The sequence below is a fragment of the Genypterus blacodes genome, unplaced genomic scaffold (assembly GCF_046128005.1).
Source record: "Genypterus blacodes isolate CSIRO-AG114 ecotype Tasmania unplaced genomic scaffold, CSIRO-AGI_Gbla_v1 ptg000038l_1, whole genome shotgun sequence".
Lineage (NCBI taxonomy): Eukaryota > Metazoa > Chordata > Actinopteri > Ophidiiformes > Ophidiidae > Genypterus > Genypterus blacodes.
In genome coordinates, this window is record NW_027466851.1 from 628996 (window position 1) to 697698 (window position 68703).

The window sequence follows — 68703 nt, forward strand, 5'->3', positions numbered from 1 at the left end:
GTGTGTGTGTGTGTGTTCTCAGGCTGTCAGCTTGTATGATCACACAGGAAGGCTGTGCTTCTTTGGCCTCAGCTCTGAGCTCCAACCCCTCCCATCTGAGAGAGCTGGACCTGAGCTACAACCATCCAGGAGACACAGGAGAGAAGCTGCTGTCTGCTGGACTGGAGAATCCACACTGGAGACTGGAGACTTTAAGGTAAGGAGACAACTAACAGACTGGACACTCTCAGGTAGTAAAACTGCTTTTCCTAATCATTAATCAATAATGTGCTGCTGTGTTTCTGTGTCTTCCTGTAGGATGGATCATGGTGGACAGCAGATGATCAAAGCTGGTCTGAAGAAATGTAAGTTTGATTTGACTTTGATTCATCAGACAAACAAACTGTGTTACTGCATCCACACACACACAATTCAAACAGGAAATTATTCATATTTTACGGAAGAAACGATCTGATCTGTCAGCTTTAAAGCTCGTAATGGATTTGTCACAGGAACTGGTATCAAGAGTGAGGACTAAAATGCAGGCAGCACCAGATATCAGAATAAACGGCAATCTTTATCCTAAACTATGGCTCAAAATCTTTAAGTGTAGACAATGAGGGAATAAGGGAGAAGCTTACTAACAAAACAGCTCATGAAGCCAAAAATCAAAACAAAGGCAGGACAGAATATTCCAATGGTCAACTCAAGGTCAACATTAACATTTTAAAGAATAAGGTCTCCAGGAATCCAACATGAAACATACAACAGTAAAGAAAAATGAAAAGAGATTCAATAAAGATTCAACACAGAAGTTTGAATTGTTTCAAACACAAAGACACGCCCCGTTTCCATACGCAGTTCTGACAACTGTTTCTAAACTTCTGTGTGTGGAGAATCATGCAAATGTCACGCGACAGCTTGAATATGGCGAGAGGTTGCAGGTTGCAGAGAGAAGTCAGAAGAGTCCAATGACTAAATGTACATATGTAAAGCTGTGTAACAATGAAGCACATGAATATACACAATACATTCTCATTAAATTCAGGGAAATGTTATCTTGTGAAGTGGTTTATACAAATGACGCTAAATTAAAATCCACACCTCATTACACTGACAGTTTCCAATCAGGCCCTGTGCCTCATCCTGACCTCAGCAGTATAGTGAACATGAGTCAGCATGATATGTTTCCATGTTGTTCGGGTGTTATTTTTGTTTGATCAAAAATAACACCCCAACAGGGTGATGTTACTTAAGAGGTCAGGTCACCTTTCAGCCCTGCAGCTCTCATGTGTCTGGAGCAGATCAGACCACATCATTCTATCATCACAATATCAAAAACAAACATCTGTGGCGTTCATTCATTATTCCATGATGTTATCATGTCACTTAGAGAAACTGACAAAGTGCAGTAGTGAATAAATGAGTGAATAATAAATGCAGCAGCTGTGTTAAATGATGAACTGCTGCTGTTTGTGTCTTTTTCTGTCCATCAGATGTTTGTGAACTGAAACTGAACCCAAAGACAGTGAACAGAGCTCTCAAATTGTCTGACAACAACAGGAAGGTGACATATGTGACAGAGCTGCAGCCATATCCTGATCATGACAAGAGGTTTGATTTCTGGGCTCAGCTGCTGTGTAGAAATGGTCTGAAGGGTCGCTGTTACTGGGAGGTGGAGTGGGAAAGAGACGTTCATATATCAGTGAGTTACAGAGGAATCGGAAGGAAAGGAGTCAGAGATGACTGCAGGTTTGGAGGAAATAATCAGTCCTGGAGTCTGAGATGCTCTGATCGTCATGGTTACACTGTGCGTCACAATAACAGAGACAAGGCCCTCCCTGTGTCCCCCTCTGTCCCTCACAGAGTAGGAGTGTATGTAGACTGTCCTACTGGCACTCTGTCCTTCTACAGCGTCTCTGACAAACTGACCCACCTCCACACCTTCACCACCACATTCACTCACACTCTGTATGCTGGGTTTGGGCTCTGGAAGATAGATGGTTCCTCAGTGACTCTGTGTGATCTGTAGGACACACACACCCTCCAAACACACCCTACTCACTTCTTCTCATTGTTTTAGTTAAAGCGTTCCTCCAGTAAAAATGCTTGCTTCTTCTCTGGGAACTTTGATGTATGTATGCTGCTCTATGTGAAAAGTGCCTTCAGATCACTTTTGTTGTGATTTGGTGCTTAAGAAATAAAGTTGAATTTTATTGTTTTCTGTCTTCTTCCTTAAATTCTTGCATTCAGGATTACAACAAACATCAGTCAAACATCATATGAGCAAATTCAGCATGGTAATTTACTGGATCTCTCTGAGGGCATTGGTGTGATTTTAAACAGTTTTTATCAAGTTTTCAGTTTTTACTGGTAGCAAAAATGACTTAACACGATTTTCCACCAGTTTTAAGCATGTTTTTACTTTGAATGGTCAGCTGTCCAAACAGGAAATTGTTTCGTCTGTAAAAGCCACAGAAAGTGGATATTAAAGTTTAAACCTGTTCAGATAAAAACAATTCTATTACATAACCGTCATGGTCACATGTCCACCAGCAGCCAGGATGGGATTGACCGTAGAGTCACTGAACTACACGACACCCTGACAAAGGCTTACAAGACAAAAGGCGCCTGTGTACGTTTATATGGCAGTCAATGATTAAATAAAGGCCTTTAATCTTTTAAATCCTACTTCAGGCCCTTGAACGCTGGAATGCCTTGGGTGAAGACTTCAAACCACATCTAAGACAGCTTAGTGTCAGGGTTCTGGTTCAGTGCTATGCAACCTTAATTTACAACTATACCACCATATTCATACTAAGATTTACGACGTGTTGGTTTCACATGATAGCTAGCATTAAGTTAAACATTGTTAGCTAACTGTAGCTGAAGGATAACGTTCCTTAACTTCTTTATTGAACACACAGTTCAGATTCACAGCAACTACACAGCTGGTGAGTGCTGTCAAAGTAAAACAAGCTCTGTAGTCTTTCCCAATGACCAGGGTTGGATGAGGGAGCTTTGGTGTCAGATGTGTCAGGCGCACATCTGGGAGTCTAACAAAGTGCCACAGCTGCACTGGAAAGAGGGTTGCTCCATATGAAGTGTGCCAGCTTGGTCTGAACCACAGACCTGCTGCATGGAATACACGCTGACACACTGTGGAGACATTTGACTGAGACTATTGTGATCTGTGAGAGTGTTACATCAGAAACGTCACCTTTTATGGCTCAAGATGCAAAAGGACACAATTCTTGCAATGTCCCTCAACTTATTTAATTAGAAAAAACAGCAGCACCTTCAGTAAAGCTTGTAATGTAAATGTTTGTTCGCGCTGAAGCTTTATTATCTCGCTTCTGTCGTTTATTTGCTTTGAAGTGGAACCAAGCAGTCGGCGCTTGTTGTTTCTATCCGGCTCTCAATGACGACTGGACGGTCAATGATAGCATGTTAGCGTAGTCCTGTTTGTCACCGTTGATATCAGTAGGTTTGTTTTTCCATTATCTTTATCTGAACTCTGTTTTACTGTGAGACAATGTGTGTGTCGTACACACTGTTTTATCGTACGTTAATATGTAGATGTCAATATGTTTTCACCTGTCTTCAACAACGTTCACAATCGTCAGCTTCGAGCCGGCTAACTGTACCTCGTCAAGAAATGCTAACGATCGCATTTAAAGGGTTATTGACAGGTGGAAGAGGAATCATTTATTAATTATGTATATTGTTTATTGTGTATTATTATAATAAGCTTATTATATAAGCTTCATTTATTTTAGCGCAAGACAGTGCGGAGTGTTTTTAATAAAGGCTGTAAACATGGGGCACATCATTCAAAGTGTTATTGATCCAAACATCGTCTAATCACGAATGAATCAGCATAATTTCATAAGTTGTTGCTGGAAATCGCTGTCTATTAATAAATGAGTGCAAATTTCTGGATCTGCTATTTATTGTGGCTGTGATTATCATGACCTAGCAACGAGAAATGTGTTGCCTGAAGAAAATTGTAGCAATTGCCAGAAATTGTTGCCGAATGCTGACAAAATGCCTGAAAGAATGAAGCCTGGAGGCCTGAAAAGTGTTTACATTTTTTCTGTACCTGATAGATGAAGAACTAAGAAGGGTGTGAGTAAGGCCTCTGACCAGGCCTGAAGGACATTTGAATGAATTTGAATAGGGAACGACTGAACTCTTTAGATGGGAAGCGTTTTAAACTGTGAGATTTCTGAAAATGCTCGAAAAACCCTGACAGAATGAAGCCTGTAGGCCTGAAAAAGAAAGTTGGAAACAGTTTGAGTGACAGCTAAAGCTCACATCCTTTGAAGCTGTCAATTGTTTATAAACAGCAGGTGCGGCCAATTAAGCAGAGACCAAGCTGAGTCAGAGGCCTGAAAACCACACTTGGAACAACTGGCTCTCACACCAGAACTGTACCTGCTATCTGAAAACGGGTTGAACGATGAGAACCAGGAGAACTGCAGCCTCTGCAGGGGAAACCAGGCTATGACACACAACCAATAAGTGAGGTTTGGTTTGGATCTGGATCAGGGGTTTAAGATAGGAGCTATATTTATCCAGGCATAGCCGAATGCCTAGCAGGGCAACAAATGTGTAACCACCACCATCGTCTAGCTGAGACAGTCTTCAATTACCTTCCATAGGCCACATAAGTAAAACACTGAGGGTGTAGGATATTTATGGCAGAGGTCTAGCTCTACATCTTCCAAATTCCAGGCCTTTGTATGGATGGTCTTCTCCAAATGTGACACAGAAACAGAGGGTGTTTGGGTGTCTTAGTGGAGGTTTGCGCGCTCTCAGTTCCTTCTTCTTGTCCTTTTTTCTGTATCAGCCTGTGGAGTGATCGTGGCCGGCAGTCATGCTGCTGAAAGACATTCCCAGAGAGGCCCTGATGCGGCCGCTGTCCAGGAACGAGGTGGTGGGAATGCTGCTGAGGTTGACCATCTTCGGCGCGGCCACTTACTACAGCATCAAGTGGGTGATAGACGCCATGGACCCCACCTCCAAGCAGAAGAACCAAGCCAAGAAGAAGGTGATCACAAGCCCTGCTTACACTTCTCACTCTCACACTGAGATTGTTTTACATTGTTAATGAAAGAAAGAAACACACTTTTATTGTTAGATTGATTACATTTTTTTTATCATAATTATGTTAAAGATTGACCCTTGTTTTTTAAGTCCAAGTGTCAACAATCATGCTTATAAACTGTGTGTGTGTGTGTGTGTGTGTGTGTGTGTGTGTGTGTGTGTGTGTGTGTGTGTGTGTGTGTGTGTGTGTTGTCAGGCAGAGCAGCTGATGAAGAGGATTGGCGTGGAGGGAGTCAAACTTACCGAATATGAAATGAACATCGCAGCTCTGCTCGTTGACCCTCAAACTATGAAGGTAAAAATTATACATCTGTCCTCGTCACACAGTGATTAACGCTTGCTCTTCGTCTAGAATAGCTGTCACTTTTTCTCATTACATTTCTTTCACTCCTTCAGATTGCTCAAACATAAACCCCACTGCCAACTACAACACTCACAGCTTTGCAGACAGCGTCGGCAGCTTTTTCATTTCGCTGTATTTGAGTTGCCGACAAACTAAATATTTGCTTCTTGCCTTTAGATTTCCTGGAGAGACATCGCTGGTCTGGATGAGGTCATCAATGAGCTGCAGGACACCGTCATCCTTCCCTTTCAGAAAAGACATCTCCTGACTGGATCCAAACTCTTTCAGCCTCCTAAAGGTAACGCAGCCTTTATTCCATTATAATTACATTACATCACAACCATGGATACATGATTTTGAAAACGCTGCGTTTTGACCTCACAGGCGTTTTATTGTTCGGCCCCCCGGGTTGTGGGAAGACTCTCATCGCCAAGGCCACCGCCAAGGCCTCAGGCTGCCAGTTCATCAACCTCCAGGCGTCCACGCTGACCGACAAGTGGTACGGCGAGTCACAGAAACTGACGGCTGCCGTCTTCTCCTTGGCCGTCAAAATCCAGCCCTGCATCGTCTTCATCGATGAGATAGGTGAGCGAGTTAACCCCACGTTGACTGGATCACTTCAAGGATAAGTTGGTTGTGAATCTTGCATGAATATTATATTAATATCCTGGTGTTGTCACAGATTCATTTCTGAGGAACCGTTCCAGTCTGGACCACGAGGCCACGGCCATGATGAAGGCCCAGTTCATGAGCCTGTGGGACGGCCTGGACACGTCCTCCACCAGCCAGGTAACACCAGCAGAACTCTGATATGCAGGTGGTCAGGCACAGTGTTGTGTGGTGTTTGTGATGAGTCTCTCTGGTTGAAGGTGATGGTGATGGGGGCTACAAACCGGCCGCAGGATGTGGATCCGGCCATCCTACGCAGGATGCCCACCACCTTTCATGTCGGCCTGCCGGTAAGACGCACACACAGACACAACGCCAACAGACGCGGCTTAGAAAAATCAACATGTCAGGATTGAGACATCTGAAAGTTTAGATCCTACACATGGACTGACCCAAGCAGAGAGGGAACACGAACTCTGACACCAGACTAGAGACCTGAGACCTGAACCAGTCCTGTTATGACCGCACTCCCAGGCTCAGGGTCCTGGATCAGGTCTCGTTCTCCATCTTGTCTTAGCTTTGTTTTCTCTTTTGTCCAGAACAACAGGCAAAGACAGGAAATCCTGCGGCTGATCTTAGCGGGAGAAAACGTAAGTTCATTGCTGTCTTGTTGTAGCAACCTGCTAATAAATATACAGTATGTATAAAACTTCAGATCAATGAATCAATTCAGATGATCCATAACTGAGTGATGCTGTCGTGTTCAGCTGAGCAACGCCATCAATCTGAAGGAGATAGCAGAGAGGACGGACGGTTACTCTGGCAGTGACCTCCGGGAGCTCTGCCGCGATGCAGCCATGTATCGAGTTCGGGATTACGTTCGCAAGGAGCAGATGAGGCAGATCGCCCAGCAGATGCAGGACAGTGAGGAGGAGGAGGAGGAAAGGTAATGAAACACAAGATGGAGATCCTGGAAGAGTCTTCCTGAGTGTAGATCTGTAGGTCTTTGAATGAAAAGCTACGAGTTCAGTTAGATACTAATATTTTGAACTCTGACCTTTGACCCTGAACACTGTGCATGTTTTCATGGATCTCTATCCTGTAGTAACTATGACCCTTGACCCTGACTATGACCCCCTGACCTTTGACCTCCTGTGTTCTGGCTGCAGACCCGTGGATGAGGATCGTTTGCGTCCGGTCACCCAGCTTGATCTGCTCTTCAGCCTGGATAAGATGAGGGAATCTAAGCAGGCCACCGTTGTCGCTCTGCCCACCACCCCTGAGGTCCCTCTGGACTAAACGCCTGCCGGACGCTCTGGCTCGCTCTCCTGTCAGGGTGCGAAGCTGAGGCTCTGCCAGACAGACGTTTGTTACTTTTTATTTACCGGGCAGGGAGTTTTTCTACACCCGATCGTTCTCAACATGCAGACGTCTGAGCGTCCTGCTGGTTTACTTTACCTGGATCCTTTGGAGAAACTTCACCCAGGGTTGATGTTCACCTCCTGCTCCCAGACGACCTCCTCCTCCAGAGGTCGTGCTTCCTGTTGACCTGGTGAACCGAGTCAGCCGGGGTGCAGAAGGAAGCTACAGGAAATAACCTCCACATTAAACCTAAAGGGGAACTGTTCCGTATCTTAAACAGTCTGAGCCGAAGGAGGCGAGACGCTGTGCTGAATGAGGATCCTTGGTCATTCTGTTGACGTACAGTACAAAGGGTAAAATCGCCCTGATGTTCTACGTTTTTGCTCCTAAAAGGTCAAAGTTGTCCCCGTGTCACAAACTGAACTGTTGTGTATGAACTCATGGTTTTAATCTGGTATCCATGTGTATCAAACACATTGATGCTTGCTCGCTTCAGCTCTGTGTGAGACATGAAGGAGAGTGGAACCATACGGCCAAAGACCTGCAGCAGCTTCTCCTCTGCTGTGTGTGTGTGTGTGTGTGTGTGTGTGTGTGTGTGTGTGTGTGTGTGTGTGTGTGTGTGTGTGTGTGTGTGTGTGTGTGTGTGTGTGTGTGTGTGTGTGTGTGTGTGTGTGTGTGTGTGTGTGTGTGTGTGTGTGTGTGTGTGTGTGTGTGTGTCTCAAAGTGTTTAGGGCTGCATTCAGACCTGCTCGCTTGGAGATCTCGTTCCAAACACTGGAGCCTTTCACCCCCAGATCGGTTTGTGTGCAACAAGAATGCAACCGACTGAAATAACAACTCACTCACTGTGCTGTATAAAGACTGAGAAACAGTCTGTAAGGCTAAAGGGTTAACTTCCTGCACAGTTCTGACCAATCACATCAAAAGTTTGTATGCAAGTGATGTTTTTGTTTTTGTTCTTGAACCTCTGGTCTGCTGTTAAGTGTTACCGTGGGAACACAAATCCAACCAAGGGCCAAGTCAAACATTATTGTCTGAAACGGTAAAAAACAAATGCCCCCAGCACACACACACACACACACACACACACTCACACACAGGGGCCCGTTGCTGTGATGTCATGTTGTGTTTAGAGACGTCAGAGGCTGCTGGCTGCCTCGTTTTGCATGTACAGGTTTGACCAGCGAGCATGTTAGCTGAAGATTATCGTGTTTATACGTTGGAATTCTGCGCTGAAGCTTCTGTTTTTAGATCTGTGGCTACTTGGTGTTCATGAAACAGACGGTCAACGAACACTTCACCGTTCCTTAAGTCTTTTAAAGTTGGGTTCACTAAAATCCCATAGAGAGCTGGCAGCATTCACTAGGGATCGTCTGCAAACCTCCAGGACGATCCCTTAATGTGCTGAGGCACCTGGGAAGACCTGGAGAGTTCATCTGTGTCTCTCTCTGCTCTCGCGTCATGTAAACTCTGCTTTGCTCTCTTCTTCTGTCAACGAAACCTCGTCAGGTTCATCCAGTTTCAACCAACCCAGACGCCGACGCCGCCGAGCACGACCACACGGTGGCGCTGCAACTTCACCGAGAGGCAGAGTGATGATTCCCTCTGTGGTGGCTGATGTGTTTATTGGTTTGCACGTTGCTTCGTCTGTTTGCAGCCTTGCAGAGTTCTTTACAGCCTTTTCTGTACATTTTCTGCATTTATCCAAGGTCTGAGCCGCTCTGAGACTTAAAGACGACGCCTGCTGCATCTTCAAACACAGACAGAACCAAACTGCCTTTCTCTTTATTTTGTTGATGAAACCAATCAGAATTTATGGATCACATTGTAAACATTTGTCAAATTGAGTATAGCCCAACCATATGTTAGATTGTTGTATGTGTAAGTGTGTAAACGTGTAAACATTGAACCTGCACTGCATCACCACAGCAAATAACTGAGCTGTGACCTTTAACCTATAGGATAAACCTCACACCAGCGCCTGTGTGTGCACTGAATGCTACACCTAGAATTATTTAATTTAGTATTTCCCCTGGAATGAGACGTTTAGATCCACATTCATTCATTCATCCTTCATCCAAATAAGAATAAAGCCTTTGTTAGTTGAGGCACTGCTGCTTTACACTCAGGCTCAATAAAGATCGTCTGTCCTTCAAAAGCCCGACTCATTGATCACTTATTCACTGGGATATTGATTGATTGATTGATTATTCATTTGGAGTGAAGACAACTGAATGGCTTCTCCCTCATGGGGCGCTGCAGATGTCAGAGACCCCCCACAGGGAGCTGAGCCTGACCCTCCTGGGCCTCGCCTCCCCGTCACACTGGCTGTGAGGTCGTCTGTCCGCTCTGACCTGCAGCACCATGTGAGGCTCATCTGTGGATTCTGCTGATTTCACCACGTACAGGTTGAACCTGGTGATATCTGCAAATGTAAGTTATTTCCAAACATCCCCACACACACAGAGCAGATGGACCTGTCTTTATGTCAGGATGTCTAGTTAACATAACACCTGTGCCATAATCAATCAATTTATGATTCAAATGTGGAACTTGTGGCACAAATCATTCAATCAATTCAAACAGCAAAGGTATGATTTGTATTTCTGCACACACACACACACTCACATTACATTACATTACGATCATTTGGCAGACGCTTTTATCCAAAGCCACTTACATTACAGTACCACCCTTCGCAGAGAGGGGAGCAATTGAGGGATCGGTGCCTTGCTCAGGGGCACCTCAGCAGGGGCTCGAATCGACAACCCTCCGGTTCCCAAGCGGAAGCACTACCCACTGAGCCACTGCCTCCCCACTCACAACATTCAAATGTCTGATTTAGTGTTTTCATTGATGGCTTTAATGATAGAAAACACAAACTCTCCTGAATCTAAAGATCTAACCTATCCTCCAGATCCTCCACATGCACCCACATCCAGGAGGAAGGGATGCTGTCTTCCAGAAGATAACAGAACAGTCAACTTTATTATCTGATAGAAATAAAGTAAGAGCAGCAGCAACATCCTCCCACTCAACTATTTATTTTTTATTTGTTAAAGCTGCTGCTACGGCCGACAAAATCAAAACATTAGTTCTCGTCTCCACCTCATTTGCATGGTCCATTCATATCTAGTAGTGGAAGTGTAGAAACTGTTTTGATTCATAAAGGAGATTTGTGTTCAATTTAGTTTTTTGACATTTCTGTTTCCAGTGTACGCAGTTTTATAAATGAGAGAGATGATGGTTGGCATGGAGAGGAGGGAATGATGAGCGTGACAGCAGATCGGGAGGTGTGAAGAGGAGGTCAGACTCCAAAACACACCGAAGAACACTCCTCAGCCTGAGAGCTCTCAGAAATCACAACCATGGCTCTGATTTGATGGAGGTGTGTGTGTGTGTGTGTGTGTGTGTGTGTGTGTGTGTGTGTGTGTGTGAGAGAGAGAGAGAGAGCAGTGACCAGGATGCACTCTGCAGTAATTACATACTCCGTAGATGAATATATCTTTTATTCTCACATTATTCTCACATTTTAGGATTATTATTTTGAGTTTTGTTGAGTGAATTCAGTTCTTCTCTGTTCTCTTAACCTCTTCTCCTCTTCTTTCTCTCTTATTAGAAGCTGCAGGTGTGCTGGGAAACTGTGGAGACATCTTAGGTTCCAAATGTAAAGTGGAGCAAAGGGAGCTGAGGAGCAGCGCCGCTGGTGAAGAACAGAAGAGGAAACGTAGAGGACATATTGGGCTGACGGCCTGTGCTTCCTTCACTCAGCTCAACAGCTGAGCTCAGGTCAGTGCCAGAGTGGCTAATCGGGAGGCGCGAGGAATCCCAGTGGGCTGCTGGTTTTTGCGATATGAAATCACTATGAATAATTCATTTTCCAGCAATGGACCACATGACTTCTCACTGGCCCTGTCGCTCCCTCTGCACCACACACACACACACACACAGACCCCAGAATGCAGCTGCAGCCCAAACCAAAACATCTACAGTAAAGGAATAAGAGCCCCTTCCCTCCCAAATCCCCAAATTGGTTGAGCACAGGATTGCTTTTGAATCCATTGATTATGTGCCTTCTCTGACACATTCTTAGCCTGATGTCACAAGACTACACAAACTGCAAAAAACGTGATGTTCGATGGGAAAAAGAAAAAAAGGGGGCGTGGAGAAGGTGAGGATAAAAAATGAAAGGTGCTGGAGGAGGTGCAGGGAAATGTGCGCTGAGATGTACAGTACAACCTAAAGAGCCGTGTTGGTCCCATCGACGAGAATGTACCGAACTAACACTTTGTATTGTGGGAGAGGAGGACCCAGAAGAAACCCATCTTATGGTAACACAGGTTTATTGTGAGAGAAGCCAGGGCACAGGTAGGCACTCATTTAAGTTTACGGCGAAAGTGCTGGCACGGCTTCACAGCTAAGATCTTTTTGCCAAACCTCTTCAGTTCCTTGATGGTCAATTCATCAGCTGTATGTTTGGCTGGTGGATATTTTACCAGCAGAGGATCACGTACAGGTTCACTCACTTTGCTTTGCTCTTTCCTCCAACATTCAACCGTTGCTTTGGCTTTTGTCATGTCAGGCTCTGCCAGTAATGCTCTCTTCTCCCTTAACTGAATCTCCAGAGAGCTTAAGTGGAGCCTCTGTTGCCTCATAGTATTATCAAGCATCAACATGTTTTTCCAGGCTTTTATCTCTGCCATGTCTAACCTTTGCTGTAACCTTTTATACCGCCTATCCTTTGCTTTACTAATACCAACCAGGCCCTGTTTCTTGTGATCACCGTCCTGCTTAGAGAGATTGTTAGGCGCCTCCGTGTCGTTACCGTCCTCTCTGTTAAGGTAGTCATCCAGAGCGGACAGTTTGGCCTTCATTGACCGTAAATCCATGATAGACAAACAGGCTTTAATGATCGCCTTGAATTTGGCGACCTTCTTTAACAAGGACTTGTCCACCCTTTTCACTCGCGCCTCATCCTTTTCATGGCTTCGGAGACATTTCTCCAACTTACTGAGTTGATCTCTCAATTCATCTGTAGTTACTTCAAGAGCTTTGGCCTCTACTTTCTGATCAATGATCTCAGCGGTCAGCTGCCTGATGTTAGATAGTTGGTCCTGATCTTTCTCATGCATTGCCTTAAGATCACTTTCCATTTGCAATTTTACAGCCTTTAAATACTCGATCTCATCTCGTTGTGAAGTGTTAGCTCGCATCATTCTGGCTATTTGCTTTTGGTCCGCAACATTTAAGGTGTTTAAACTTGTATTCTCACGCTGCAGTATGTCAGCCATGTGTGACTTCTCCTTCAGTCCAGTATCTTTGATATTAATGTATTCCTTCAGTACATGTTCGTTTATTCTGTGCCCTTCATTCGTCACCTCTAACTTTTCCTTTTGCTGTAGTAACATATTCAATTCCTGTTGGTTGTTATGCAGGATGTTTTTTAAATTCTCTAATTCTGTAGTTAGCTTTTGCTGGACTTTTGATGCTGTTTCTTCCATGTCGGTGATTTTTGACTGACATTCTTTCTTGAGGTTGGCCATTTTTGTGTTCATAGCAGTTTGGAATTCCTTTTTTTCTTTATCTAATGTTTCCATCTGTGTTTGCACTTTTTTCTTCTTGTTCCTCTCATTGAGGAGTTCCTCTGTTGCATACTTCAATCTGGCTTCTGCACCCTGAAGCTTCTTCTTCACCTGCGAAAGCTCTTTCCTCAAATCTGCCATGTCTGTGTCTGTATGCGACTGCACCAGATGGCGAGTGACATTCAGAAACCCGTTGAATAAAAAGACTAGTTGTGTTCATGACATCGTTTTCATTGACATCATCATTCCCTCAACAACATTGAGCAATGATGTCGACTTAGATCGGCACATGAAATGTTTGATTAAAGGTTTTTTTAAAGATTGTTAAAGATTGTTTTTCTTTTCTCAATTTCTGAGCAAGATGCAAACATTTAATAATATTAAATAGCACTACTTTAATAGAATCACAAAGCAAAATATCGTTGTAAATTTGTATTTGGAGGCATCTCCTAACTAAGTGTGTTTGATGCAGTACGACTTCTATACTGATTTCAGTACAACCAAATCACAGTCCTGGTCCAAGCACCAGGGACCACAGTGGAGCTCAGCTCACTCCAGATCTCCAAAGCAAAGAACGTGAATGGATAGACTCTACCATGCTCAAAACTATTCAAAGCCTCACTGGTGCCCCCCATCCTACTGCTGTCAAGTCCCCTGGTTGCATCCCACACATAGCCGTTCTTGGCACGTGAGAACAATCCTTATTACGGCTGAAGTATCCAAAGGCTAGAGTGACCAAAGGAAAAAGGGCTCAATACCACAACTCAAGAGACAGGAACTGTAAAAGAGTGTTTACTTGCTAGAGGGTTACTCAATTAGAGATCTGAAAAACAGAATCTGACAAAAGCCAAAAGGAACGTCCACGTACAAAGCAAAGACCAAAAAACCAGGAACACTGAACACCAGGAAAATCCCTGGAACCTTTGACATAGAGTACAAAAACAAACTGGCCCAGAGAGAAAGAACACGCAGACTCGCTACACAAGGAAGGATGAGGGAGAGATGAGACTAATGGGGTGAAGCTGGTACCGGTATGTCAAACCCCTTGCTGTGACATCATCACTTTCTGTGCTGTGTCATGTGACAACACTGTGACCTCATCACTTACAGCCTCTACTTGTCCGTCAACCCCAATTGATGAGAAACATAATATAATCATAAAATTCCAATTTGCAGTACATCTTCTGGAGATCATGACTCTTTGTCTAACTTTGTCAGAGCATCTCCGTCTGTCTCTCTATCACCTGGGTTTGTTTCTGGAGATCTGATTGGATTGGGACAGTGATGTATCTCTCTGTGTCCTCTGGGTCTGTCCTGTGGTCTCCAGATCAGACCTGAACTGTACTGTCCCCTTCTGTCTGTGACTAGACAAAAATGTCCACATTTATACCTCTGTGGGTTAAACAGAGAATAATTGAACACATATAAGTTTGGTTCTGCTCAGTGGCTGGTGCGTTGGCATCATTAATAACAGGCTTCAAGCTGAGAGCCGCCTGTGGCTTCACTCAGCTGCCTCCTGTGTGGAGCCTTCAGCAAGAAGTGAGTCATGAGCTGAGCCTCGTGACCCCAGAGCCTGATTCATTAGTGATCATTATCCAGCGCCACCCCGCTCACTGACTGCTGCGCTTTTGTCCTCCCTTTATTAGCATAGCTAGCAGAGCTATCCGCCCTTTTTACATGACGGGAACACGGGAATGTGTGTGATTTACCGAAAAGTTCCGTGCCAAGGCTGTCAGAGATTGTGATGAAGGGGATGGAGGCCATAAGGAAGGAAGGAAACGTTGACAAAGACAGAGAAAGTTTGTCATCAGGCCTCATTGTACCATGAATATGTTGTTACGCCCAAGTGACAAAGTCGTCTGATGGTGGAAGGCTCCAGTTTGTGTGTGTGTGTTGGGTGTGTTTCATGTTGGTGTTTGTGTCCATGTGACCTTTGACCTGTACTGGAGAGGTTCTGCTGGTCTCTAGCAGCCTGGTCCAGAGAAGAGCAGACCTGCAGCTCTGTTAACCGCTATGCCTCTCTGTCTAGCTCTTTCTGTCTGAAGGCTCTACAGAGTCTCCTAATGGCCTGAATCAGCTGCTATTGAGGTTAGCATAGTGGTTAGCTAACAGGAAAACACATCTCATACAAGGAAGAGCAGAACAGGGATGTGTGACAAGAAAGTGGAAGGTGCTGGTTTCCATGGTAGCTGTCTTTAATTCCTCCCACATAGACATCAAGTGAATCCAGAGCAGTGATTTCTATCAAATATGTATTATGCACAAGTCAGCTGACCCCTTTTTAACACAGGCCGAGCTGGCAGCAGACGGGTCGCAAACACACACCACTCCAATCTAAACTAACCAAGTCCGTTGCTCGGCTCAGCTCGTCTCTATGGCCAGATGCCACCAAACGCTTGGTCGCTGCAGGCTGAGCCGGGTGGCCCTCGTTCCCCACGCTACAACAGAGGGGTTACTTCACTCTGTGCGTCTGAAGTAATGGAATCCAATACTTAAGATAAGTCAGGACTAATATGGGATATTTGTTTACAAACTCTACAACTGCGACTCCACTGCACTTCATATCCATCAGCCTGTTAGCGTCGCTGAGCTTCCACCCTCATCCGACAGGAAACTACAGGAACGTTTGCACAGCTGAGGAGAGAAATGACATGAAATGAAATGAAAGTGTTCCGCAGGAGGAATGACTGACAGCAGCAGAGGCTCTCCAGAACTATCCACACACAGAGGAAGAGCAGGAGGCGAGCAAAACAACCCAGCAGATTACACAGAGGGTGACCTGCTCTGCTTAGTGTGTGTAAGTGGGGTACACACAGGGTTTAAACCAGTCTGACCACAACAAACACAGAGTTTACTCCATTACAGAGGACAGAGGAAGAGAAGTAAAATGAAACGATGAATGAGAGAAGTATTTCATTTTTCACAACAGACGTATTGGATGATCACTCAACAGGATATTGACATATTTGTTTCACATTTTGTGGAAAGGTTGGCTGTGGGCCAACAAACAGTCTGGCTGATTTTGAGGTGAATATGACTCATAGGCTTAAATTATTATTATTATTATCTTTTTAAACGTTATTTTTTGTACAACCATTCAGACTGCTTGTCCTGAATTAAGACCAGGTTACCACTGTATGGTGGCAGAGACTGAGGTCGGTATAGCAGCCTTCAGACCAAAACACTCACTGGAGACTGATCTGGATCTCTTGGATCTGGCCTTGGTGGACATGATGTCATTTTCAAGTCAAGTCATCCAGGCACATCGTCGCCCAGTGGCAGCATTCTACTACAGTTTGAATAATAGCAGCTGAACTTGAAGTGAGCAGTCCAGGTCATCCATAGGATTCTATCTTTCTATCTCAGCTGGGGCCTCACAGTCTGCAGCTGAAGAACATGGACCTCCATCCCAGACTTGACAATGCTCACATTTGGCACATTGGTAGGGATAAACTTGTGAAACCTGAACGTACAGATATACTGCCACATTTGTACAAACACGGAGAAAGTGCAACGTTTCTGTGTAAGCTGATGCTTATCGACCGCTCACATCCTTATTGTCAGAACAATACCATGCAGTGCTCCCACACACACACACACACACACACACACATACACACATAGATAGCCGTCTATTTGTGTCCATGTTTTTGCCTCATGTGGTTATAGTGCACCCACGTCTGTTTGTAGTTACTTTGACTCACGAGTTATCAGTCGACCATCAAACCTGAGCGGCTCATTTAAATGATAGTATGATTGAATAAGTGCAACTGCCTTGATAAACAAAACATAAGGGAATATGGAGGCTGCTGCAGCAGAACATATGGGCGTCTCAGACCGCACAGATGGATCCTGATGGTGTGTGTAGGTGTGTGTAGGTGATTCCTGCCAGTCAACATTGTTATAGTGTATAAAAATACATAATAATGAGTCTAAACGCCACTGTTAGAGAGTAAAACACAACGTAGACGACAGTGAAATCAACAAAACACAAGCAGGGAGATGAAGACTTGCTGGGTGTTGCTTTGATGCCAGCAACCTTAAATGGTAATGTTATTGTTCTACATTGTGTTGAAGAATGGCTGATGCAGATTTGTTCACGTTTTATATCTGAATGTCGTGCACCTACAAACATTTTCCATTCTGCACATTTTTGATGAATCCCACAATGTGAATTTGTTTTTTGCCTGAGGTAAAGATCAAACTGGTCTGCATGCAGGATGGATCAGTGAGTCCCCGTGTCAGTGACCCAGTTCAGATGGAAATTTTCCCAAAAGATCATAAAATGTTCTCTTTTTTTAAAGAGCAAATGAACAAATAGACATCTGGTCATCAGAGGAGCAGATGAGACTGGAACACACATGCTGCCTAAAGGCTGCAGCTGGAACAGACTGAGAGCCCAAGGACAAGCACACACACACACACATACATACACTTGCACACACCCGCACACACACACACACTTGCGCACACACACACACACACACACACACACACACACACACACACACACACACACACACACATACACTTGCACACACTTGCACGCACACACACACACACACACACACACACACACAGGTTAACCCAGAGTGTACAGACATCAGGAGTCCAAATCCTGTCAGTGTTCACTAAGTTAAGTAAAAAAGTAAGTTTACTGATGGAAACAGTTTGCTCTCCAAAACCAGAATTTTTGCAGTTAATTTAATAATAAATGATTCAAATGTAAATTATGTTTTTAAGTTGTTCATTTAAATGTAGTAGTTTGTCTCAGAGGTTTCTTACACACACAGTATTTATGTGCTAAATGCTGTGACTCCTCTGAGTCCCTGCAGGAGTCAGAGACGTGATCATCATCTGAATGAGTCCAGACTGGCTCAGTGTGAAAGGCTTCATATACATACACACATATACAGTAAACACATACACCAGGCCTCTTATTACACAGCTACTTCACAGAGAACACAGTATATTCACATCATATGAACTTATTACTATCAACACACTTCTGCCCAGAAACAGTCCTCACACTTTGTCAACCACGTGACTTGGAACTTGAGCTGAGACTTGACTGTGTGAACATGGGACTTGGCAGGGATCCGTGCCTCTTGTGCAGTAAAATGACAAATGTGTGATCTTGATGCAGGGAGGCATAGTGACATGTCACCTGGGATCCATGGAGTCACATGAGAGTCACGCGTGTCGTTACGCCGTCATGTCGCGCTGCACGCTGGTCTGGATGTATAATTGAAGGTGCAGCAGATTAAACGTTGGTGTCACAGTGTTCTCCATGCAGGGACAGTGGTGCTGCACTGGGGGGGGGGGCTGATGCACAGTGACTTCCTGTGTGTCCTCCTCTCCGCCACGATGATGCTCGCTCCCTGAGAGTTACTCCTGTTGACGTGGCTGCAGGCAGTCTGGACGTCTGAGTGGAGAAATTTCACTAGAGCTGCTCACATTTTCATGTACTGAACTGAAATGTCCCCGTGCAGGCTGAGGCCGCCGTGCTGCTCTTTACTGCAGTGGCGTGCCAGCATTTTCCTGTTTCCAGGCCCCAAATAGACACATTAGCCCACAGAGGTCCATGTGAACACATTATGTCCCTGTGACCCTCGTACAGGTTTTTGTTGAAGCTGAATTAGTCGTGAATGATGTGACAGGATGTGGAGAGATACTCATGAGGCAAATGGAGAAGTGCCATTACAGAGAAGTCCTCGTGCCGGAGCTGAATCATGCACCAGATAATGACAGGCAGGTGCAAACATGGCTGAGCTTTCTGCTTTAGCTGCAGAACAACGTGCAGCTTTGTAGTTTGAGTGTGAAGTTCTTTAGGCTCACATTAGTTTGCTAAAGAAAGATGGACCGAACCATCTTCACCGTGCTTTAGATTTATTACTGCAACAACAACAGAGGCACAACATATTATCTGAGATGCTGACTGCTCGAATGAGCTCTATGAAACAAGAAAGATGTGTTCAGCGATTGTTTGTCCCTCCAGTTGTTAAATGAGGAATTGTGTACATACAAATACACACAAGCAGTCGTTCTTTTTGAATGAGGTTAAACATAAAAGCTTCCCCAAAGTTTCTCCCCCTCATCCTCCCGCCTGCAAAGGAAGCTTTCAGTCAGCAAAGCGAGCAGACAGCTGTCACCTCAGATCCTCGCCTCACTCCTTGCAGTTGTATGACGCTGTGATGTGTTTGGCCTGATTATTCCAGTTGGAAACACCATGAATGTTTGAGGAGCGTTCAAGGCGTCTCGTCTAGATTCTTCATGACGGAGGGAAAGACCAAAACAAAGCAGTAAGGTGGATTTCTGTCAGTGTGAAAACAGAAACGTCCGAGTCGTTCTCAAGCGGTGACTCGCGTGTGTGGAGTCACCGCGGAATGATTGAACTTAACTTTGATCAACTCACAACAAAAGTCAATTCTAACGAAGCTTTCTACCCTGGGAGTGAAGCTTTTATATCTTTCTTCAATAGAAAGATAAGATATTAAAGATATTTAAGTATTTAATGCACCTCAGGTTTTGGTGGTTGTGAAGACGCAGAGTGACACAGCTACAATTTAACCATGAGTGTCTTTATTGACAAAGTGATGCTTTGCTGCTCCCCAGGTTCTTACTCACAGAACGACTCGTCACAATAAATACAAAGTAATGCAAGACACCAATACGTGTAAGGAGAGAGAGTACAGAGTTCTGGAGAATCGAGGTAGAGAAAGCTGCTCAGGAGTCGCATCTGACCCAAGGTCACCAGTGGGGGCCAAGGGCACCAGTGGGGGCGTGGCCATGAGAGGTCATTGATCAGAATGTATCACAGGCAGCGTGATGTTTCTCTCTGTTCTTTTTCATTTTATTAGAAATATCCAAATGTGAATTCAATGATTCATTTAAAGAGAGTGTTGAATGGGCGTGGCTGTAACGGTGTGACATCACCACTGATGCAAAAAAATTGAACCTCAATCAACCTGATGGTGGCGCTATAGCAACAGGAACCTGACATGGTCCAATCAAAAGACTGTTGGTCAATACTCGGTTCAATGTTCATTTCAATCATGATTGGAGGACAACTCGGCCTTGGTGGAGGTATGAACTGGATGACTGGATAGCCTTCTTTGGTCCAGCTTGTACTCAGAGCTGGACACCGGGTCTTGCCTCATGTCTTGCCTCGCCCGCTGACACCTGCGCCTTCGCCTCATAGACACGCGTGTGCATGTAAACGTGCTGACAGAGTGAAACACCTCAGATGAGACGCATACAAACTGACCTCTGGTTTTTGATTCAGGCCGTAAATAAATCCCTGTGTATTTATATGAACAATGATACACCTCAAAGTCTTCAGGTACGTCTCAGTGTTGTGTTGTGATGATAGTGCTTCTTGTTTATTCATCAGTGTCATTCATGTACAAAAATCAATGACTTCCTGCCCGTGAACGATGAATTGTGTTTATTTGTTGTCCGTATAAATCCGGAACCAGGATGGAATTGTTGCACGTGCGCGGCGTTGGTGTCTGCTTGAACAGCTGATCAGCGTCGCTCCTTTATTTACCTCCCAAAATAGACGGACTGAGTCATATGGACATGAGGGCGCTGCAGTGACTCCCATTCTGTCACTTCCTGTCTCGTCTGCAGGCCCAGTGTGTGCAGGTCCTCTGAAAGGAGCTAATCACCCACATCTACATGCATGTTTTCTTTTCACTCTATATTTAGAAAGATATGTGACATTTAAAGTGATTTGTTGGCAGAGTTGGTACAAAACGTCTATAAACGGTATGATTTATTTGGCTAAGTTGTAGCATTGTGGAGATATTTGGCTTTAACTTACCAGGTTCATGTTGGAATTAATCCAGAATGACGCCTTGTCACATCTACTGTATGTTCTTCTTCTACTATTTGTCCTCACGCCGCCCTGAGTGTATATCTGCACAACAGGGCTCAGGGTCAAAGGTCAGAGGTCAACATGTTAGTATGTGAGTAAACCTCTAGCTTCATGTAGAGGAGCTTTAGAGGCTCTAACACGTGTTCATGGATCCATAAGGGTCCATTAGAGACCTACAGACCTGAAGAGAAGCACAAACATCTACACAATGACACAACTTATCTGAAATCACCTGTGTAGGACTTTAATGTGCGAAAAAACACACTGACCAACTCCTACTCTCCCTTGCTGCATTACGGCTGTGCACATTAAGTGTAAACAACATGTAGGATATTGTTTCTCTCAGTCCCCCCCTCCCTAAAGCCCACACTCTGCTCTGATTGGTCAGCAGAGTTCAGTTCATTTGGATGCATTTCTACAGACGCCAATCTCAACTTTGACTATAAATGTACTTTATCTTACTAAGAAAATGTTTTGGGGGGAAATACTAATCCTAAATTCTTTACACCGTTTAAACTGATCATGACTGAAAACATATTTTGCAACAACACAGCTGTGAATAAACTTAGATCATCATCTGAAAACATTAACAGGAACTTGGGTTAAGCGTTCTCCTCTGCAGTGAACCATGGGTGCGTCACTTTAACAGTGTTCATAGTTTACATGTTTGTTTACATGTGGATCACATTTCGACCATTAAGCACCAAGTGTACAAACCACGTATTCCACTTTTTGTCAGTCTGGAGGAACATCTCCTGCTCTAGCTACCACAGTTTACGCCTTCAGAGCTTCGTGCACGCCTACAGCGGACAGCCGGCGGTTGATGTTGCGATAGCGACATCGCAGAAGGTCGCGATAGGTGGAGCGCAGGTCTCGGTTGAAGAAGGCGTAGATGAAAGGGTTCATGAGGGAGTTGGCGTAGCCTAACCAGAGCAGCGTGCGCTCCAGCCAGATGGGCACGCAGCTACACTCCACACCGCAGATGAAGGGCCTCGCCGTGGTCAGGATGAAGAATGGCAGCCAGCACACGCCGAACACCCCCACGATCACCCCCAGAGTCGTCGCCGCCTTCTGCTCCCGCTTGAAGATGGAGATGTTTTTGCGTTCGCGGTTGAGCAGGCGCGAAAAGGCGGCACATTCCCCCGCCACGCCGGGCGGCTTCAGGCCCCGCATCCGCAGCGCGTCATTGGCCACTGTCTCAAGGCGCTCGCGGCGCGCCAGGTCGGTGAAGCGGTGCTTGGCGCCGCTCTTACGGGCGGCCTTGAAGATCTTGTAGTACATGACCAGCATGACCAGCATGGGGATGTAGAAAGCTACAGCTGTGGAGTAGATGGTGTAACCAAAGTCCTGGCTAATGAGGCAAACACCGCCCGTGTGGACGTTCTTGGCCCACCCGCAGAAAGGTGGCAGTGTGATTGATGCCGCCACCAGCCACACTCCCAGGATCATCTTAGCCATGAGCTGACCGTTCTGCCTGGCTGGGTAGGTGAGGGGTCGGGTGATCCCCAGATACCTGCGAAGAGAAAGACCAATTACAGATGGCACAGGCCCCATTGACCTCCAGCTTAACCCTTTCATGGTCTCCATCACATTTTCACCCTGAGTAACTTGTTGATGAAGTCATGCGAGCTGACTGAACCTTTCTGAGTCCTCGGAACCATTTTGAAGTAAGAAGTAACCCCTAATAAATCCAAGCGAGAACGCTGACTGGACAAACCACTTCCTGTTGGTAAATCTACTAATCCTACTATGGTGAAGGCTGAGCTCATGTTACTGACCCTCACTGACATAACTGCCTTTAACTGTCTAGCCTAGAGATCTATTAATCTAGTCTTTCCATATGTGTGTTAACTCGTTTGTCCAGTCTTGACTAGATGTACATTTCTATCAAATGTGGGTCTAGCAGCTCCTCTGTCCCCTTACACACAGACATCATTCTGATGTCTCCGAAGTTGAAATTGTCCTGATGAAATCTCGTCCCTGATGGAAGTTCAGAGCAGCGTCATCAAATTCATATCCATCTATTTCAAAGATAGACGAGAGGTCATCCGCTCTGTTGTCGCCCGGAGGCCCATTAGCTGCTCTTCTGTAGGTCTGGCAGCTCTGCGGGTGGACAGGGAGCCATCAGTCAGACTGGCAGCTCTGTGGTTACAAACAACAGCTGGAGGTGTTAAAGCAATAAGGATGAAGTGAAGCGTGAAGTGCAGGACCTGGATCATGTTAAAGGTACAGATCTGCAGCCACCATCAGCATGAAGCTTGTGTTCTGTGTCAATTGTGTTGATAATGACTAAATTAAATGATTGGTGTCGCCACGGCAATAAAGAAATCAAAGGTTTGACTTTATCAGTGTTAAAAGAGTCTGCCGTGATTTCGTCTTTTGTTCTCCGGCTTGTCTGGACCAAGAGGAGCTAAAGTTTCATCTTTGTTTTTTGTTGTTCCTTAACGTCTTGATCTGATTGGCTGCCAAAGTTGAGGGGGTGTGTCTCATCTCATGAACGTATCAGGCTGCAGTAACCAAACCAAACACTCTTTTCCTTAAACACAAACTCACCTGACTCACATGGCTTCTCTTACATTCCTATGCTGACGATACACAACTCTGCTTGTACTTAACACCAGAAGGCTGTACAGTCTGCACAGCTATCACAACACAAGATCCACACCTTCAGCTCTACCTATCACCGCCTGAGCTCCTTGTCTCACAGCCAATTCTTGATAAAAGCTTCTGTTAATGTAAATGTAAATGTAAATGTTGGATGAGGCTGAACACACATGTCACCACCACATGTCACACTGACAGTGACATGTGCTGTGTGTTAGTGTGTGTGTGTGTGTGTGTGTGTGTGTGTGTGTGTGTGTGTGTGTGTAGGGGGCTGAAGGGGTGATGATCCTCTTGTAGTGTCAGAGAGGAAACACTTCATTACTCTGCTTCCTGCGTTTGTTGTAACAGGGCGGGCTGATGCAAACATCTGCACACACACACACACACACACACACACACACACACACACACACACACACACAGGGGAGATGAGCAGTGAAACGCCTGCGGTCACATAACTACTCAGTCATTTGTTTCCATGGAGACGTTTTGATTCACGAATATATATGAGAGAAGTTTGATTGAGGAGTTTGTTTCCCTGCAGCTCGTACAGAACCCCGTCAGCTGTGCCGAGCTGCCGGCTGAGTGCTGTGAGGTCGTCCTGGTGCTGAAAGGCCGCCGTCAAACATCTTCAGATTGAAATATTTACTAAACCCACAGCTAAATTTACAACAGGACCTCTTTTTCCCAGAGGCTGGAGAATCCTCCTCATTCCCATGTTGCTTTATCGCTCAAATCTGTTTATACTATCAGAGTCTGTGCACTTGAAGGGAATCGAAGATGAGCCTGTAAAATAGTGAAGCCTTCTCCATTTTAGGGAGAAAGTGTTCAGTGTTGCAGCGAGGGGGGGGGGGGTATAGTGTGTGTGTGACGTGGGGGTCACAGGTCGTCTGTATTCGCTTCAATGCTCAGTTTGTGCAGATTGAAGCTTGTGTTGAAACAACGCTGATGGTGTTCACGTTACAGGAGGTTGGTTTCTCTCGTGTTCATCACGTTGTTATGGAAACTGAACTTAACGTTGTGTTTTTATCATCGTGATTACAAGATTTTATGGCAATGTTTTGTGTATAAAGGGATCAGCTCAGTCTCTCCATGCTCTCACTTCAGTGTGTAACTCAGGCATTCAAACACAGATGCTACCGTTCCCTTCGAACTCTAAAGCTGTAAAGTTGTGCGTCCTCCTTAGCATGGTGCCTTTATTTTGACCCAAAACTTGTTGGTAATTGTTGTTTACGACCTGCTGCTTTGTTCTTACAGAGCTTTCACGTTTGCTGCTGTCTTTGTTTGGATCAAAACGTTTTTAAAGTGGACAGATTTGCCTCCGTTGGAGTTTCTAAATCTCTGCTAAATGACTTTGAAAAGGACACTTTATGCTGCTTCTGTTTTAGTTTGGTGCTGCCTGTGTTTGCACTGTTCCTGCCTGAGTTGATTGTATTTTTATTATCTGTGAAAGTCGTTCTGCAGCTCATCTGGGCCACGACTCGCTTCGTTCATCTCAATGGGACTTTCCCATAAATTGAAGGTTAATCATTTGTGACTTAGTTAAGTGTTTGCTCTGTTTTACAGCTGAGGTGTGTCTGTTTGAAGGACAGCTGTTATGATCCTGTGTGTGTGTGTTTATGTTCCCTCACTTCCTCCTAATTGGTGTAAAGCTTTAGCGTCACCTGACCGGCTCTCATGTCAACAGAGATGATGGGAAGTCTTCAGAGCTCTGTGTGATAAATGGATACACCAGAAGAATACACACTGATTCTCCAGAATTATGTGTGACCTTGACCGAGTGTCACTCAAGGGTGTAGTTGGTGTCTTGGTTCGGCCCTTTGTTGAATGTTGGTGAATATGTTGTGAATGACTGAATGAGTAAATACATCTAAATATAACGTATTTATAGTCGGTTGCCGTTGCCTTAAGGTTGATACAACAAAACAACATGTGTACTTCCTGTTACCATGGAGGAGGACACTGTAACTTCACTAACAGTCTGTCAGGCTCAGAACTTATCAATCAAACCACAACCTGTCCCAATATTCTGTGTGTGTGTGTGTTTGTGTGTGTGTGTGTGTGCGTGTGTGTGTGTGTGTGTGTGTGCGTGTGTGTGTGTGTATTTGTGTGTGTGTGTGTCAAGCCTCTCGCCCTCAGCCTGTTCTTCCTGACCTCTACTTGTCTCCTCTTCCCTCCATGAGGCCTCTGAGCTCTACACACTCTTCACATATATCATAAAGCTTTACATTATTGAACAGTGTTCTCTGCTTTTCTCAGCTCACTCCTCAGACTCGCCGTCCCTGAGGACTAAGAGCATCTCCCCCCCCCTGATCCTTCCTGTTAGCGTCATGATGAGTGTTCTGGGTAAACGTAGAGTGAACTTACAGCTGTACAGTGACACTCACACAAAACCAAGAAACCCTTCCTGGTCTCCTGAGATCACGATCAACCAATCACACCCACGATGTCAGAACACCAGCATGGAAAAATACAGGAAAATAACTTCACAAGCGCGTCGAAATTGAAGCTTTAGCTCGTATGATTGTACGAGGAGAAGTGGCTTTATAAAGACATTCCAGTTCTATCAGTTAAACTCATTGTACAGCTGAACCCTGCTGTGATGATTCTGTGGATCTACGTCACGTTTCCATCCACGCCTGTGAGCAGCTCCCCACCGCAAGATCCACAAACCAAGAGCTCAAACATTCTGGAGCGCGTCGGCTCGGCTGCACATCACTACAGAGTGACTGCAGTCTGCTGGTGGAGGGTGAAGACGTTCACGCCACTCTGTCCACTTCCTGTCACCATGATGTGACAGAATAAGTGTGAAGAGCCCCTTCATCTTCATCTTCACCTTCATCACCTTCCCTTTGGCTTTCACATTGCTCTCTCTCTCCCCCTCTCTCTCTCTCTCCCTTTCTCTCACTCACTCCCTTTCTCTCACTCTCTCTCTCTCTCCCCCCCTCTCTCTCTCTCTCTCTCCTTCTCTCTCTCCCTCTCCCTCCCTCTCACTCTCTCTCTCCTTCTCTCTCCCTCTCACTCACACTCGCTCTCCTTCTCTCTCTCTCACTCTTTCTCTCTCTCTCTCTCACTCTCAGATGTGGGGGAGGAATGTAATTCTCTTACTCAGGTTTTACTTCTGACCTTTCAGGAAAAAAGCTGAAAAACTGTGGTAACCATGGAAACCACAGGCAGCCCCTCTTTTGATCCGACTGACTTTATTTCAGTCTGGCACTGCGCTGGCTGGAGCAGCTGTGCGGCTCGTTGCGTGTCATCATTTTGCGACTCCACTGGCAGAACAGGACGCCGGAGTGCCGGCGCTGTCTGTGCTCTTTCACCTCGCCTGATGTCTCAATATGGGGTTTTTCCTATTCTTTTACTCTTTAAATGAGAGGCATCGCTGTTATTTATGTACTTCCCAACATCGTCCTAATCTTAATTCAACACACCTCTGCCAATGAGGCCAAAAATCATCCACATCAGATACGACATCATCATCTGAGGTCAAAATGAGCCCATGTCAGTCAACATTTCAGGTAATACGTGCTGTCATCTTGTTTTAGAAGCAAAAACCAGGAACAAAGCTGAAGCAAAGAAAACAACTATTAACATCCTAACATCACCTCAGACATGTCAGCACAGTTTCCTTCAGGTGTTTTGTGCTTTCGTGTCATATGACATTTGGTCATATTACAGCCAGAAGGAACATGAGAATACAAAGGACAAGACCCTGAACCCTCTGTACGTTGTCATGGATCTCTATCCTATAGAAACTCTGACCTTTGACCCTGAACCCTCTGTACGTTGTCATGGATCTCTATCCTATAGTAACTCTGACCTTTGACCCTGAACCCTCTGTATGTTGTCATTGATCTCTATACTATAGTAACTCTGACCTTTGACCCTGAACCCTCTGTATGTTGTCATGGATCTCTATTCTATAGTAACTCTGACCTTTGACCCTGAACCCTCTGTATGTTGTCATGGATCTCTATCCTATAGAAACTCTGACCTTTAACCCTGAACCCTCTGTATGTTGTCGTGGATCTCTATCCTATAGTAACTCTGACCTTTGACCCTGAACCCTCTGTATGTTGTCATTGATCTCTATACTATAGTAACTCTGACCTTTGACCCTGAACCCTCTGTATGTTGTCATGGATCTCTATTCTATAGTAACTCTGACCTTTGACCCTGAACCCTCTGTATGTTGTCGTGGATCTCTATCCCATAGTAACTCTGACCTTTCACCCTGAACCCTCTGTATGTTGTCATGGATAAGATGAAATTTATTACCCCGAGGGAAATTACCGCAAATTACTGTGCGGATCTCTATCCTATCCTAACTCTGACCTTTGACCCTGAACCCTCTGTGTGCTGTCATGGATCTCTATCCTATAGAATCTCTGACCTTTGACCCTGAACCCTCTGTATGTTGTCATGGATCTCTATCTTATAGCAACTATGACCTTTGACCCTGAACCCTCTGTATGTTGTCATGGATCTCTATCTTATAGCAACTATGACCTTTGACCCTGAACCCTCTGTATGCTGTCATGGATCTCTATCATATTGTAACTTCCAGGTGTCTTCTCTTACCAGTCTGCAGCTTGTGTTATCCTGTGTGTGTTTACGATGTGTTCAAGCGCCTGATATTCTGTGTTAAAGTAAAACAGTGTGTGCGCGCTCCTTTCAGCCTAAACAGAATCCAATCAGGTAACGTACTGACATCGTGTCAAATGACAGAGACACGGGTGAAGCCGAGAGGACGGAGGTGTGCGAGCAAAGACGGAGCGACAGCCAGCTCGCTTTCTCCTCACGTCAGCAGAGCTTCTCTAGCCGAGGAAATGCAAGTGGATGTAATTTAATTTAGAGGCAGATGACATAAATCAGAGCATCAGATATGGAGGTGGAATATCTGTTCCTGTCTGAGAGTGAGCAGACAAACTGTGACGGATAGCAGGATTATTCACTACAGGAGACACTCTGCTGCCGTTTGTCTCCAATATGAGCTGAGATGCAGCGCAGCAGCTGGGACGCGTCTTTGTAGAATCTGCCAGCGTGTGAAACGTAATAAAGCGTAGAGATCACACACAGAAAAGCAGAAGGTCTGTCATCAGAGTCTGTCATGTGATCCGCATCTGGGTCCAGTAACCAGACAGAACTTCTGTTAAGGCTGATGAGTTGATAAGTTCTGAGCCTGGAAGTTCAGCAAGGATGACAGTTTGTGAAGTTAAGTCAAGAGTTATTAACCTTCAGTTAATACATTCACATGAGCTCAAGTGTGAGTTTACCTCAATTGCAAGGATTCATTGATAAGATCTGAGCTTGACTTGTAAGTGAGTAAGAGCTGTGATATGGATATGTGGATTTGGTTCCAGAGCTCACAGCTGTGGGAGTTGGACAAGATGGACAAACTGGGACATTGTGCAGAGGTTCTGGATCGACTGGTTGCTATCCATGATTGTGGCTTTGAACTAGTTTCACCTGATTTGGCCCCTCAGACTTTCAGTTCTCCCCAAACAGGAAAAAGCCTTAGATGGAAGCCATTTGCTCTGAGATGATGATGTCATCCATAATATATACACACCCAGAAATGTGATGTCAGGGTCTTTTAAACCTGCAAGTCACCAGCCAGAAAAGATGCTGAGGACTGTTTCAAGGTTTAAATTCAGGTGGTTTACGTAAAGTAAGCTAAAATAATAGTGAATATTGGACAAATCACATTAAGACATCTGAAAATGTAAACCTCCTCTTGTCTCAGCGGGCAGCTGGTTCATGTCCACTTGTTCGTCTGTCAGCATTGTAACAAGCTGGACGGCTGGTGAGGACGTAAATGAAAGCTGAGGGAGCAAAGCTGAGGCTTCACATCACATTAACCGAGCGGACATCAGCCACGTTGAGTCATCTGTGCTGATGCTCACAGCTGCAGCAAGCAAACGCTCGCAACCTAAACACGGTCAGATGTGGAGGACAGGTTGATGCTGGGGGTGTGTGACGCTCAGATCATCAGTGACACATCGGCAGGCAACGAGGGAGAGACAGCGGGCGTCTCATGAATACAGCAGAGACGTGATGACACACAAAGAGCTCAAATTTCATCCAGAATACAGCAGCAATTTAAGGCTTTCATTATTTTAGCTGTGAGAAGTCCTGATGAGACTAATTACATCTCAAAAATAGAGACTGAAGGTGTCATTAAATAAATAAAGTACAAATGAAGATGTGGTGCAGATCTTGAGCATTTCTGCTGCTGATTGACGGCACAAACAGGACAGAATCAGAGAGCGGACATTGAAATGTCACACATTAGTCCGCCAGAGTGATCGCCGTCTTTCTGCGACACTGATAGGGACGGAAATAACTCAGGAGGGAGGGGGGCTCCATATTGTCCATATTAGCGTCTCCGTCCTCTGTAAACCTCCAGGCGCAGGGACGATCGATACACTGCTGAGGACGGAGAGCACCAGGACCACACAGCAAAGCCACTCACACACACACACACACACACACACACACACACACACTTGGCTGGTGGACATTTTCCTGAGTCAACTGCAGGCCAGGAAGATGACTTCAGAATGTGTTTCACCATAGCAACTGTCAACAGATCTTAATTCCCAGACATTATCAACCTGTAAACACACTGATTTACACTCAGGTCTCAGTCCGCCATCAGGAGCAGCTTGGACGCTCAGCGTGGATCTGAGAAGTAGAAACCCTGAGAGCTGTGGCGAGACTTCACTCCTAATTTCATTGCCAGTTTTGTGCAAAACCCGTACAGAATGTACACAGAGTTTGGTCTCCAATAGAGGTTTCTGATGACATCATGTTCTACTAAGAGCATTCAGACAAACTCAGCGTGAGCTCAGCTGTTGATCACAGAGCTGAGTGAAGGAACTAGAGTTACCATTGTAACTATAGGCCGTGAGCCCAATATGACCTCTACATTTCCTCTTCTGTTCTCCACCAGCTCCTCTGCTGCACAGCTCCCTTTGCTCCACTTCGTGTCTCTCTGTCTGGTCTGTAATTTATGGTAGAAGCTGTTTACAAAAAGTGATTGACTGTGGCAGGAGCTGCTTTACTCTCTCATTCTAACGCCTGTCTAGATCCATGTAAGGCCATGGACCCTGGGAGCAGCATGGAGGTCACAGATAAACGCTGGCTGATTATGTTGGGTGACATGTCTTCTACCTGTTTGAACATCTCGGTGCTGTAGGTTTAGAATTGCTGTAACTGTATCTATCTATCTCTGAAACATTATTGCTCTTTTTATGAGTACAAACCGTAAACGGAGCCATAACTTGCCAGTACACTTCCTGGTTGATGTCATCCTTTCTCCACAGAGAAACCGAATGGAGAGTTACTTACTGGTGACTGTTTGGGTACTGGGAGTCTTTTGTACTTGGACTGCTTATTCTCTTGTTGGTTCATTCTGTGGGAGGAGCTACATCCCCACATAAGGGAGCTGTTTGTGTGACTCCTGGTAAAGCTGTGGGCAGAATAAAGCTAATAATACACAGATATCCTCTGGGACTTTAAATTTCAATTCAAACATTGGTATTTCTTCATTTCCCACAACACGTGAACGCAGCGGCTCAGAACTTATCTATCAACACCTGAGTTTACTAGATGCATGGATGCATCCTGATGCGATGCGCTGATTTTTAAGGTGTAAAAAAGTTAAAATTCTCCATCGATTATTTGGGGGGGAAATATCCCCTTTAAATCATAAAGTGTCTAAAGTTTCACTGTCCTGTTTGGAAACTCGGTGAAGCTTTGATAAATGGGGTTGAATTTAATGAAATACTCGATTAAAATCGAATTATGGTCGGAATGAAGGAACTCTGACTCACCTACGCCTCGTGTTCAAAGATTTACACCTTTAATCAAACGTTTGTATTCCGCTCAGGACGCGGGACATCGTGACTCCAGAACACTGAACTCCACACTCACCTGTCCACGCTGATCACGCACAGAGTCATGATGGACGCGGTGCAGCACATCACATCCATGCCGATGAAGATGTTACAGAACACTTCCCCAAAGAGCCACTTCCCCCCGGTCAGGTCCGTCACGATCACAAACGGCATCACCACCACGGCCACGGACAGATCGGCCACAGCCAAGGACACCAGCAGGTAGTTGGACGGCTGCCGCAGCTTCTTCACCACGCTGACGGCGATCACCACCAGCGTGTTCCCCATCACGGTCACCGCCGTGATCATCGCCAGCAACACACCGATGACGATCTTCTCCGGCCGCTCGAAATCCAGCAGCTGCTCCCCGCAGGACTCGTTCCGCGCCGCCGTGGGCGCGCCGGTGAGCAGCTGCAGGGTTCCATTGACAACTTCTGAAACATCCTCCTTCTGTGTCACACTGAGCTCGAAGCCCGAAGTGTTGAACATCACGGCTGCGTTGTCCCGGTGGAGAAGCAGGGGTCGCCGCGCCTGTGTGCTCCTGTTACGCGCATATTTGGACATCAGCAGCGGGTCCGGGCGCTCCGTCGCTCCGAGGGGCTCCAGGCTCCTTCAGCGGGAACTCAATCCATGCGGTCCAGGCGCTCAGAGCGGAGGCGAGTCATGCGTAAAAGTCCCTAATCCCACCAGGATGGATCCTGCGTCCTCCGTCCCCTTCCGCGGCGGCTGTGGGGAGTCCGGGGAGCTGCGCAGCGTAAAGCCGCGCCTCTCCGTGTGACGCAACGTGGAGAATCCGAGAAAAGCCGTGATGTCACTGGGGAGCGCATGGACAGCATGTCGGCGTAAAGACGCAGCAGGGGAAAGGAAGACAGACAGACAGACAGACAGACAGACACACAGACACACAGACAGACACACAGACACACAGAAAGAGTGGCAAAGGGAGTATTGTTGTTGAACTTTATATATAGACCCTGAGGTAGAGTACAAGTAGACTGGAGTTAATATTTTTGGAATTTGCTGCAGGCAAAGTGTCTGATTTGGAAGTACTTAAATAATTGGTTAGCAGGTAGTCTGAGTTGAGTTGACAGCTTGGAGAAGCTGGTGAAACGGCCATCAGAGTACAAGTCAAGGAAACATTGTATGCCTTGGTGGTGCCATGCTGAGAAGGTCTGTAGGTCTTTGAATGAACCCTGGATCCAGTTTGGATAGAATGTTCTCTGAAATCTTTTCGTTTTGTAAAACCGCCAGTGTATCACTTTAATATAGAGTATAAGTTTCCACCTGTAAAGGACCAATCAGAGTAAAGCTGTCAGGGCCGTTCAGGACAGTCGTGTTTGTCTGATGCATTTCCACAGACGACGACTTAAGACTGAGTCTTTCTGAGCACACAGTAATCTACACACTAGTTAATTGTTCATTCTCCAAAGTTTACATCAGCGCTGTATAATTACAAACATTTAGTAAAGACAGAGAAAAACATATTTGAGCGTCGGCGTCATGAACAACTGGAGCAGCAATCACAGCTCCTTTCAAGTGCCACAATGAATATTCATGATTGAAGCGATCCATGTGAAGTTGTTCTAGAAACCTCATTCCGCTCATCTGATTGAGTCAGAGCATGGAAGTGTGATCGCTGGATCCTTTAATATTTGATGCAACATGGTGACAGCTCATATTCATGTGTGTTAGTGTGCTGCTGTGAAGTCTGAGCGTTCTCCATCCATCCAGCTGTCGTCTGCTTCATTCCTGCTCCTTATTTAGTTTAAGCCACGGACCAGTCAGCCAATCAGAGGGTCCGCAAGGTGAAGGAGCTTCACTGAGCCAACAGGCAGAGCAAAGCAGCGCCGAGCAAAGAGCTTCCTGTCTGTGCCCACGTTCCTCCAATCCCTTTACATTCACAGGAATGATAAGATATCTGCTCCATTCCAAGGATTCATTATCCTTGAGTGAGTATCGGGTCTTAGTAATGTTTTCTATGGTTAACTTGATTATTTTTGCTGGATCTCATGAAAATGTTTCCCCACCAGATGTGCAGATGTTGCAAAAACAAAGTGCCTTCATCTGCCTGATATCTATGACTGTGTGAACCCCGAGCAGCGAGGCGGGCCACACTCTCCCAGGGGGGCCACACTGACCTCGGGGTCATCATCTCCTCCTCATGCAGACCCCCGCTGCTGCCCAGTGCCCATGGGTGCTGCTGCCAGGGGAGCCAGTCCGGGTCCCTGTGGTGGGAGGCGAGTGTCGTATCCATGCAGCTCTCCTTTATGTTTCATAACGCACACTTTGATCGCGGCCACACTCGGGCCGTATCTGAAGTGTTTGATATAAATACAGAATGCACATACGGCATTTAATTTCAGGATTAACAAAGGCAGGGGGATCACAAAAGCAGCTTCAGAGCTCCGCACAGGGAGAGAGGATGCGTAGGCGTAACTCAGACGGCGAGTCATTTGCATTTTGAGTTTTCTTTTTGGAGAATGTAATTGTGTGTTCACCTGGACTCCTCGCAGGGAAATGGCTTTTGTTCAAAAGGTCGTCTCTGCGGTAGCGGGAACCCACACCCACAGCTCTCTGAGGGGCCTCGCCGTGGGCTCTATCTGGGCTGCAGCTCCACTCTACACACACACACACACACACACACACACAAGCAATAGAGCGTACACATACTCTCTCACACACACACACACTCGGAGCTGTAATTACTGTCAGAGCAGGCTGAGCAGAGAAAGGAGCTGCAGCCAAGTTGCTCTAAAGTCCTTTTCCAGTTGGCTCACACATCCACTTTAGTCTCACTCTTTAGAGACCCACAGGGGTCCGGCTGCTCTGAGTCCAGGGGATGGGAGGCTAAATGCAGGACCACCTGTTTATCCTCACCATGTTTATTCTGTTAGGTGATGACGGCTCTACCCTCTGCACTGAGCCGCTATCCGTTCTTGACCGGTGAAGATACTTTCTTTCCTGAAGATTGAAAGTGTTGAGTTCTGCCTTGGCAGAGGTATGATCTCGTTGGTGTTTGGTACCAGAGCTGCAAGTCGCTGGGCCTTAACCAGTCAGGACGCCACAGACGGGGGGTGTAGCATGGTAGCATGTTAGGCGTTAGTTAGCCGCACTTACTCAGCGTTTTGGAAGAAGAAGAGGGAGGCATCGGCACGCCAATCAAACGCTCGTACGCTTCAGAGACATTTGTTCGTGCGAGGTCTCTGGGGACAGGAAACGTCTTCAAGCGTGATTTTTAATCTGTTTTCAGCATCCTGCCTGCTGCACCTTACAGCTGCATGCGGAGGATTCTCCAGATTGGTGTTTACTCGTGTGTGTTTAATGAATGTGTGTGTTTAAGCTCCGCCTTTTGGGAATGAGCGTACTGTATGTTAATGACCTAAATGTCCCCTATGGACGAGCAGACGCAGTTTTGTGTGCAGCGTTCAGTTCAGTGCAGCATGAAGGAAGGAAGATCTCCTGTGTGGATGCTAGAGCAGACGTGCTGTCATGTCTGCTGCTCTGGCATCAGATCACATGGACGGAGTTGTATCGTCCCTGCACTCTGGCGTCTCTGTCCTTACTCCACTGGGGAATATATTTTTCCATTTTATTGCTACAAAATGCCCAAAAGCCCCAAACACTTGTCACTCATGGTGATGAGCTAACTACCTCCTCAGCATGGAGCCCTAGGCTGAGGTTACCACCATCTGCAGGAGTGAGACAGAGAGGGAGAGAGAGTGAAGGCTGCAGCAGAGCTCAAACCTTCGCCAAAGCAAAAACACTTCTCTCTAAGTCGCCATAACAACTAGTTAATCTGACCTCCTGACCATGAAAAGCTGCTCTGCTCTGGCTGGAGCTCTGGAGCTGTTGAAGATCCATTCAACCTGTCTGTCCTTTACTGAATCAGCTCAATCTCAGCCCTGCTAGGCACTTCTCTTTGCCTGGAGACATAGAGCTCCTATCTGAAGATGACTTTATGACCACCAGATCCAGATCCTACTGACCCAGATCCTACTGATCCTGATCCTGCTGACCCAGATCCTACTGATCCAGATCCGGTGGCGGGTGAGGGTTTTGGGTTGATGGCTGCTGTCCCGTCCTCAATCTCTGCTCCCAGCTGGTGTTGTGAGCCGGGATGGACCATCCAGACCCCCCGTGACAAACTCCATCCGATTAAGAAGAAATCTGGCCTTTGAGCAAATCAGGTTCAATTTGGGGTTAAACCCAGAGCGCTTTAGATCCATATGAGATACTTGTAGACAGATGAACACACAGAGAGACACAGATGTAATGATGTAATTAATAACAACAAAACCGACTGAATGACGTCCAAATCGATTGTTGCTGCAGAAATCCCAGCTGCTGTCAGAGCTTCAGTGTGTATCTATAACACACGCTACACAAATGAAAAACCCACATTAATGCCATGTAAACGCTCACAGAACACTATGTGATCAGATCACTTTCAAAACAAGATTAAAGCTGATTTTCCTCTCCTCCCAGCTCTGCTCACTCTAGTTTATTAAGTTATATTGGATTAGAAGCCGAAACTTGTGCGTCCTTGCATCTGGGACCTGAGAAATTCTGCTTACTACTACAGCTGGCTTTATAAATGAGAACTGTCTATGGAGCAAAGAGGGAGGATGGACATAAATAACCTGCTGAGATGAGATAGCACGCAGGCAGCATCCACATAATGAGATTAGGTGTCGACGCACAGCGTTAATATTTCCTCTAAACGCACAAAGCAACCACAGTATATTTGTAAGATGAGACCCTTTGACCTTCTCCACGTTCAGCGATCCAACCTGATACCCGACACACTGACATGCAGATCCAGCTGTGATGAGAGGAGGAAGAGTCACACATCATCATCATCATCTTCATCACTTTGCTTCTGCACCTCAGTCGTGATTTGTCATTTGGCTTTAAGACTCCAGTGGAATATTCATGTGTGAGTTGTGACTCTAATCCTGCTGGTGAAACATTTGGGAAGGAGGATTTGCATGTTTGGCTGCTCAGCTGTTCCAGAGTGGAACTTTCATCAATTATTTCAACAAAGACACATGGAATCAAAGACGTGCTCCAGCAGCGATGTGAGGGTCAAAACCTTTAACCTGGCTGCACCTGTAGCTCTGTTTAAGCCTTTTATGGTTCAATAGTTTTACCCTTTAAACTGATGCTGCTGTGATGTTTCTCCGTTAGGGAAATGATGTCTGAACTCTATTTGTTCCTCTGTAAGTTTTGTCATTGTGTAGATGTTTGTGCTTCTCTTCAGGTCTGTAGGTCTTTGAATGGACCCTTATGGACCCATGCACGTGTTAAAGCCTCTAAAAGCTCCTCTTCATCAACTAACACTACTTCCTCTCTGGATGAGGCTGCTTGTCGACTATAACTTCACCAATAACGGTTGAATTTCCTCAAAAACTGACATAAAAACACAAAACAGTTCTGTTTCTTCTGCTAAATCCATCACATTAAACAATCTTCCCTGTGAACATTTCAGATTTATTACTGCAGCTCTCCTGAAATAAAGGATGTATTATATGCAATGCTGACTGTCAGAATGATCTCAGCAGGGCAAGAAATATACGGACATTAAAAAGGAAGTATAATAGGCTTGAGTGGTGAGATGTGACATGCTGTGTGTGTAATAGGCTCACTGCAGGACCTTTGAGGAACATGTTCACCCTCATCACCATGTACCAGAATCACCACGTGAAGTTGGTGACTTCATGGCATTTCCTCTCACGCCACCATCAGGAACACACAGTGGTAACCTGAGAATGGAGCCACTTTGTTGGCTCAGTTTGTGTAATGAGCATCACAGCCTCGGGGAATTCAAGTTTGGAGTATTTTTACTGCCAACCTGGCTTCCTTTCCACCATCACTTTCTCTTTTCATTGTTCTATTCCTGACCTTCACTGTCTTCATCTCTTCGTGTCTATTTTCACCAGAGTTGGTTCAGAATTCTGGCAACATTTTCATGCACAAATCAGATATCTAACATGAGGGTTTCATGGCGTTTTCAAACATGCAACAGCAGAGTGTGAAGAGTGAGGGCGTCAAACGGAGAGGTGTGATGTTTCTCTTGCAGTTGTGTGACTCATCTCAGCACTCGGGTCCATATAGCAGCTTCATTTAATATAATAATCTGTGAGTTTGACTGATTAAAGATCAGTTGTTAATGATATTGGATGATATTAAACAAACAAGAACACAGGGATGAACCTATTTTATTTAATATTTTTAATCATGCGTTATATCATCCATTTAATGAGTACTTATAATAATTAATACTAATAATTCCCACCCCATTTATCTTATTTTATTTATTTTAATTGAAAATGATTCATTTTGCTCCTGACTCAATATATCTAATTTTAACGGAAGGTTATTATTATTATTTAAAATCTTATGAAATGATGGGATCCAGGCGCAGGCGGAGGAAAGTGGGATTAATTTAAAGCTTTCCTGCAGAGAGAAACGATGAGCACAAACACTTCTGGAGTTTTCTCTGATTGCTTTTAAAGAGTGGAAGGCTGTAATTGCCAGTGTGCCTGAGCAGTGATGTGAGAAGCAGCAGCGCAGCATCGGCACTCTTACAGTAAGAGGAAAAGCTCTCTGCACACTTTCAGACTCACTCATCCGTGTACATCAGACTGACTGTGTGTATGTCATAATGGCTGTAACCATGGCAGTGTTCTCTGAGCACATGAGAACATCTCCTGTTTTTGTGAATTTGTTATCGCTCAGAGGAGAAAACTGAACAAACATTGCATCATCATCATCAGAGATCAGCACGTTGATGAAACATTACACACTAATTTAAATGAATATTCTGTTGTTTTCACCAAATTATGTTGTAAATGAGGAAATATTACAAAACAATTAGCACAATATACACAATTTCTGTAAATCATCGCCAGGCATCTTGACTTATTCTCTCTTAGGCCTGTGTTGGTTTGGATTTGACAAAGTGTTGGACGTGAGACTTTCTTGTGACTTGCACCACAATAACTTGGTTCCACCTCTGCAGATATGACCTTTCCATCAGCTCACCCGCTGGAAACTATTACCACTGTCATTTGGGTGAAGACCATGTTTGACTTTAAGATGCAGATGTTTAGTACAGTATGTATGGCAACCGAAATCAATAGTCAATCACGATGACCGTTTGATTGTTTCCCTAAGATGACCTTGATTGAAATGTAGATGCTCAGATCAATATCAATATCAATATCAATAGCAATAGCAATAGCAATCAACATATACCTAAATCCGCAGTTGTGGACATTTTTTTTACATTTTGTTTTCTCAAGATCATGTCATTATCTCAGGAAAACGGTGTAGAGAAACTCTAGACCTGCTTGATGTGATTGTAAACTGAACAGGTGCAGCAGGCCTGTCTGCAATGCTGCACACAAACACACATAATAAAACTAAACTATGGAGAACTTTGTGGCAAACAGATGCCAACTCAATTGCAAAGCAAATATGTGAAAATAGCCAGAGGGTTTCATCTGGTTTTGCATATTAGTTCAGTTTAATTACGTTACAAAAACAACATTAAGAGTTAATTAATTCAAGTATGGCCTCCTAAAATGAAAATAGATTTTAGTTAACAGTAAAAGCGTCTGAATTGGAGGAGTTCTGTTCAGTTTGGACTGAATTTAAACTTCGCGGGTATCTTGCAGTACCGTGAACCACCACATGGCCGGGAGAAGACTTACTTTACTTTACCCAACATGAAAGTTTCGTAAATTAACGAGCCAATGGGCTGGCGAGGAGTGTTTGATTGACCAATAGGAATGTTGGTGGGCGGGGCCAGCTTGTCACCTCCGGTCACTCTGATGAAGTTCAGCATTAATGAGACCACGTGGTGAGACGGAAGGTTCCCGAAGCATCACAGGTGGGTGCAAGAAATAAGCGGTAATGGTTGACAAACTGTTCAAACATAACAATATGAGTCAGTAACAATGGCGCATGCGCTGTGTCGTTGTGTAATTAGCCCGAGAAGGCAAAAACGTGTGATGGTTTAATTAGCAAACTGCTGCTAACTTGAGCTAAACAGGGCAAAGCTGCTAATGAAGCCGAGAAGCTGCTCGGTTTTTGGGGTAAATCCCGCTGTCGCCCCGGTTCAAATGACGGTGTGCAACCTGCCGCTTTTCCGGCGGGCAACCCGGGCAGAAGCGCGGGCCGCCGGGGAGAACGCCCAAGTCTCGGTCCGGGTCTCCCGCTCGAGTCTCCGGGTCCGTGTTGGCGGTTTCGGTGGTCGCAGTGTTTCAGGGTCTTTTGACTCAAGGGAGGAAACACTGACTCGTCTGTGTTCAGCACATGTGGAACCACAATGAATTAAAAGAGGGAAACTAATGTTCTCCTCTTTTCTTCTGTTTGTGCTGAAAGTAAATCTTTTTATAGCTGTGATGAAGTCTGAGTCATACTTAAATCCTGCAGAGTGTCACAGGATGAGAAATAAAGGAAGAGAATATAAGAAAAGAATGAAGTCATAAGGTGTGGGGGGGTATTATTATTATTATTTAATTACTATGAGAATAAAGATGTAATAGTAGGAATGAATCAGAGTAAAATGAGAAGAGAGAGAGTCTGTGTCAGAATGATATTAAATATTTTTACTTCACTCTTGATCATTTTTCAATTGATGCAATTAATAGAAAAGATTCATTCATAATTGATTGATCACCAACATCCCAAGACCTGACTGACCTGAAGTGACTCGTAGCTGCAGGAGACCTGTGACCTCCTTCACTTTCTCTCCTCTGCAGTGAAGGTTTGGACTTGTTGAAGTGTGGATGGAGCCAGAGGAGCCTGCAGCTGCGCCCGGCGTGCAGCAGGGCGGCGGCAGAGCGCTGCGACCCCGAGAGCCGCCTGTGGGATGCGGCCCAGGGCTGCGGGGAGCAGCAGGAGGGCCCGGTCTTGGGCGAGCTAGAGGTTTTCTTGCCCCTGGTGATTCCCCGCTCCTGGGGCAAGGAGGCGTGGCCGAGCCTTTGTCGGCACAGGTGAGACGACTCCTCGGGCCCGCTGCGATGGGGGGGCACGGCCGAGCCAGAGGGCTGCTGCTCTCTGCAGTCCAGCCGCAGGTTGGCGTGGCCAGGGGGGGCGTCCTGCCTTACGTGGAGCCACAGGTGGGCGTGGCCAGGGGGGCCGTCCTGCTGCGCGGGGCCGTGGCGCCACAGGTAACTGAAGAGACCCCGACCGCCAAGACTGAACAGGTACGTTCGATACGATTCAGCATGTGTGAGATGTTTGACAGCAGATTGAGTGAAATTGTATACAGAGGCTGCTCACTGCTTCTATACAACAATATACTGTGTGTGTGTGTGTGTGTGTGTGTGTGTGTGTGTGTGTGTGTGTGCTCACAGGTCCATAAGACTTTACTCCAGGAGTCGCCGCTGATCTCAATGTTTAGAGGACTTGGCGTCGGACCCCCAGTGTTGTCATGGGGACGAGGAGCAGCGCCCCATGCAGGTCTGTGTCTGTGGGACTGATTTGTTTTGCTCATGAACACAAACTCGAAACCTTCACTCCAGACTTTTCCACCCGAAGTATCAATAGTTCAGTCAAGGTTTGTTGCAGGACGAGGAGTGGCGGGAGTGTGTGGAGAGGCGAAGGAGCCCGTCGCCCGGACAGGAGGAGGCCCGGGCCGCGAGGAGATGATGGGCCGAGGCAGCAGGCAAGGAGGCGCTGACACACACACACACACACACACACACACACACACACACACACACACACACACCTCTGCTCTCTGCACTGGATGCATAACTGATGATTGTGTAAAAAAACAACTGCGTCCGATTTGCCTCAGCTTCCTGGGCCGAGGTTTACCTGCTCAGACGCCGGTGGGGGTTGGGAGAGCGGTGATACCTCAGGGAGGAGGAGGAGGAGGAAGAGGACTCCCAACCTCTGGAGCTACAGCGCTGCTACACCACCAGAGCTCCTCCCCAGGTATGAATGTTGGTAGTCAGGGCAGCCAGATGGAGTGGTTATGATCTGCTCCATGTGTGTGTGTGTGTGTGTGTGTTCCCTCATAAAGACGCCCTGCAGCTTCCTGGTCCAGCTCTGGTGATGGCGGAGCTGAAGATGGAGGCGGCTCAGTGAGTATTTCTGCCTCGTCGCTGCTCAAGCTGCTGTCCTGCTTCATGGACGTCACATGTCTGTGTTGTGTTGTGGTCAGTGAGCCGCTGCTGAAGGCCGGAACTAAAGGCGTCGCCATGGAGATCGGCTCCAACCACATCCCCATCCGCTGCAGGAACCAGGCGGTGTACCAGTACCACGTCACCTACACGTGAGCAAGACCTCGCTTCTTTTCCTCCCTCAGCGCTCCTCAAGCTTCGCCGCCACAGGAGTGTTACCAGGCCGACGGCTGTGAATTACATTGGATGTTTGGGTTTGTCAGGGTTCACACACTACCAGAAAAGGCAGCATCAGGCCTGGAATTGTTGCAGAATAACAAATAAAATTCCCACTGATAGTTTAGAAAGTGTAGCAAGAATGTTTTCCAATCCAAATCATGTAAAGCTGAAGTGAGAACACGTCATGTCTGATGTCCTACAGGCCAAACATGGAAGCCATGGCCATGCGTTTCGGCATGATGAAGGAACATCGCTCTGACATCGGGGACGTGATGGCGTTCGACGGCTCCATACTTTACCTGCCCATTGACCTGAGAGAGGCAAGTGTCTTCATCATCGCGATGAAGATGAGACGGCACTCAGTGACTGTGTGTTTGTGTGTGTGTGTGTGTGTGTTTTTCAGGCAGTCACCTTGAAGAGTTTGAGGAAGACGGACGATCAGGAAGTGCAAATCAAAATCCAGATGACGAAGATCTTGCCGCCCAGCTCTAACCTGTGCATCCCGTTCTACAACACGGTGCTCAGAAGGTGTGTGACACGTTCAGGTCGCCTGGTGAACACGTGTAGAGACGACGTGTGAGCGCGGTGTTGGTGTGTGAAGCTAAAGTGACGTCATGACGCTGATCCCGGTTCACAGGGTCATGAAGATCATCGGGCTGAAGCAGGTCGGGCGAAACCATTACGACCCTCAGAGGGCGTTGATTGTGGGGAAACATCGGTGAGCACCGCTGTACGTTCTCTCCTCGTCCGCGTGACGGCGACCGGGTTCCCTCGGTGACGCTGACTCTCTTCTCTCAGGATGCAGACGTGGCCCGGATACGACGCCACCATCAAGCGCACGGACGGAGGCCTGTACCTGTGTGTGGACCTGACCCACAAAGTCCTGCACAACAACTCTGTGCTGGACCTCATGTGAGTTCCCCCCTCCGTTTGGTTGTTTTGTCTTTTCAGGACATTTGTTGGATTCATGTCATCCACAACAAGGAAGTAGATGTTTGGGAAATTCCCCTGAACCCTCTGCATGTTGTCATGGATCTCTATCCTATAGTAACTTCCGGGTCCTTCTCTCATCAGTCTGCAGCTCGTGTGATGTCGTGCCTTAATGTGAAGTAGCTAAGAGAATGTAGTCCAGATAAACATGCAGGGCGTCGTGAGGACAGATAGTAGAAGAAGAATATAGATTTTGTTCTTACCGTGGTTGATGTAGTTCAGATGTGAATTCCCCCCCTACTTCCCTGTAATCTGGTGGACTTGTCGGGGTGTTTGCTGTCTCGTCTTCCACAGGAAGGAGATGTACCGGCACAGCAGGGAGCGGATGCAGGAGGAGTGTACCAAGGAGCTGATCGGCAGCATCGTCATCACACGCTACAACAACCTCACCTACCGAGTCGACGACATCGAGTGGAACAAGTCGCCCAAAGACACCTTCACTCTGACGGACGGCACGACTACGTCCTTTGTGGAATACTACAAGTAAGATGGAGTGAAAATGATCTTTGTTAAGAGCCGGATGGAAACTGGGAATGCTGGGAAATCTGTGTGAGGATCACGTTGGTGAGTTAGAACGTACAGAACTTCAAAGGCTTCATTATTCATTTAAGTCAGAAGCTCTAGATGGAGGTGATGGAGCCTCTGAGGTCAGAAGGTGAAGCTGTGGTTATGTTATGTTGTCGGTCGCTGCTCGTCCTCTCTTACGTCCTCGCAGGAAGAACTACGGGATCGAGCTGAAGGAGATGGACCAGCCGATGCTCGTCCATCGCCCGAAGGAGAAGCCCAGACTGGGGAGGAAGGTGAGACGCCGACACACACAAACACACGGCAGCAGAGTGGATCGGTGTTCAGGACTCGCTGGTCTGTGGAAACAAACTCCTCCTGTTGTTTTCACATCTGGTGGACGCTGAAACGTGACATCACACTGCCCCCCTGTGGCTGCAGTGAGAAATGTCTCACACACACACACACTCACACACTCACACTTACTTCTAGCTTATTGCTGCTTAAATGGAATCAGATGAGTTTCATGTTGAGATGTTCAGCAGCTGGACTCCCCTCACAATGATGCGTTGCAGGAGGTGAAAGTGGGGACGCTCCTCCTGGTGCCAGAGCTCTCCTTCATAACGGGCATCCCTGATAGGCTGAGGAAGGACCCCCGGGCCATGAAGGTAATCAGGTTTGCCACTGTTGTGTCCTCAAGGTAGAAGCTGTGTGTGTGTGTGTGTGTGTGTGTGTGTGTGTGTGTGTGTGTGTGTGTGTGTGTGTGTGTGTGTGTGTGTGTGTGTGTGTGTGTGTGTGTGTGTGTGTGTGTGTGTGTGTGTGTGTGTGTGTGTGTGTGTGTGTGTGTGTGTGTGTGTGTGTGTGTGTGTGTGTGTTGGTGCTGCTTGTGCTGCTTGTCAATCCAGACCGACCCCGGCTTCCCCTTGTTATTTAGAGGACAGACGTTCTGTCCTGTGGCCGTGTAGGAACTGACGTCACACATGAGGGTGGGCAGCGACAAGCACGCCGACAGCATCAGGCAGCTGCTGAAGAAGATCAGCTCCAACCCGGAGGCTGCCAAGGAGCTGGACCGGTGGGGTCTGCACATCGACGGGGACATCCTGGTGGTGAGGAGACGATGCTGTGACGCCGTCTTCAAGTGTTGATGTGTAAATGTCCCAACCTGTTTCCTGTCTGTGTTGTTGCAGACCAAATGTCGAGCTCTGCCGCATGAGACGATCTACATGCAGACCGCCTCCTTCAGCACGGGCGCCGACGTGTCCTGGTCCAGAGAGGTCATCAGGGACGCGTCCATCTGCAACGTGAGTGACGGCGAGTGTGTAGAAGGACAGATAGCTGCCGCCTGGCGAGACTTCCTGCCGCGCTGCTGGCAGTTTTTCCGCCGTCTTCACTCATCTCCTTCCTCTCAGATCCCCTTGAACATCTGGGCGGTTTTCTACCCAAGCCGCTGCTCCGAAGAGGTGGAGGAGCTGATCTCCATCTTCAGGAAGGTGTCCGGGCCCATCGGCATGCAGATGCAGCGTCCGCTCCGCGTGCAGCTGAAGGACGAGCGCACAGAGACCTACGTGAAGAACATCCAATCTCTGCTCTCCTCGCAGGTATGACTGGATCCTCTTCATCCTTCCACTCCAGCGACTTCTCTCCTCTTTATCTGAACTCCCCTGAAGTTTGAGTCTTAATAATAAATTGAGCTGCGGTGAAAGTGATTTAGCTTCATGGTGTCTTCACTCCTCTCTCATCTCTGGAGTGCCCATCAATCATTTATACACAAACATGACTCACACAGAGGCCAGAGCTTAAAATAACAACTGACAGAATGGCCCCCCCTAAAATATCATACAGCTGCAGTCAAACACCGGCAGAGCACAAACCTCCTCCAAGGCCGAGCAGCTGAAAACATTTGAAACAGGATGTGGATGAAACTGCAATCACCACTTCTTCTCCCTGTCATCTATCCTCTATGCCCCTGTTTCCCTGAGCTCCCTCAGTCCAGATGCTGGTACGTGTTTCAGGACTTAATGGGGCTGAAGTGAATGTAAACGTTGTTGTTTGGTTTGCAGCCTCAGGTGCAGCTGGTCGTTTACATCATGGTGGGAAACAGAGACGACCTGTACAGCACCGTGAAGAAGCTCTGCTGCGTGGGGAGCCCCGTGCCCTCACAGGTCCGTCTGAGGGCTTCACTGCCACAACGTTGACACAATATCAGCATGTTGCATTATTGTGATCTGAATTTAACCAATGACGTCATCTAAAGAGGCAGGTCTTCCTTTTCATGCAGATTCAGGGTTATGAGGTTATTCCAGCTCCTTGATCTTATTGTCTGTGATGTGTGTATGTGTGGAGCTGGACAGGATCTGGTGGTTGTCTGTCTGTCTATCTGTCTGTCTGTCTGGCCGTTTTTGCGTGAGCACCTTTTGAACTCCGGCTGAATGTTTGGGCGCTTGCAGGCCATCAACGTCCGGACGATTGCGCAGTCACCTAAGTTGAGGGTCATCGTACAGAAGATCCTCCTGCAGATGAACAGCAAACTGGGGGGCGAGCTGTGGACGGTCAACATCCCGCTGGCGAGTTTCTCTCCTCACAACAACATCCACTGTCACTGTTAACTGCTCCTGGGAACGAATGAGCTTCACACTGAATCTTACATCAATCCAACACATGCTTGAATGTGTGTGTTGTGTGGTACCTTCCCTCCCTCCAGGCAGCAGGTCCACTGTGGTCAGTTTGGTGACCTGACCTGTGTTTCCTCTCCCATAACCTCTGGTCTTCTTGCCTCTGTGGCAGATTCAGCCCTTTACTATAGACTTAACTGCATTTCCTCCCCTTTGATCCCAAGATTGGCAAGAAAATTCACTTAATCCAACCTCAGGACCCCCTGAACGCTCAGACTGGATTATGGGCCATCACACTGGCTACATAGACGATTACAAATAGGTTACAAATGTAAATGTTGGGGTCGTTGAGTGTTATCTGGGGCGGAAGTGCAACATGTTGACATACGTCCTCTTTATTCTGCAAGAATCCAATCTAAGACTCGTCTGTTCTGCCATTCTGGTCAGATCACTGCAGTCACATTCGATCAAAGTGAACCTGTGCTTGGCTCCTGCAGAAACACCTGATGGTGGTCGGGGTCGACGTCTACCACGACACCAGCAAGAGGAATCGCTCGGTCATGGGCTTTGTCGCCAGCATCAACAGGTAGAAGTCTTTCTATTCTTACAGGTTAAATTTGGGTCCGGTCTGTCTTTGTCGTTCCCGGTCAATAACTCTGAAGTCTGCAGCAGTGATGACATGGGATCGATACATTTTCAGTCTGGACAGAGCAGAGAAACGTCAACGTTACAAACCCATACCAACATTAAGTTCTGCCAGTTGTGACGGCTGAATGTAAACAAACAGTATTTGTTCTCCAGCTCGCTGACCCGCTGGTACTCCAGGGTGACTTTCCAGACAACAAACGAGGAATTGATCGACGGCTTCCGCGTCTGCTTACTGACTGCACTGAAGAAGTACTACGAGGTAATCGCATCACTACGTTCAAGCAAGTGACTCCACCCTTATGTGGTCACGCCATAGTCATGAAGGTTGCTTGTGGTTTCCTCTCCAGGTGAACCACAACTTGCCAGAGAAGATCGTTGTGTACCGGGACGGCGTGTCTGACGGCCAGCTGAAGTACGTGGAACTGTACGAGATCCCGCAGCTGCTCACCTGTTTTAAAACGTTCCCCGACTACGAGCCCAAGCTAGTCTTCTTTGTGGTTCAAAAGCGCATCAGCACCACCCTCTACTCCTTGTGCGGCGACAAGTTCGGCACCCCTCCACCCGGGACGGTTCTGGATCACACGCTCACCCGGACAGAACAGTTAGTCCCAGTAAATCTACTCCACAAACTGAGCCCTTTGTGCTGTTAGAGTCATCGTCTCACACTCAAATGATCTCTTTTGTTTTCAGTGTGGATTTCTACCTGATGGCTCATCACGTTCGCCACGGCTGTGGGCTTCCCACTCATTACATTTGTTTGTACAACACTGCAAACCTCATGCCGGACCACCTGCAGAGGTAACTTCCTGCTCTGAGCAGCAAAGGATTGTGGGTTTTCTGTCAAGTTATCTTATCCAAATATTCTAGCTGGTTGGCGAAGGAATGCCAGTGTGAAAGAAAAACAAAAACAACAAAACTTTGTGCCGCAAAGTAAATTTTTAATTAAATGAATTACACAGAAATGAATAAAAGCTCACGTGATGTTTGGCTCAAAGTGTTTTGTCCCCTCGACTTCCATCACACCAGGCTGACCTACAAGATGTGCCATCTGTACTGGAACTGGGCCGGCACCATCCGCGTCCCCGCGCCCTGCAAGTATGCCCACAAACTGGCCTACCTGACCGGCATGTACCTGCACTGCGAGCCGGCCATCCAGCTGTCCGACACGCTCTTCTACCTCTGAGCTGGAGCACTGTCAGACTGACAGCTGGACAACTGTTATCAAACTGTTGGGTGAAATGCATTAATTGCTCTTGTTAGAGTAAATCTTTAATTTGTCAAACTGTTAAGTTAATAAAGAATAAGATGAAAACAATGTTGACCTGGTCTTGGTTGTAATGTTCAGAATGTATTCATGTTTACAGGACGAATGAATCTGCTGGATTTTCAGTTGATATGAAGCCAATGTAGAGAAGCTGGGACTGGAGCAATGTGTTCTTATAATTTGTGGGTTTTAGTTATGTACAATGTTTGCTTCAATAAAAAGAAATTGCAAAAAAAATAATGCATGCTGCCGTGTTTTGAACAAGCTACAATTCTTCAGCACAATGGAGCTCAAGTTGGAGAAGAGAATAATACAGTTGTCCAGTCTTGAAGTAATGAATGCTTGCAACTAATGTCTCAGCACTGCCATGCTAAGGAACGGTTTATTCTGAGCTCTATTCTCTAGATTAGCATTGCAGATTTGTCGACATTCAGGAACATAAACGTCTGTGTCATCCAGCCTTGAACAGTGAGAAGGCAGGACTCCATGTTGGAGAGAACTGAAAGATTGTTTGGGTTAAAGGGGACATATAGCTGAGTGCTCAAGCTACAAATAAGGTCTCCAAATGGAAGCATGCAAATCGAAAGGAGTATTGCACCCAATACAGAACCCTGTGGAAGGCCAAACTTTACAGAGTAGAGAGACGATTTGGTATCAGAAGGAATCTCCTTCATGTTCCTGATGTGGGCCTGTAAAGACCGTTGGGACATTGTATGTGATATTGGGCTATAGAAATATAGCTGATTTGACTCCCAGGCTTCTCCTTTTCTTTGTTATGTGTTTTAGAGCATTTTTCTTGTCTTTGCAGAGCACTCCTGTGGTTTGTCTAATCTGTGATGTTAGCCTCAGGTTCCTCCTTTTCTCCATGACTCACTTTCACCACCAAATTTCGCTTCTTGCTGCAATACTGGATGGTTTTGCTCGGAAGAGGTTCTTCTTATGAGCCCTTTTGTTTCTGTTCGTGTGTTGATTAATTCTGGCTCAGGGTGAAATGTTTTCTCCAGCTGACAGGAAACGCGACCGCTTTCACCGGAAACGGGGAGCAGTTTTTATTGTTGCCTGAGAGCTGCGGTAATGGCGGTGTCTCGTCGCTCCTCGCAGCAGCAACAACAGCAGAACACTTTACACTCTCCGCCTAGAAACGGCTCCATTTCGGCTGCACCCCCGGCCTCTCCGCCGATGGCTCTGCTGACCTCGGCTGTCGTGCCACCGGAGAGCGAGAGGGAGTGCAGCGGGGGGCTCGAGGCGGCTCCGGCCTCTCCGGACCTGCCAGCCCCGGTGCTGGCGAGCAGCGCGAGCTCCACCACGACAACCTCTGGCGGGGGCAGCAGCGTTTCCAGCCCGGGCTCCGGAGCAGCGAGCCCCGCGGACGGGAGCAGCGGCATCGGCGGGGCTTTCAGGGAGTTGTTCGAGGCGTGTCGCAACGGAGATGTTTCCCGAGTAAAGCGACTCGTCGACTCTGTCAACGTGAACGCGAAGGACATGGCTGGCCGAAAGTCTACCCCCCTTCATTTCGCTGCGGGTGGGTTGTGCTATAGCTAAGCTAACGTCGGACCGAGCTAAAGCTAAGCTAAACGACCACACAGCTGCATTTGTTTGTAGCTAACTGCTAACTAGCTCGCTGGCTAATGTTTACGTCTTTTCCTGCCGTGTTGTTTAGTGCGTTGGCATTTTTCATTCGGTTGTTTTCAATGGAAGCAGACATCTAAAGTGGGTTTATTGCTTTTCCAAAACAATGACATCATTCTGTCGAGGTAACGGAATAACTTTGACCACAGCCTCATCATTTATGGATGTATTATGTGGTAAATTAGAGAGGACCAAACCAAACAGTGAATTCCTTTAAATCACATAAGCAGTGTTACACAGAGGGACCAAAACTAAGTATATCTATCTAAGTCATCTAGTTAAAATCTTTGGTGTTTTATTTTTTGTTATGAACCCGTGTGTCTCAGTCATTATTATGTAGTGTATCCTTGAGTGAGTTGTGCTTGCCTAAATGAATCATGGTGCTCCTCAGGGTTTGGCAGGAAAGATGTGGTGGAGCACCTGCTGCAGACAGGAGCTAATGTTCACGCCCGGGACGACGGCGGGCTCATTCCCCTGCACAACGCCTGCTCCTTCGGCCACGCTGAGGTGGTCAGCCTGCTGCTGTGTCAGGGCGCAGACCCCAACGCCAGGGACAACTGGAACTACACACCTTTACACGAGGCCGCCATCAAGGGCAAGATAGACGTGTGCATTGGTAAGACTCCAATGAGGCCCGATGATCAATGTCTCGGTGTACTGGATGGATCTTCTGCTGTTTACGGTGCTAAAATGTGCACTTTAAATCATAGAATCTATAGATATAACAAGCCAACTTGATTTCTGTTGTTAAAAAATGTTACAGAATTCTTCACTTATCTCTAAATCATTCCTAGCATTCCTTCCTCTCACCACACATCCCTTCTGTCCATTAGTGTTGCTCCAACATGGCGCCGATCCCAACATCCGCAACACCGATGGCAAATCTGCCCTGGATCTGGCCGACCCATCTGCCAAAGCTGTGCTCACTGGTCAGTCTCTGCCAGCATCGCCCTCTCTGCCTCACATGTTACACATTTAACACCTGAAGTCAAGCTGTCATAATGGGAAAGAGGTGGAACATATTTACACTCAGAGCACCTGACTGCCTTCCTATGATCCAGATCATATTCAGTGTAAATGTCTGCATGGTCTGGACAGATTGGTCTCCCCCTCCCCCTCTCTCTCTTTCTTCCTCTCTTTTTCTGACAAAAATGCAAAATATGACCGACTCATCTGTTGTTCTGTGTTGTTGGCGTTGGGCTGATCTGAATGTTCTGTCTCTCTCCAGGTGAATACAAAAAGGACGAGCTCCTGGAAGCTGCACGGTGGGTGTCACTCTGACGGCTCTCACACACACACACACACACACACACACACACACACACACACACACACACACACGTTCAACATTCCTGTGGCCTCGGTACAAATGTACGGATAGGTTATTACATCTTTCACAACTGGCAGGACTCTTCGGCAAACGTCTGTCCTCAGGTTTGTGTGTGTGTTTGTTGGAGACGCCGCACCTGCTTTGGCAGACACACTTAAGTGCTGGTGATGCAGTGTTTAGTCTCGGCGTTCAGCCCAGCAGAACAAACGCTGCATGTCATAGGCGACTTCCTCTGAGCCTCTGCAGGGGAGCTGTAGCGTCACCGTGACACCCGGAACACTGCAGGCACAGTGCCAACACACAGTCAAGCCACTGTCCCAGTATTATATATTTAAATAAACAGGAGCTTCTTCAGGTTCGGTCATTGCATGTTGCCAAAATGCGATAACAATATGATTTGAATTCTCCTTAAAGCAGAAGCCACCGTTAGACTAGACAGCGTCTGTCTTTGAGCTCCATCTGGACTTAATAAAGATTCCACTCGGCTGTACTGTTGAAGGAAACTCGATGAGCTCCTCTTCTGTTCTGCCTCACGACAGGAGTGGAAACGAGGAGAAGCTGATGGCGCTGCTGACTCCGTTAAACGTCAACTGCCACGCCAGCGACGGCCGGAAGGTAAGACGTCGACCCGCACCGACGTGGCGCCTGGCATCAGAGTGTCAATGCAGAGGAATAAGCCCAGCTGACACATTGTGGGGTGGATCAGGGTGTTAATGCATTGGGAAGAGGATTTAGAGGAGTGAGAGCTGCTTTGAGTGGAGGAGAGACGTGATCAGAGACATGAGGAGAGACATGTTCAGTGAGCAGTGATCCACCTGCGTCCGCCTGTACGACTCAGTGTTCAGTAGAGCTGCAGTTACCAGACAGTTACTTTGTATCCGTCGCCAAAGCGACCACACAGATCACTTTGTGGAGGCGTGCAGGAGTCCAAACCTACTCACTGATCTATTCATCTACTGATTCAACCACAAACCTCAGAAGGTCCCGTGTGATTGATGCCAAACTCTAAACTACAGACGAGTTTGTTTTATATCAGATGTTTGCTACTAAAAGTGATTTTCCCTCCGTTTAACTAAATGTATTGATTTTCAGGGAATTAACATCTGAGCTCGGTCTCAGCTGGAGTTCCTCTGTCAGTCTCAGCTGTAGAGGTTTCTGCTTCAGCTCTGCTCACTTATGATGTCTGAAACACGTATACACTCTCTGCTCTCTCTCTGTCTCTCTCTCTCTCTCTGTATCTCCCTCTCTCCCCCTTGGTCTGACTGAGTTATGTTTTATCGTCAGTATTCTCTGTATTTTCAGTTAGTTGTGTCGTGTAATGGCAGAAAGTTCTGCTGAGTTCTCCCCTCCCCCTGTGTTCCTCTGCCTGTACGTCTTACAGGTCGGGCTACTTTATCCTCCAATAATGAGTCGTATTAAGTACAGAGTAGATGATGGGCGTGTCCCAGCTGAGGGTCCTGCTCACATGTCCTCCTCCTCCTCCTTCAAAGCGCCCTCTCTCTCTCTCCTCCTCTCCTCTCTGCTTGTATATTCTGCGTGTCCATGTTCTCATGTGGGAGCTACAGGAAGCCTTTTCTGCAGCTCACCCACTTTGCAGCGCTGCCGTGGGATTTGAACCTGTGAGCAGCACGATCGGGTCGCACTGGCCCCGAGCTGTTTACCGACTGTGGTGCCATGTTTGATTTCACACAGTAGTTCTTGTGTGCTTGTGCAAAGATAAACTGTCATTTTGTAATTTTTGTTTCATTTTGTTTTCCGTGTGACTCTGGCAACATTTGTCGATCAGTCAACATCCCAAAAAATGCTGGTAAGTCGAACTTGATAACGGCCACTTGATTGATGCACTACTGTGATTTTTTGATTTTTTTATTCATTATTTTTGTTTGACCAATAAGCTGGCTGTCACTTGTTAATTGCACATTATGGACCTGGGTGTTCAAGTCACTTATGTATCATACACAAATGCTCCTCAGTGTGTGTGTGTAGTGTGTGTGTGTGTGTGTGGGTGGATGTCATGTGACGGTGTGTGTTCAATTGGTGTCTTTCATCTTGGAATGGATTTGGAGAGGAGCCAAAAATGTTCGCTGCCTGCTTTCTCAGCGTCTGTCCTCCGCACACTCATCCACACTCCTTCCTCCAGCTTGCAGTCGCTCGCGTCCGTGTGTGATTTTTCCTGGTTTGGGCGATCACTCATGCATGCCTGAAGGCCTGCGCCCGCTGCATTTTGTCCAGGGATTCTTGAATGTTTGTCTGTGAAAATCGTGTCCACCTTAAAGCCGAGCGCACGCTGCCAAACAGAAGCTCGTCTCCCTGTGCACACGTGAAGACGTTTCTGTCCCGCTGTCCATGTCCCCGTGCAAACCTGACGCCACTAAAAGCATGAAATCATGTTACTGACCAAGTTTAGTGATGAAGTTGGGCAGTAAACATGGAGGAGCTCTCCGCCATCTCCCAGCTCAGATGTGTCAGATGTTTGGTCTCTAATAGAGAAACGAGCTGACATCATGATCTACTAAGAGCATTCAGACAAAGCAGCTCAACATGAGGAACTGGAGTTACCATAGTAACTAAAGGCCCTGGACCCAATATGTCCTCTACATCTCCTCTTCTGTTCTGCACCAGCTCCTCTGCTGCACAGCTCCCTTTGCTCCACGTCTTTACATGTGGACCCTCAGACGTCTCCACTCTCTGTCCTCTCACTCTTCTTCATCAGTTCTTGTGTCGTGCTGTTCCCGCTTTGTGCGGTCGGCCTCTGCTTTAAGTCTACATACGACACAGCGTGCCCATGACTAAGACACGCCCCCCCATGATGTCATTACATTTCGTGCTTAAATTCAGATGATTTGCAGCTCTTTGTCGGCACCAAACTTTTAGTGCTCTGGACTAATTTCATCTTGGTCAGTAAAAAAATTGCATTTAGAAGAACTAGAAGGAAGGAATGAAGCTTAGGCCACAGATGAGGACACCAGTGGGAGGCGAGCTTCCGTCTTTGTTTCGCGCCCTCGGCTTTAGTCACTATTTGAAATTTGGTATGCATTAATGAATGGCACGACCCATCTCACCTCTCATTCTGTTGCTATGCTAATCTCCATGGTAAGGAATCTGCTTTGTGTTATCCATCGCTGAATGACGTCACCGCGACTCCGTTGTCTCGTCAGACTTGTTGGCTCGTTCGTTAAAATTCTGCCCTCTCAGCTTTTTCTTTTTTTCTTGTTTTTAGACACTGCATGAGTAAATGGCAATGAATGTTTTTGTGACCTTTGACCCGAGGGGCACTCCTTTTCGGACGGCAGTCTGATAACGCTGCTGGAGTTTGCAGCTTTGCTTAGACTAACAAGTATTTTCCTCGGCTGAAATGAAAATGAATGTATTTGTTTACCTCAGTATTCTTCATCCAAAGTGCCGGCTGACCTCCTGAACCCTCAAATTCAAAGGAGTTGCGCGCTCCCGTATGCAATAACAACATTTGGACCAACAAGCTCGTCTTGAGCCAGAATATCGTTGCGATTCACCAGATGTGTCGGGACGATGACTCAGAGTATTTGGCTGAGCTGCGATTAAAGATAAGCGTTTGCTGTAGTGACTCTGTGCCTTTCCTTCCCGTTGGTGAAACGCGATGAGATTCACTAGACGAAGATGCACACTCTCCCCACGTTACAGTGGGGTTTTGCCGCCGCCATCCCGCCTTAGGAGCACGCTCGCGCTTCCTGCGCGGGCTCCCGGTGGAGTCAGACGGGTGTTGTTGGATGAAGAGCACTGAGGCCTTTGCTGCAGCTTGCTGATCGTAGCTTCCCTGCATATGGAAATTAACACGCTGTGGGTTTCGCCAGTGCGTCCTCTCTGTCCCGCCATGGTGCCGTGTCAATCTGACTCCAGCAGACAGGAAGAGGATGTAGTTTTGACTGCGCCGACCTTGTCAGGTGGTAGTTGAGGTAGAGGCGTCTTGACGATGTCGCCCGTTAACTCGTCGCTCGCTCAGGTCAGGCGCAGTAACGACAGCAGATGAGGATTTTTTTTTAGTTTTTGTGGCTTCAGTGACCTTTGCATCACCGTGTTCGCCCCCCGACTGCCTCTCACTCAGCATAGCTCGCTGTAGCCTCATCGCTTCTGGCGCTAATCAGCCGCTTGCTCCCGCGGCCGTCGGCGGCAGCGCACGCTAAACCGTCCGTGCGGCTCCTCTCCTAACGCCCGCCCTCTCTTTCAGTCCACGCCCCTTCACCTGGCCGCCGGCTACAACCGAGTCCGCATCGTTCAGCTCCTCCTGCAGCACGGAGCCGACGTTCACGCCAAGGACAAGGGGTGAGAGGTCACGCCGCCGACACGGACCGATGAGGACGTGAGCCCTGAATCCCTCTGATACTAACATGACTGTCCTGTTTGTGCAGGGGCCTGGTTCCTCTCCACAACGCCTGCTCCTACGGACACTTTGAGGTCACAGAGCTCCTGCTGAAGGTAAGACCTGAAAGCTTCTGATCATTAGACGATATGAGGCTCCAGCCCAGTCAGTGGTGCTCATGCAGTGAAGACAAATACACTGTGGCAGAAGGTGAAGGTGCCTATAGATCAGACCGTTTGTTTGGAAACATTATAACCCCTAATCATTTAGATCGGTGCATTAATCAATCAATAATGACATTCCTCCTTCTATTTAATTCAGCCTTCTATGATTTCAGTGACTTGTGAGTAACAGCAGTGAGTTGTGTGTGTGTGAACATGTGAGAGTGACTCAGCGTTGTCTCGTCCCATGGTGCAGCATGGAGCCTGCGTCAACGCCATGGACCTCTGGCAGTTCACTCCTCTCCACGAGGCGGCGTCCAAGAACCGCGTGGAGGTCTGCTCGCTGCTGCTGAGCCACGGCGCCGACCCCACCCTGCTGAACTGCCACAGCAAGAGCGCGGTGGACATGGCCCCCACTCCAGAGCTCAAAGAGAGGCTCACCTGTAAGCGCTCGCCACTTAGACACACACAACACATAAACACACACAACACACGTCAGACCTTTAAATCTCTTCTCCTTTCCCCCCAACGTGCAGATGAGTTCAAAGGTCACTCGCTGCTGCAGGCGGCCCGGGAGGCAGACATGGCCAAAGTGAAGAAGACGCTGGCCCTGGAGATCATCAGCTTCAAACACCCTCAGACCAATGAGACGGCTCTGGTCAGAACAAACTCTTTCTCCTGATCTTTCTCGGCGCAAGATCACTTTCAAGTCTCACAGAGCGACGAGCAGATAATCAGTCAATCAATGATCGAGCGACAATAACAATGTCTTCATTCTGCATTTGGAGAAACGCTCTGTGATCTTAAAAGCTTGAGTTGTGGAGTTGAAAGTGATCTGACCTCGATGCTGCTCTTCATGTCCAGTCACAAACTGTCTCACCCTCCTGTCTCATCCTCCTGTCTCACCCTCCCGTCATGGTTTTGATTGGCTGCAGTCAGATCAGTAGCAGTTATGGTGCCTGTGTTCATATTGCCCCCTCTAGTGGCTGAAAGATCAAACTGCACCACAGGACTGAAACCTGTTCTCCAGAGTAGCCTTCAAGTAAAATAAACAAACCATTTTTTCAATTGGAAAATAAACCCAAACTCTAATTAATTAACCAAATTAGTGAGGAAATAATTTATTTGTTTGTATTACATTATATTACATTGTATTAATTACTGTCCTGAATTTAACCCTTCATAGACACAGGAAGTGATGAGCAATATGATGACGGAACAAATACATGCAGGCCAAAAATGTTAAAAGACTTCAAACAAACTTTTTTGTGTGGAAACAATACAGTAAAAGTAGCTGAAACTCATTTTAATATTCACACTCATACGTGCTTCACATGTACAGCATAAAGTTGGATTACGGTGATGTGTCAGAGTCCCAACATTGTATTTTCATGTCTGACCTTCGCTAAAAACACAAGCGACTCTCTGAGATCCGTGTTGACTAACCCGTCTGTCTGTCCCGCAGCACTGTGCCGTGGCCTCGCCCCACCCCAAGAGGAAGCAGGTGACGGAGCTGCTGCTGCGTAAAGGAGCCAACATCAACGAGAAGAACAAAGAGTGAGTCAGTCAGCCATAGTTTGATGTTTTTAATGAAGAAGAAAAGCAAAGGTTAAGATGATCAATGACAAAGGGCAGATTCTTCCCTAACTGACAATCCTGACGTGTTGAGTAACTGTAACTCAGTTAAAGAGCGATGATGAAGAAGCCTGCTTGTTCCCTCTGGCGTGTTGTAAACAGCCACTCTCTCTCCTGCTCCGTGTCTTGCAGCTTCATGACGCCCCTGCACGTCGCAGCTGAGCGGGCTCACAACGACATCCTGGAGGTGCTGCAGAAACACGGAGCCAAGGTCCGCCTCGTTTGTTTGTGTTCTCTTCTGTAAAACACGAGGAAACATGATCATGACCCCGCCTCCTCCTCTCTGACTCCAGGTAAACGCCGCGGACACGCTCGGACAGACGGCTCTCCACAGGGCGGCGCTGGCCGGCCACATCCAGACCTGCAAGCTGCTGCTGAGCTACGGGGCCGACCCCTCCATCGTGTCCCTGCAGGGCTTCACCGCCGCGCAAATGGGCAACGAGGCCATACAGCAGATTCTCAACGGTAAAACCATCTCTGGCTCCTTTAGTTAGCGGGCTACTCTGCTGGCTTTGGCCTCTGCAGGTCAGAGCGATCCATCTCTGTTTCTCCAGTGTGGCGTCTGATTGAACACTTATTTTGTCCTGTCAGAAGTTTGACGTTTCCTTTTGTCTCCCCCGTAGAAAATGTTCCCACACGCAACTCTGACGTGGATTACAGATTCCTGGAGGCGGCCAAAGCAGGAGACCTGGACACGGTGCAGGTAGCTCCTCTCCTCACGCTGCTCTCTGGGCTCATGACCCAGGATAATGTCAAAGTTATCCACCTGAATGTTTTCTTAGTTTCATCCCATAATGCATTGCTGTATTAATAGAATCATAAAGTGTGTGTCAGGCTTTGTAGGTTCTTGAGGAATTTCCTTTAAATTCACCTGATTGTATCGTGGTTGTAAATAGATCAGCTTATCGGCCTAAAGCCACTTCAGTGCGTTCAGAAGTGAGTGGTGTCTGTGTTCAGAGCAGAGTGGGTCACTGAAGACGCTGATGTGTTGTGAGTTTGCTCCAAATAAGCAACGATGTCATGTGTCTCCTCCTCTGCACGGCAGCAACTGTGCACGCCTCAGAACGTGAACTGCCGCGACCTGGAAGGACGCCACTCCACCCCCCTGCACTTTGCCGCCGGCTACAACCGAGTGGCCGTGGTGGAGTACCTGCTGCACCACGGAGCCGACGTCCACGCCAAAGACAAGGGGTGAGTCCAGCCGCCGACAGCCTCACAAGGCAGTTTGAGCCTGAGGGGATGTTCACGTGTGCGTCTCCTCCACAGGGGTCTGGTTCCTCTCCATAACGCCTGCTCCTACGGTCACTACGAAGTGGCCGAGCTGCTGGTCCGGCACGGCGCCTCGGTCAACGTGGCCGACCTGTGGAAGTTCACGCCGCTTCACGAAGCCGCGGCCAAAGGCAAATACGAGATCTGCAAACTGCTGCTCAAGGTGAGGGAACGACTCGACTCAGAATGAAAAGGATCTCTACCTGACTCTGCAGGCTGATTATGATGCAATAGATGCTGTCATATAAAGGTTGTGGCCTACGTGCAGGTTCTGGTTTATGTCAGTGTTGAGTTGGGAAGCTCTCTGGGGTTACAGGTTTAGGTTGGAGTCGAGTCTTAAATGCCAAGAACATGCTAAGATATCACAACATGCTAAGCAGGATGTTGTTGCCTTGATGTCCCGTAAACCTGTGACCCTAACCTGCCCTGCTCGCTCTCTCCACAGCACGGAGCCGACCCGTCCAAAAAGAACCGCGATGGCAACATGCCGCTGGACATGGTGAAGGACGGAGACACGGACATCCAGGACCTGCTGAGGGGAGACGCCGCCCTGCTGGACGCCGCCAAGAAAGGCTGCCTGGCTCGAGTGCAGAAGCTCTGCTCCCCTGAGAACATCAACTGCAGAGACACACAGGGGAGGAACTCCACCCCGCTGCACCTGGCAGGTACTTAGCTGCTCCTCTGCTCTGAAGTCACCATTCTTATATGTCTTCTCTAAAATAAGATGAATTATCTGTGAAACGTTCTGCAAACTTCACCTTTTCTATCTTTGTAGCTGGTTACAACAACCTGGAGGTGGCAGAGTATCTGCTGGAGCACGGAGCTGATGTCAACGCCCAGGACAAAGGAGGCCTCATCCCGCTACACAACGCCGCCTCCTACGGGGTCAGTCAGTCACTGCAACACACACACACACACGTGTGACACACCTGACACCAGCTCAGTGCAGCTTCCACAAGTCATTTAACCAAGAACACACACAACCAAACAACAACAAGCAAACACAGGTTCTGCAGATCATCATCACCAGCGCCGCCGCACACTTCCCTTTCGCTCGACTTCTTTACAGTTGTTTCGTAAGACGGCACGGCACTTTGTCTCTCATATCGTCTCACAGCTCTCAGGGAATTTTTGCATTTTCACTGTAAAGCTCAAACACACAGCAAGTGTCTGGAAACGGTTTGCTAATCAAATTCCTTCTTTGTTCTTCACGCCTCCACAGTGGATTATGGTGTCGAGTGTCAGTACCTTCCTAGGTTCTGTTACTTTTTAATTGACTCGCTATGAATCAACCTCAAGCGAGCTCACAAACATAAACAGGTTTTCCAAAATCGAGTTTCCTCTACAAAGTGCAGCTCAGTGATGTGTGTCTTGTGTGTGTGTGTCCACTGTCTCTCCCCCAGCACGTGGACATCGCTGCCCTGCTGATCAAGTACAACACGTGTGTGAACGCGACGGACAAGTGGGCGTTCACCCCGCTGCACGAGGCGGCTCAGAAGGGCCGCACTCAGCTCTGTGCCCTGCTGCTGGCTCACGGCGCCGACCCCACCATGAAGAACCAAGAGGGACAAACCGCTCTGGACCTTGCCACGGTAACCGCTCCTCTAACACACTCCGAGACAGATGAGTTGTTTCCTGGTTGCGCTATTTATACTGCGCCACAGATGAAGCTGTAACCATGGAACCTCCTTGGTTACAGTAACCATGGAACCTCCTTGGTTACCATGGAACCTCCTTGGTTACCATGGAACCTCCTTGGTTACAGCTCCAACATCTCTCTCAGTCCAAGATCGACTGAGTGAGAAACCCCGTCAGATCTGTGGGAATTCGACCCGCCACCCTCTTTCATCTCGTTTCTCTTTGCCATCCAGGCCGACGACATCCGCGCGCTGCTGATGGACGCCATGCCGCCCGACGCACTGCCCAGCTGCTTCAAGCCACAGGCCACGGTGGTCAGCGCCTCGGTCATCTCGCCCGCCTCCACGCCCTCCTGCCTGTCGGCCGCCAGCAGCATAGACAACCTGGCCGGCCCGCTCACGGAGTTGGCCGCCGCCGCTGCCATGCCGCCGTCTGGAGTTGCGGATGGAGCCACAGGTTCGGACAGGAAGGAAGGAGAATGTGAGTTTGTTGGTTTAAGGGATTCAAACTTCTTTGTTGTGACTCGACAAGTTGAAATAATCTGACAATGTGAAACGCTGTCTGTCTTTGTGTAGTGGCCATGTTGGACATGAACATCAGCCAGTTCATGAAGAGCCTGGGCCTGGAGCACCTCAGGGACATCTTTGAGAGGGAACAGGTCAGACTCCTCCCCCTCACACTCACTCTGTTAAGACTTTGTCAATGTCTCAACGTCTCCTTCTCCTCCAGATCACCCTGGATGTGCTGGCTGATATGGGCCACGAGGAGCTGAAGGAGATCGGCATTAACGCCTACGGCCATCGCCACAAACTGATAAAGGGCGTGGAGAGGCTGCTGGGTGGCCAGCAAGGTAAGGAGACGTCCTGAGGAAACGAAGCTCGACCCTCACCTAGTGGTGGACTTTGTGCAGAGATTTGTGAGAGGGTCAGGATGTCGGTGTGTTTTCCAGGTACCAACCCGTACCTGACATTCCATTGTGCCAACCAAGGCACCATCCTCATCGACCTCGCCCCGGACGACAAGGAGTACCAGTCTGTGGAGGAGGAGGTGAGACAGGCTTGCCGCTCTGCAGTGTGCTTCACCCCATGACTTCATCTGGCAGGATGATCAAACGTGTGTGTTTGTTGTGTGTTTCTCAGATGCAGAGCACCATTAGAGAGCACAGAGACGGAGGAAACGCCGGCGGAGTGTTCAGCAGATACAACATCATAAAGGTTTGAGCTCAGTTCTTCTGTTTCCTCACCGTGGGCCCCCCACATCCTGGCTCGTCGTGGCTGAATTGAGTCCTATTGTGCCCCACAGATCCAAAAAGTGGTAAACAAGAAGCTGAGGGAGCGTTACACTCACCGGCAGAAGGAGATCGCTGACGAGAACCACAATCACCACAACGAGCGCATGCTGTTCCACGGTAAGCTGTCTCCGTCTCGTTTGTGTCGTTTCTTACATTTCTGTCTTGACGCTTGCAATTGTGATAGAAGAAGGATTTAGAATCACACAGTCTCGTCTGACTCAGAGTAGAGTAGACCTTTGCCCTATTCGCCCTAAGTCATTCTGTCTTCACTTCGTCCCTCAGGCTCCCCGTTCATCAACGCCATCATCCACAAAGGCTTTGATGAACGACACGCCTACATCGGAGGGATGTTTGGAGCCGGAATCTACTTCGCTGAGAATTCCTCCAAAAGCAATCAGTACGTCTACGGTATCGGCGGAGGCACCGGCTGCCCCACGCACAAAGACCGATCCTGCTACGTGTGCCACAGGTGAGTCGCACAATAATTCTGTAACTGCCGTTGTGAAAGCGATCTGTTTGGTTTTGATCCGGCATTTGGCCAGCTGGAGGGATTCTGACTCGTCTTCTCGTGTGCGTTCTCAGGCAGATGCTGTTCTGCCGGGTGACCCTCGGGAAATCCTTCCTTCAGTTCAGCGCCATGAAGATGGCCCACGCCCCCCCGGGACACCACTCGGTGATCGGGCGGCCCAGCGTGAACGGCCTGGCTTACGCCGAGTACGTCATCTACAGAGGAGAGCAGGTAACCAACGACAACTTTTGACAATTATGAAGTGAAAAAAAGTCAGAATACAAAACACACAAGGTTCTTTAGCTGATCAATGTAAAAACATTTGAAGCTAATCTAGTTCCGTTTTGCTCCACCAGGCCTTCCCAGAGTACCTCATCACCTACCAGATCCTCAAACCGGAGAGCACGGCCCAGTCTGCAGCAGGAGCTGAGCAGAAGTCATAGTTACTTCCTGTTTCTCACACACACATATACACACACACACAGAAGGACTCCGTGCTCGTCATATGTGTCTCCATTTTTATTACAAACGTATAACCCCCCTCCCTCCCTCCCCCCTGCATGTCGACGCCGACGCATGCACGGCCCAAGACCGCGAGCCGGGGTCTCCAGTTTCCCCTCCCCACCCGGCCAATCGCGGGAACAATGACGAATGAAGTATCAACGATTTTTAACCGTTGGGCGACGTTTGACGCCTACTGTCTTGTGACTGTGAAGAATCGCCAACCCCCCCCCCTCCCCACACACCCACACTCTCTCACTCTCTCTCTCTCTCACACACACACACACACACACACACACACACACACACACACACACGGTCAACCAAAGCCTGAAACCTGTGTACTACTACAGCGACTCTGACCATATGTGGGTTCATCCTGTCCAGAGGAGCCTTTGCTTACTGTGATTTTAACACTAACGTAGGTTTTAATATCATCATGTAACACTACCAGACAGGAAACAAGACGCTGTTGTTCTGCTGTAATTCTGGCATTTCTGAGCATTAGTCCCACTGAACGCTTTCTGCTTACATGTGGCCATTTCCTTTCAAGGCCGGAGGACAGAAGTGTCGCAACTCTTTCCCACACTCACAAGAGAGAAGACGTGCGAGGCGTCACAGTTAAAGAGTATTATGCAGGTGTGAATCTATGTACAGTCTGCTGTAGTCGCTATGGAAACTGTTAAGTGTTAAAACGTGCTTGTGATGCCTTATGAGTAATTAGTGACAGCCAATGAACTCACAGCACCTTTCTGTTGCCATGGTCTCGCTCACAGACGTCGCACGCGTAAGGATTTGCACTTTTACATAGAAAATTATTTAAGTTATTTAGAAATGAATTAGCAGGTAAAAGATATTTGTACAGGTGGTGTAAATGGTTGTGTATACGCGTTACTGTTTAACAGAAGCCTGAGTTGGAGGGTGACGTCTGAATTCCCTTACATGCCTTCATTTCCCCACTTTTTGTTTTTTTAAATAAACGTTCCATTAACAGCTGCTCATTGTCGTGTCTTCATTTTGTGTGTGTTTGAATTATTGCTTGTAATATTCTTAAGCTTTCCTTTTCCAGGGTTCATACTGTCATGCAGGCTCATCTAACCTGAATGAGACAACATTCTTCCCTTTTAGATAAAACATTTGAATACCTGTGCTATTGATTTATTTCAGTTGTACCTGCACCTGAATTTTGCATTTGCAGTTATTTAGAACAGGTTCATCATTTGAAGATGACCATGAAGATTTATCAAGAGAAATTACAGCTGGTGTTTGTTACTGTAGAGATCTTGCAGGAGAAACCCGGTACAAACATTTGAATACCACAGTTGTTTAGGTTTGTAAGTTATGTTCAAAGTTGTGGCAATTTGCTGGTGAGTGTTTGTACGGAGGCGCAGTGATTCAGGCTCTTTAGGTCCATGGAGACGAAGATGTGGTGGGAAAGAAACATAAGCTGTCTCTGCTCCACTGCAGCTGGACTCCGGTTCCCCATTTCTGTTTTAGCTGCTGTCTGTCTGTCTGCTGATCTTTGACTGCAAGTCGAGTCAGGCAAATCCAAGTCATCACACTTCTTAAAATTAGGACAAAATAAGTCATAGTGCATTTTACATATCGTGGTTAGTCATGTGTTTAGTCTCATTTTCCTTATTTCTGTTTTCCTAAATTCGTATTTTCGTTTATCATGTAGAACCAGAGTCATGTTATCTTGTCAAACTTCTGGTTTGTTGTTGATTCGGCGCCTGTGTACGACGTCACCAGTCATCGCCGCGTGCCGTCTCCTCCGCTTTCTCTGTTTACGTCTCTTCGCACATCTTTTGGACAAAGTAAACCTGGAAACGTTTTGCTTCCGGGTTCGTCTTCGCGCTTCTGTTTGAGTCGCTAGTATGCACGCGCGTCAACATGGCGCCGGACTCTTCCTCCTTCGTCTTGTTGTTGCTGAACGTCGCGGGGGTCTGGAGCGCTTCGTCTCTCATCACGGTGGACCTGAACAAACCGGTGGCGGAGCTGAAGCACTTCTGGAGGAGCACCGGGTTCTGGTGAGAGCGGGCGGCGCCATGACGACTCGGGCTCGAAGTTGATACAGTTTTTGAGTGTTTAGTCCGAACTTTCAACCGTAAACCGTGATATTTGAACAACACGGGGAAAGAAGTGCAACATTTCAGCGCCATGATGCTGGGACACAGACTGAGACTTGGATCCAGAGGACCCCCGAGTCACACACACACACACACACACACACAGACACACACACAGATGTGACTCGGGATTCCTCTGAGACCAGGAAATGTTGTTGAAACAGAATTCACAGAGTCTAAGTGGTCCAAATTGTGGACTAGATGAATGTCAAAGCACAAGACGACTCGTATTACAACCGAGTCTCCAGAACATACATGTCACATAAAAAGCCAAGGCGAGCTGCTAACTGCAGGGTCGTGTTTGTGTGTCCAGCCCCCCTCTTCCACACACCGATGCCCACCACTTTGACCTGAGCAGAGACCAGGAGCTGAACCTGGCCTATGTGGGCTCGGTCCCCCATGGAGGGATCCAGCAGGTCCGGATCCACTGGCTGATGGAGCTGGTGACTGCACAGTAAGTCCAGGTCAAGCTGACAGGGCCGGGACGTTCACAGCGGGACGCCTGGAGCTTCTCCTGTCAACACTATGAATGTAGGGGCGAAAAAGTTAAAATAATACACGTCAAATATTTGCTATACTGCGAGTATTGGAGAATAAAAGCAATGGATTTGAATGAAGGCTGCAAAGGATTGTGGGTAAACTCATAATATCACGTTTTCCCACACAGAAAACGCAATTGGAAATAAATAAAATAGTTTCGTATGGTCACACTCCAGTATAGCCGCCTGGTGATTGGTTGTCCGTGTTGGCCCAGTGAAGTGTCACCGCACCGTGAGTGAAGGCCGCGTTCACACGTTACTATGCTCTGCCTGAATCTATTTCAGTTATCCGTTCTTGTCATGGGGTGGTTTGAGAAACTCAATGAACGTGTAGTGAGAGCTTCTCTGCTGACACCATGTCAACACTTACGCATCACCTGGACAATATGTTCGGGCTATGGTGCAATTTTTGGAAACTCTCGAACAACGGGAATTTAAGTTAACTGAAATTGAATTTGGAGGAAAACTACGCTGCTCTCTGTTGCCATCTGCTGGCTACCCTTTGTTTCTACATCACCAAGGCTTGAAGTTCTCAGGGGTCGTGTCACAATTCAACACATACAGGGAACAACACTAAGATAAATCTGATATTAGTTTTTAAATAAATAACAATTTTCTCCAAGATTCCTGTGCTATTGATTTATTTCAGTTGTACCTGCAGTAGTTGTGCTCCTGAATTTTGCATTTGCAGTTATTTAGAACAGGTTTCTCATTGAAGATGAAGATTTATCAAGAGAAATGACAGCTGCTGGTGTTTGTTACTGTAGAGATGTTGCAGGAGAAACCCGGTACAACTTCACCAAACTGGACCAGCTGATGGAGCTCTTATGGATCAATGGACTCCAGCCTGGTATGAAACCCTGAGGCGAACATCACAGCACCATGCAGACATCGCTGCTCTCTCTCCCTCCACCTCTCTGTGTCTCTGACTCTCTGTCTGTCCCTGTCTGCCTCTCTCAGGCTTTGAGCTGATGGGCAGTGTGTCAAACTACTTCTCTTCATTTGAGGACAAGGGAGATGTTCAGGAGTGGAGACGTCTTGTTTACCTTGTAGCCATGAGGTACATCGGTGAGTGAGCGCCTGTTCACCAGAGCGACTCTGTAAGATTTAAAAGCTTTAAGTACAGAACACTTTCCTTAAGTGCTTTGGAGTGGTTGCACCAGACTGTGTGTGTTCTGCCTGAGCCCAGTGTGTTCCTGATCATCATCATGTTGTCTTGAACAGGCCGGTATGGGCTGAGCAGTGTTTCCCAGTGGAACTTTGAAACATGGAATGAACCCAACAACCGAGACTTCGACAACGTCAGCATATCGATTCAAGGTAAACCCATTATGAATAGCGTGTGTGTATGTGCTTTCTCTCCTTTGGAGGTTTTGTCCCTGAAGGTTACCGTAATCAGTATCTTTTGTATTGAGGCCTGACTCTGGCCTGCTCATGCTCACGGTTTGGTGTCAGGGTTCCTGAACTATTACGACGCCTGCTCCGAGGGTCTGCAGGCCGCCAGCCCTCTCCTGAGGTTTGGAGGTCCAGGAGACTCCTGTCACTCCCCCCCACACTCGCCTTACTGCTGGGCCATGCTGCAGCACTGCTACAACGGCACCAACTACTTCACCGGACAGGTGGGGGTCCGCCTGGACTACATCGCCCTGCACAAGAAGGTGGGAGCCTCTCCAGTGTAGCTCTGCTGGTCGGTCATTAATAGAGCGTATTGTAGCTAAGGCTGTCACTTTCGATTATTTTCAGCTCATTATTTTGGGGATGAATCAAGTAATCAATAATTGTATATGTATGTACTCTGAGTCTGTGAGTGTGAGAGCCCATCCTCCCCTTAACGTCAACGTGTCCATCTTCCAGGGAGGAGGCTACACGCTTCCCATCCTGCAGCAGGAAATCCAGACAGTGCAGGAGATCCAGGAGCGTTTCCCGCGGTTTAGCAACCTCCCCATTTACAACGACGAGGCCGATCCACTGGTGGGCTGGTCCAGGCCACAGGAATGGAGGGCTGATGTCACCTATGCTGCCATGGTGGTCAAGGTGAGGAGAGTGTAATCAACATGTTGAGGTGGGAAGGATGTTGATTCAGGCATCATTTTAATAACTTTACAAACTAGCTTTCAGAAGCCGAACGACATCTTAAATCTGCTGTTTGGTGATTTTCCCCCACACATAACGAGATCCTCCTAACGCTGCATCGTCACAGGTCGTCGACCAGCACCAGGACCTTCTGTCGGCGGCCAACACGAGCATCAACTACACCCTGCTGAGTAACGACAACGCCTTCCTCAGCTACCACCCTCACCCTTTCACTCAGCGCACCCTGACCGCCCGCTTCCAGGTCAACAACACCCAGCCGCCCCACGTCCAGCTGCTCAGGAAGCCCGTCCTCACCGTCATGGGCCTGCTGGCTCTGCTAGGTAACACGCCACAGGAACGATCAACCAAAGGGTTTCACTGTTGCCTATTGGCCACTGGAAAGTAACTGATGCCACAAGCTCACAAACACGACACATGTCCCTGTCCCACATAAATGACCACGCTTCCTCTCCTATGTTTGTCTTTAAGGGGACATCCAGGTCCTGGCTGAGGTCTGGAACCCTGCAGGAACCAACAGCAGCACTTTGGGAGTTCTGGGCAGCAGTCATGAGCCTGTGAGAGCCGGCAGCTCAGACAGCTGGCAGGCAGCAGTGCTGATCTACAACAGCGATGACAACAGCAGCCACACCCACAGCGATGACATCACCGTGTCACTCAAAGGACTGGCTGGACAAAAGGGTACGATCGATAAAAAGAAGCTCACACATTCCAACAACTTGTAAAAGCGTGTGTGTGAGAGTTGTCACGTATCTCAATCTCATCATTTCATGTTTCTAGGCGACAGGTGAGTGAGTGTGACTGCAGCGTGTTGTCTTTTGTCTCCTGTAGGACTTGTTTATGTCACCTATTACCTGGACAACAATGTCACCAACCCGTACCAGCTGTGGCAGAGCATGGGCAGCCCCGACTTCCCCTCAGCAGAGCAGTTCAGACTGCTCAGGAGTGTGGAGGTACGACACCAACATGGACTGACATGAATAGGAATGAATGAAGCTTAAGCACTGAAGGAGAAGACACAGTTGGTTCAAAAGCAAATAGACCAAATGATGAGAGCCAACACGGGCTAGCTAACCCTTCTGAGATTGGTCAGAATTTAACGGGAAGTGGAGTGTAATGTATCTATCAGTGAGGCTGAACAGCTCGTCTGTACTCTTGCGTGTGTTCTCCAGCATCTGAGCAACATGTCCGTCTGCCCAAATCTCTGAGGCCTTGTATCTTGTCACTGCTCCACCTCTGCCCACGGCTCCTTGCGTCTTCATTATCTACTTTATACATGTGGTAAACAGAATATGCTGCCAGGTATCCAAAGCCAAAGTTTCCCATCGTGCATTGCGTCTATTGTACAGCAAGTGAGCTGTATCGGTTGATTGAGTCGGCTCCATGGAGCGGCTGCAAGCGGGTCGAGACCCAGAGTGCGACTGTGGCTCTCACAGTTGCCCAAACAAACTGATCCAGGGTCTGAATACAGCCTCATACTTCATGTGTGTGAGTGAGTGAGTAACACAATGTGTGATTGAAATGACATGACACAACAATGATGTCATTGACGCTGATGTCATTGATGCTCTGTTATCAAGCAGGTTTCTGAAATTCACTCTCATACAGCAGCAATCTTTTCAGAAACAATCATGTATTGTGCCGCAAATGTGATGGAGAAGAAGGTGAAGGAGTTTGAAAAGAGGGAGACAGAATGGCAGATAAAGAAAACTGCCATGATGGAAAAGCTCCAGCAGGGGCAGGCCAACAAGAAGGATCTGCAGAACAAGAACGCCCAGCTGGAGAAGAGGCTGCAGGGCACAGAGGCCAGGCTGAAGTACGCAACAGGGGAACTCCTCAATGAGAGGAACAAGAACAAGAAGCTGCAAGGACAGAGAGACACGTTTGAACTAAAAACAAAGG

The 68703-nt window shown here is 47.3% G+C and overlaps 7 protein-coding genes and 1 non-coding gene across 10 annotated transcripts in view; 7 read left to right on the plus strand and 1 right to left on the minus strand.

Moving 5' to 3' along the window:
• The window catches only part of LOC142996604 (NLR family CARD domain-containing protein 3-like), a 20267-nt gene extending 18251 nt beyond the window's left edge, over positions 1 to 2016 (plus strand). Inside the window, exons 8-10 of the mRNA XM_076147574.1 lie at positions 23 to 196; positions 298 to 344; positions 1476 to 2016. Coding sequence (XP_076003689.1) covers positions 23 to 196; positions 298 to 344; positions 1476 to 2011 — 757 coding nt within the window. The 3' untranslated portion in view covers positions 2012 to 2016. The remainder of the gene's footprint in view (positions 1 to 22; positions 197 to 297; positions 345 to 1475) is intronic.
• Positions 2017 to 3390: 1374 nt separating this feature from the next.
• Positions 3391 to 8988, plus strand: atad1a (ATPase family AAA domain containing 1a). Of its 3 annotated transcripts, none has more exons than XM_076147580.1 (11): positions 3391 to 3462; positions 4832 to 5032; positions 5285 to 5383; positions 5609 to 5729; positions 5816 to 6016; positions 6114 to 6220; positions 6301 to 6390; positions 6640 to 6690; positions 6808 to 6986; positions 7210 to 7997; positions 8134 to 8988. In XM_076147580.1, the coding sequence occupies exons 2-10, from the start codon at positions 4859 to 4861 to the stop codon at positions 7337 to 7339; spliced, it is 1152 nt and encodes a 383-aa protein (XP_076003695.1). In that variant the 5' UTR covers positions 3391 to 3462; positions 4832 to 4858; the 3' UTR covers positions 7340 to 7997; positions 8134 to 8988. The 3 variants fall into 3 exon arrangements, with proteins under 3 accessions (XP_076003695.1, XP_076003696.1, XP_076003697.1); XM_076147581.1 differs by having other exon boundaries at positions 7210 to 7993; XM_076147582.1 differs by having other exon boundaries at positions 3399 to 3466.
• Positions 8989 to 21433: 12445 nt separating this feature from the next.
• htr7c (5-hydroxytryptamine (serotonin) receptor 7c) lies at positions 21434 to 31857 on the minus strand. Its single transcript, XM_076147543.1, has 2 exons — positions 31406 to 31857; positions 21434 to 22376 (listed from the first exon to the last, which is right to left on the minus strand). Exons 1-2 carry the CDS (start codon positions 31855 to 31857, stop codon positions 21638 to 21640), a joined length of 1191 nt encoding a protein of 396 aa, XP_076003658.1. The 3' UTR covers positions 21434 to 21637.
• Positions 31858 to 41390: 9533 nt separating this feature from the next.
• On the plus strand, positions 41391 to 47663 carry piwil2 (piwi-like RNA-mediated gene silencing 2). The gene is made up of 19 exons (XM_076147468.1): positions 41391 to 41468; positions 41549 to 41659; positions 41929 to 42050; positions 42134 to 42254; positions 42364 to 42444; positions 42525 to 42638; positions 43011 to 43199; positions 43432 to 43516; positions 43796 to 43888; positions 44186 to 44326; positions 44408 to 44521; positions 44630 to 44818; positions 45281 to 45382; positions 45668 to 45784; positions 46330 to 46418; positions 46634 to 46739; positions 46828 to 47081; positions 47171 to 47278; positions 47507 to 47663. The coding sequence occupies exons 1-19, from the start codon at positions 41440 to 41442 to the stop codon at positions 47661 to 47663; spliced, it is 2322 nt and encodes a 773-aa protein (XP_076003583.1). The 5' UTR covers positions 41391 to 41439.
• Positions 47664 to 48795: 1132 nt separating this feature from the next.
• LOC142996521 (poly [ADP-ribose] polymerase tankyrase-1) lies at positions 48796 to 63038 on the plus strand. The gene is made up of 28 exons (XM_076147467.1): positions 48796 to 49266; positions 49765 to 49989; positions 50207 to 50302; positions 50602 to 50638; positions 51243 to 51318; positions 52490 to 52510; positions 54908 to 55002; positions 55089 to 55155; positions 55457 to 55643; positions 55737 to 55858; positions 56666 to 56757; positions 56968 to 57046; positions 57129 to 57300; positions 57459 to 57538; positions 57881 to 58026; positions 58102 to 58267; positions 58550 to 58769; positions 58880 to 58989; positions 59508 to 59696; positions 59976 to 60222; positions 60318 to 60400; positions 60472 to 60592; positions 60692 to 60789; positions 60882 to 60956; positions 61045 to 61150; positions 61316 to 61502; positions 61616 to 61772; positions 61898 to 63038. The coding sequence occupies exons 1-28, from the start codon at positions 48819 to 48821 to the stop codon at positions 61982 to 61984; spliced, it is 3789 nt and encodes a 1262-aa protein (XP_076003582.1). The 5' UTR covers positions 48796 to 48818; the 3' UTR covers positions 61985 to 63038.
• A 770-nt stretch (positions 63039 to 63808) lies between these two features.
• The window catches only part of idua (alpha-L-iduronidase), an 8395-nt gene continuing 3500 nt past the window's right edge, over positions 63809 to 68703 (plus strand). The window contains exons 1-10 of the mRNA XM_076147479.1: positions 63809 to 64072; positions 64485 to 64625; positions 65478 to 65560; positions 65671 to 65778; positions 65935 to 66030; positions 66166 to 66368; positions 66565 to 66744; positions 66911 to 67124; positions 67273 to 67482; positions 67633 to 67754. Coding sequence (XP_076003594.1) covers positions 63936 to 64072; positions 64485 to 64625; positions 65478 to 65560; positions 65671 to 65778; positions 65935 to 66030; positions 66166 to 66368; positions 66565 to 66744; positions 66911 to 67124; positions 67273 to 67482; positions 67633 to 67754 — 1494 coding nt within the window. The 5' untranslated portion in view covers positions 63809 to 63935. The remainder of the gene's footprint in view (positions 64073 to 64484; positions 64626 to 65477; positions 65561 to 65670; positions 65779 to 65934; positions 66031 to 66165; positions 66369 to 66564; positions 66745 to 66910; positions 67125 to 67272; positions 67483 to 67632; positions 67755 to 68703) is intronic.
• Positions 64999 to 65127, plus strand: LOC142996624 (U4atac minor spliceosomal RNA). The gene has a single exon (XR_012961771.1). It is a non-coding gene; the product is annotated as a U4atac minor spliceosomal RNA (small nuclear RNA).
• Positions 67764 to 68703, plus strand: part of LOC142996529 (uncharacterized) — a 3119-nt gene continuing 2179 nt past the window's right edge. The window contains exon 1 of the mRNA XM_076147480.1: positions 67764 to 68703. This exon is cut by the window's right edge and continues 2179 nt beyond it. Within this exon, the coding sequence (XP_076003595.1) occupies positions 68433 to 68703 (271 nt within the window). The 5' untranslated portion in view covers positions 67764 to 68432.

Bases quoted from the DNA above. Each gene is read 5' to 3' on its own strand.
- atad1a (XM_076147580.1), top strand. From the start codon at position 4,859: ATGCTGCTGAAAGACATTCCCAGAGAGGCCCTGATGCGGCCGCTGTCC. The intron at 5,730-5,815 runs GTAACGCAGCCT...TTGACCTCACAG, and splicing joins ACTCTTTCAGCCTCCTAAAG to GCGTTTTATTGTTCGGCCCC. The intron at 6,221-6,300 runs GTAACACCAGCA...CTCTGGTTGAAG, and splicing joins ACACGTCCTCCACCAGCCAG to GTGATGGTGATGGGGGCTAC.
- piwil2 (XM_076147468.1), top strand. From the start codon at position 41,440: ATGGCGGAGCTGAAGATGGAGGCGGCTCA. The intron at 42,639-43,010 runs GTGAGTTCCCCC...CGTCTTCCACAG, and splicing joins AACTCTGTGCTGGACCTCAT to GAAGGAGATGTACCGGCACA. The intron at 47,082-47,170 runs GTTAGTCCCAGT...TTTTGTTTTCAG, and splicing joins ACGCTCACCCGGACAGAACA to TGTGGATTTCTACCTGATGG.
- htr7c (XM_076147543.1), bottom strand. From the start codon at position 31,857: ATGTTCAACACTTCGGGCTTCGAGCTCAGTGTGACACAGAAGGAGGAT. The intron at 22,377-31,405 runs GTGAGTGTGGAG...TTCTCTTCGCAG, and splicing joins TGCGTGATCAGCGTGGACAG to GTATCTGGGGATCACCCGAC.
- LOC142996521 (XM_076147467.1), top strand. From the start codon at position 48,819: ATGGCGGTGTCTCGTCGCTCCTCGCAGCAGCAACAACAGCAGAACACT. The intron at 55,003-55,088 runs GTGAGAGGTCAC...CTGTTTGTGCAG, and splicing joins GTTCACGCCAAGGACAAGGG to GGGCCTGGTTCCTCTCCACA. The intron at 59,697-59,975 runs GTAACCGCTCCT...TTTGCCATCCAG, and splicing joins CCGCTCTGGACCTTGCCACG to GCCGACGACATCCGCGCGCT.